Raw genomic sequence first — 72,089 nt, forward strand, 5'->3', positions numbered from 1 at the left:
AAACTGCACATAAAATATCAAACATAACCAAATATATATCACATACTGCACTTAAAATATCAAAGTACACCAAATATATATTATATACTGTACATAAAATATCAGAGTTCACCAAATATATATTATATACTGTATATAAAATATCAAAGTACACAAAATATATATTTTATACTGTACATAAAATATAAAAGTAAAACAAATATATTTTAAACTGTACAGAAAATATCAAAATTTCACCAAATATGTTTTACATACTGTACATAAAATGTCAAACTTCACCAAATATGTATCATATACTGCACATAAAATATCAAAGTACACCAAATATATATTATGTACTGTACATAAAATATCAAATTACACCAAATATATATTAAATACTGTACAAAAAATATCTAAGTACACAAAATATATATTATATAATGTACATAAAATATCAAATTTCACAAATATATATTATATACTGCACAGAAAACATCAAACTTCACCAAATATACATCATATACTGCACATAAAATATCAAAGTACACCAAATATATATTATATACTGTACATAAAATATCAAACTTCACCAAATATGTAAAATATTCTGTTCATAAAATATCAAACTTCACCAAAAATATATTATATACTGTACATAAAATATCAAATTTCACCAGATATATGTTATATGCTGTACAAAAAATATCAAAGTTCAACAAATATATATCATATAATATACATAAAATATCAAAGTGCACCAAATATAAATTATGTGCTGTACATAAAATAAAAAATTTCATCAAATATATTCTAAATACTGTACATAAAATATCAAATATCACCAAATATATATTATATACTGCACATAAAATATTAAATTTCACCAAATATACGTTATATACTGTACAAAAGTATCAAAGTACACCAAATATATATCATATACTGTACAAAAAATATCAAACTATGCCAAATACATATTATGTACTGTACATGACATATCAAATTTCACCAAATATGTATTGTATACTGTACATAATATATCAAATTTCACCAAATATATATTATAAACTGCACATAAAATATCAAACTTCACCAAATATATATCATAAACTGCCCACAAAATATCAAAGAACACGAAATATGTATAATATACTGTTCATAAAATATCAAAGTACACCAAATATATATTATATACTATACATAAAGTATCAAAGTACACCAAATATATATTAAAAACTGTACATTAAATATCAAAGTACACCAAATATATATTTTATATTGTACATAAAATATCAAATTTCACAAAATATATATTATATACTGCACACAAAACATCAAACTTCACCAAATATACATCATATACTGCGCATAAAATGCCAAAGTACACCAAATAACTATTATATACTGTACATAAAATATGAAATTTCACCAAATATATATTATATACTGCACATAAAATATCAAACTTCTACAAATATATATAATATACTGCACATAAAATATCAAAGTACATCAAATATATATTATATACTCTACAAAAAATATCAAATTTCACCAAATATATATTATATACTGCACATAAAATATCAAACTTCACCACATTTATATAATATACTGCACATAAAATATCAAAGTACACCAAATATATATTATAAACTGTACATAAAATATCAAATTTCACCAAATATATATTATATACTGCACATAAAATATCAAACTTCATCAAATATATATCATATACTGCACTTAAAATATAAAAGTACACCAAATATATATTATATGCTGTACATAAAATATCAAAGTACAGCAAATATATAATATATACTATACATAAAATATCAAATTTCACCAAATATATATTATATACTATACATAAAATATCAATATTCTCCAAATATGTATTATATACTGTACATAAAATATAAAAGTACATCAAATATATGTTATATACTGTACATAAAATATCAAATTTCACCAAATATATATAATATACTGCACATAAAATATCAAAGTACACCAAATATATATTATAAACTGTACATAAAATATCAAATTTCACCAAATATATATTATAAACTGCACATAAAATATCAAACTTCACCAAATATATATCATATACTGCACTTAAAATATAAAAGTACTCCAAATATATATTATATGCTGTACTTAAAATATCAAAGTACACCAAATATATAATATATACTATACATAAAATATCAAATTTCACCAAATATATAACATACTGTACATAAAATATCAAAATTCTCCAAAAATGTATTATATACTGTACATAAAATATCAAAGTACATCCAATATATATTATATACTGTACATAAAATATCAAATTTCACCAAATATATATAATATACTGCACATAAAATATCAAAGTACACCAAATATATATTATACACTGTACATAAAATATCAAAGTAAACCAAATATATTTTATATAATGTACAGAAAATATCAAAGTACACTATATATATGGTGTACTGTACATAAAATGTCAAACTTCACCAAATATACATTATATTCTGTACATAAAGTATCAAATTTCACCAAATATGTATTATATACTGTACATAAAATATCAAACTTCACCAAATATATGTTACATACTGTACATAAAATATCAAAGTATACCAAATATATATTATCTACTGTACATAAAATATCTAATTTACCAAAAATATATTAAATACTGTACATAAAATATCAAATTTCATCAAAGATATGTTATATACTGTACAAAAAATAACAAAGTACAAAAAATATATATCAAATACTGTACATAAAATATCTAAGTGCACCAAATATATATTACATACTGTACATAAAATATCAAATTTCACCAAATATATATTATATACTGTACATAAAATACCAAATTTCACCAAATATATATTATATACTGAACATAAAATATCAAACTGCAGGAAATATATATTATATACTGTACATAAAATATCCATGGACACCAAATATATATTGTGTACTGTACATAAAATGTGAAATTACACCAAATATATACTATATACTGTACATAAAATATCAAATTTCTCCAAATATATATTATATACTGTACATAAAATATGAAATTACACCAAATATATATTACATACTGTACATAAAATGTGAAAATACACCAAATATATTCTATATACTCTACAAAAATATTAAATTTCACCAAATATATATTATATACTGTACATAAAATATCAAAGTACAACAAATATGTATTATATACTGTACATAATATACAAATTTCACCAAATATATATTATAAACTGCACATAAAATATCAAACTTCACCAAAGATATATCATATACTGCACATAAAATATCAAAATACACCAAATGTATATTACATACTGTATATAAAATATCAAAGTACACCAAATATATAATATATACTGTACATAAAATGTCAAAGTACACCGAATATATTCCATATACTGTGTATAAAATATCAAATATCACCAAATATATATTCTATGCTGTACATAAAATATCAAATTTCACCAAATATAAGTTATATACTGAACAAAAAGTATCAAAGTATGCCAAATATATATCACATACTGTACATAAAATATCAAACTACACCAAATATATATCATATACTACACATAAAGCATCAAATTCAAACAAATATATACTATATACTGTACAAAAAATATCAAATTTCACCAAATATATATTATATACTGTACATAAAATATCAAATTACACCAAATATATATAATACACTAAACATAAAATGTGAAAGTACACCAAATATATACTACATACTGTACATAAAATATCAAATTTCACCAATTATATATTATATTCTGCACATAAAATATCAAGTTACACCAAATGTATATTACGTAAGGTACATAATATATCAAATTTCACCAAAGGTATATAATATACTGCACATAAAATATCAAAGTACACCAAATATATATTATATAGTGTACATAAAATATCAAATTTCACCAAATATATATTATATACTGCACATAAAATATCAAACTTCACCAAACATATGTCTTACTCTGCACATAAAATATCAAAGTACAGCAAATGTATATTATATACTGTATATTAAATATCAAATACACCAAATGTATATTATATACTGTACATAAAATATCAAAGTACACCAAATATATATTTTATACTGTACGTAAAATATAAAATTTCACCAAAAATATATTCTATACTATACATAAAATATCAAGCTTCACATAATATGTATTATATACTGTACATAAAATATCAAAGTACACCAAATATATATTATATACTGTACATAAAATATCAAAGTACACCAAATATATATTATATACTGCATATAAAATATCAAATTTCACCAAATATATATAATATACTGTACATAAAATATCAAAGTACATCAATTATATATTATATACTGTACATAAAATATCAAACTTCACCAAATATATATTATATACTGTACATAAAATATCAAAGTACACCAAATATATATTATATACTGTACATAAAATATCAAAGTACACCAAATATAGTTTATATAATGTACAGGAAATATCAAAGTACACTATATATATAGTATACTGTACATAAAATGTCAAACTTCAACAAATATATGGTATATTCTGTATATAAAATATCAAATTTCACCAAATACATATTATATACTGTATATAAAATATCAAAATTCACCAAATATTTGTTACATACTGTACATAAAATATCAAAGTAAACCAAATATATATTATATACTGTACATAAATAATCTAATTTACCAAAAATTTATTATATACTGTACATAAAATATCAAATTTCACCAAAGATATGTTATATATTGTACAAAAAATAACAAAGTACATAAAATATATATCAAATACTGTACATAAAATATCTAAGTACACCAAATATATATTACATACTGTACATAAAATATCAAATTTCACCAAATATATATTATATACTGTACATGAAATACCAAATTTCACCAAATATATATTATATACAGTACATAAAATATCAAACCGCAGCAAATATATATTATATACTGTACATAAAATATCAATGTACATCAAATTTATATTGTATAGTGTACATAAAATGTGAAAGTACACCAAACATATAATATATACTGTACATAAAATATCAAATTTCACCAAATATATATTATACTTTGTTGATAAAATATGAAATTTCAACAAATATATATTATATACTGTACATAAAATATCAAAGTACACCGAATATATATTATATATTGCTCATAACATAAACTCCTCCAAATATTTATTATAGACAGTACATAAAATATCAAATTTCTCCAAATATATACTATATACTGTACATAAAATATTAAATTTCACCCAATACACATTATATACTGCACATAAAATATCAAATTTCACCATATTAATATTATATACTGAACATAAAATACCAAACTACAACAAATATAGATTGTATACTGTACATAAAATATCAAATTTCACCAAATATATTTTATATACTGTTCATAAAATATCAAATTTCACCAAATATATACTATATCCTGTACAGAATATTTCAAAGTACACGGAATATATATTGTATACTGTACATAAAATTTGTAAGTACACCATATATATATTATATGGTGTACATAAAATATCAAATTTCACCAAATATGTAAAATATTCTGAACACAAAATATCAAACTTCACCAAATATATATTATATACTGTACATAAAATATCAAATTTCACCAAATATATGTTATATGGTGTACAAAAAATATCAAAGTTCAACAAATATGTATCATATCTTATACATAAAATATCAAAGTACACCAAATATAAATTATATACTGTACATAAAATATCAAATTTCATCAAATATATTCTAAATACTGTACATAAAATATCAAATATCACCAAATATGTATTATATACTGTACATAAAATATTAAATTCCACCAAGTATACGTTATATACTGTACAAAAAGAATCAAAGTACACCAAATATATATCATATACTGCACATAAAATATCAAACTTCACCAAATATATATCATATACTGCACATAAAATATCAAAGTACACCAAATATATATTATATATTCGTCATAAAATATCAAATTTCACCAAATATATATTATATACTGCACATAAATTATCCAGCTTCACAAAATATATATCATATACTGCAAATAAAATATAAAAGTACACCAAATATATATTATATACTGTACAGAAAATATCAAAGTACACCAAATATATATTATATACTGTACATAATATATCAATGTACACCAAATATATATTATATACTGTACATAAAATGTGAAAGTACACCAAATATATACTATATACAGTACATAAAATATCAAATTTCACCAAAAATATATTATATAGTGTACATAAAATATCAAATTACACCAAATATATTTTATATACTGTACATTATACACCAAATTTCACCAAATATATATTATACCCTGCTCATAAAATATATTACTTCACCAAAGATATATCATATACTGCACATAAAATATCAAAGTACACCAAATATATATTATATACTGTACATAAAATATCAAATTTCACCAACTATATATTATATACTGTACATAAAATATCAAAGTTCACACAATATGTATTATATACTGTACCTAAAATATCAAATACAACAAATATACTTTATACTGAAATTAAAATATCAAATTTCACCAAGTATATATTATATACTGTACATAAAATATCAAACTTCACCAAATATATATGATATACTACACAGAAAATATCAAAGTACACCAAATATATATTCTATACAGTACATAAAATATCAAGGTACACCAAATATATCTTTTATACTGTACACAAAATATCAAACTACACCAAATATATATTATACCCTGTAGATAAAATATCAAAGTACACCATATATATTATATACTGTACATAAAATATCAAATTTCACCAAACGCATATTATATACTGTACATAAAATATCAAACTTCACCAAATATATATTATAAACTGTACATTAAATACCAATTTTAAAAAATATATAGTATATACTTCACATAAAATATCAAACTTCACCAAATATATATCATATACTGCACATAAAATATCAAAGTACAACAAATATGTATTATATACTGTTCATAAAATGTTAAAGTACACCAAATATATATTATATACAGTACATAAAATATCAAAGTACACCTAATATGTATTTAATACTGTACGTAAAATATCAAATTGCACCAAATATATGTTATATACTGTACATAAAATATCAAATTAAACCAATTATATATTATATACTGCACATAAAATATCAAACTTCACCAAGTATGTATCATACACTCCACATAAAATATCAAAGTACACCAAATATATATTATATACAGTACATAAAATATCAAAGTACACCTATTATATATTAAATACTGTACATAAAATATCAAATTGCACCAAATATATGATATAAACTGTACATAAAATATCAAAGTAAACCATATATATTTTATATACTGTACAGAAAATATAAAAGTACACCATATATATATTGTATACTGTACATAAAATATCAAACTTAACCAAATACATAGAATATTCTGTTCATTAAAAATCAAATTTCACCAAATATATATTCTATACCGTACATAAGATATCAAACTTCAAAAAATATATATTATATGCTCTACATAAAATATCAAAGTACACCAAATATATATTATATACTGTACTTAAAATATCAAAGTACACCAAATATATGTTACATACTGAACATAAAATATCATAGAACACCAAATAAATATTATATACTGTACATAAAATATCAAAGTACACCAAATACATATTAAAAACTGTACATAAAATATCAAAGTACACCCCATATATATTACATACTGTACATAAAATATCAAATTTCACCAAATATATATTACATACTGCACATAAAATATCAAACTTCGCCAAATATATATCATATACTGCACATTACATATGAAAGTACACCAAATATATATTATATACTGTACATGAAATATGAAAATACACCAAATATATATGATATACTGTACATAAAATATCAAATACACCAAATATACATTATATACCGTACATAAAACATCAAAGTGAACCAAATATATATTATATACTGTACATGAAATACCAAGTACACATAATATATATTATATACTGTACATAAAATATCAAATTTCACCAAATATATATTATATACTACACATAAAATATCAAACTTCACCAAATATATATTACGTACTGCACATAAAATATGAAAGTACACCAAATATATATTATATACTTTACATAACATATAAAAGTATACCAAATATATTTTATATACTGTACAGAAAATATCAAAGTACACCACATATATAGTATACTGTACATAAAATATCAAATTTCCCCAAATATATATTATATACTGTACATAAAATATGAAAGTACACCAAATATATATTATAAACTGTACATAAAATATCAAAGTACAACAACTATATTTTATATACTGTACATAAAATATCAAATTTCACCAAATATATATTATATACTGTACATAAAATATCAAACTACAGCAAATATATATTATATACTGTACATAAAATATCAAATTTCAGCAAAGATATATTATATACTCTACATAAAATATCAAAGTATACCAAATATATATTATAGACTGTACATAAAATATCAAATTTCACCAAATATATATTATATACTGCACATAAAATATCAAACTTCACCAAATATATATCATAAACTGCAAATAAAATATCAAAGTACACGAAATATGTATAATATACTCTTCATAAAATATCAAAGTACACCAAATATATATTATATACTACACATAAAGTATCAAAGTACACCAAATATATATTAAATACTGTACATTAAATATCAAAGTACACCAAATATATATTTTATACTGTACATAAAATATCAAATTTCACAAAATATGTTTTATATACTGCACACAAAACATCAAACTTCACCAAATATACATCATATACTGCGCATAAAATGCCAAAGTACAACAAATATCTATTATATACTGTACATAAAATATGAAATTTCACCAAATATATATTATGTACTGCACATAAAATATCAAACTTCTACAAATATATATAATATACTGCACATAAAATATCAAAGTACACCAAATATATATTATAAACTGTACATAAAATATCAAATTTCAACAAATATATATTTTCTACTGCACATAAAATATCAAACTTCACCAAATATATATCATATACTGCACTTGAAATATAAAAGTACACCAAATATATATTATATGCTGTACATAAAATATCAAAGTACACCAAATATATAATATATACTATACATAAAATATCAAATTTCACCAAATATATAATATATACTGTACATAAAATATCAAAATTCTCCAAATATGTATTATATACTGTACATAAAATATCAAAGTACATCAAATATATATTATATACTGTACATAAAATATCAAATTTCACCAAATATATATAATATACTGCACATAAAATATCAAAGTACACCAAATATATATTATAAACTGTATATAAAATATCAAATTTCACCAAATATATATTATAAACTGCACATAAAATATCAAACTTCACCAAATATATATCATATACTGCACTTAAAACATAAAAGTACAATAAATATATATTATATGCTGTACATAAAATATCAAAGTACACCAAATATATAATATATACTATACATAAAATATCAAATTTCACCAAATATATATAATATACTGTACATAAAATATGAAAATTCTCCAAATATGTATTATATACTGTACATAAAATATCAAAGTACATCAAATATATATTATATACTGTATATAAAATATCAAATTTCACCAAATATATATTATATACTGCACATAAAATATCAAACTTCACCAAATATATATTATATACTGTACATAAAATATCAAAGTACACCAAATATATATTATACACTGTACATAAAATATCAAAGTAAACCAAATATATTTTATATAATGTACAGAAAATATCAAAGTACACTATATATATGGTGTACTGTACATAAAATATCAAACTTCACCAAATATACATTATATTCTGTACATAAAGTATCAAATTTCACCAAATATATATTATATACTGTACATAAAATATCAAACTTCACCAAATATATGTTACATACTGTACATAAAATATCAAAGTATACCAAATATATATTATCTACTGTACATAAAATATCTAATTTACCAAAAATATATTAAATACTGTACATAAAATATCAAATTTCACCAAAGATATGTTATATACTGTACAAAAAATAACAAAGTACAAAAAATATATATCAAATACTGTACATAAAATATCTAAGTGCACCAAATATATATTACATACTGTACATAAAATATCAAATTTCACCAAATATATATTATATACTGTACATAAAATACCAAATTTCACCAAATATATATTATATACTGAACATAAAATATCAAACTGCAGGAAATATATATTATATACTGTACATAAAATATCCATGGACACCAAATATATATTGTGTACTGTACATAAAATGTGAAATTACACCAAATATATACTATATACTGTACATAAAATATCAAATTTCTCCAAATATATATTATATACTGTACATAAAATATCAAATTACACCAAATATATATTACATACTGTACATAAAATGTGAAAATACACCAAATATATTCTATATACTCTACAAAAATATTAAATTTCACCAAATATATATTATATACTGTACATAAAATATCAAAGTACAACAAATATGTATTATATACTGTACATAATATATCAAATTTCACCAAATATATATTATAAACTGCACATAAAATATCAAACTTCACCAAAGATATATCATATACTGCACATAAAATATCAAAATACACCAAATGTATATTACATACTGTATATAAAATATCAAAGTACACCAAATATATAATATATACTGTACATAAAATGTCAAAGTACACCGAATATATTCCATATACTGTGTATAAAATATCAAATATCACCAAATATATATTCTATGCTGTACATAAAATATCAAATTTCACCAAATATAAGTTATATACTGAACAAAAAGTATCAAAGTATGCCAAATATATATCACATACTGTACATAAAATATCAAACTACACCAAATATATATCATATACTACACATAAAGCATCAAATTCAAACAAATATATACTATATACTGTACAAAAAATATCAAATTTCACCAAATATATATTATATACTGTACATAAAATATCAAATTACACCAAATATATATAATACACTAAACATAAAATGTGAAAGTACACCAAATATATACTACATACTGTACATAAAATATCAAATTTCACCAATTATATATTATATTCTGCACATAAAATATCAAGTTACACCAAATGTATATTACGTAAGGTACATAATATATCAAATTTCACCAAAGGTATATAATATACTGCACATAAAATATCAAAGTACACAAAATATATATTATATAGTGTACATAAAATATCAAATTTCACCAAATATATATTATATACTGCACATAAAATATCAAACTTCACCAAAGATATGTCTTACTCTGCACATAAAATATCAAAGTACAGCAAATGTATATTATATACTGTATATTAAATATCAAATACACCAAATGTATATTATATACTGTACATAAAATATCAAAGTACACCAAATATATATTTTATACTGTACGTAAAATATAAAATTTCACCAAAAATATATTCTATACTATACATAAAATATCAAGCTTCACATAATATGTATTATATACTGTACATAAAATATCAAAGTACACCAAATATATATTATATACTGTACATATAATATCAAAGTACACCAAATATATATTATATACTGCATATAAAATATCAAATTTCACCAAATATATATTATATACTGTACATAAAATATCAAAGTACATCAATTATATATTATATACTGTACATAAAATATCAAACTTCACCAAATATATATTATATACTGTACATAAAATATCAAAGTACACCAAATATATATTATATACTGTACTTAAAATATCAAAGTACACCAAATATAGTTTATATAATGTACAGGAAATATCAAAGTACACTATATATATAGTATACTGTACATAAAATGTCAAACTTCAACAAATATATGGTATATTCTGTACATAAAATATCAAATTTCACCAAATACATATTATATACTGTATATAAAATATCAAAATTCACCAAATATTTGTTACATACTGTACATAAAATATCAAAGTAAACCAAATATATATTATATACTGTACATAAATAATCTAATTTACCAAAAATTTATTATATACTGTACATAAAATATCAAATTTCACCAAAGATATGTTATATACTGTACAAAAAATAACAAAGTACAAAAAATATATATCAAATACTGTACATAAAATATCTAAGTACACCAAACATATATTACATACTGTACATAAAATATCAAATTTCACCAAATATATATTATATACTGTACATAAAATACCAAATTTCACCAAATATATATTATATACAGTACATAAAATATCAAACCGCAGCAAATATATATTATATACTGTACATAAAATATCAATGTACATCAAATTTATATTGTATAGTGTACATAAAATGTGAAAGTACACCAAATATATAATATATACTGTACATAAAATATCAAATTTCACCAAATATATATTATATTTTGTTGATAAAATATGAAATTTCAACAAATATATATTATATACTGTACATAAAATATCAAAGTACACCGAATATATATTATATATTGCTCATAACATAAACTCCTCCAAATATTTATTATAGACAGTACATAAAATATCAAATTTCTCCAAATATATACTATATACTGTACATAAAGTATCAAATTTCACCCAATACACATTATATACTGCACATAAAATATCAAATTTCACCATATTAATATTATATACTGAACATAAAATACCAAACTACAACAAATATAGATTGTATACTGTACATAAAATATCAAATTTCACCAAATATATTTTATATACTGTTCATAAAATATCAAATTTCACCAAATATATACTATATCCTGTACAGAATATTTCAAAGTACATGGAATATATATTGTATACTGTACATAAAATTTGTAAGTACACCATATATATATTATATGGTGTACATAAAATATCAAATTTCACCAAATATGTAAAATATTCTGAACACAAAATATCAAACTTCACCAAATATATATTATATACTGTACATAAAATATCAAATTTCACCAAATATATGTTATATGGTGTACAAAAAATATCAAAGTTCAACAAATATGTATCATATCTTATACATAAAATATCAAAGTACACCAAATATAAATTATATACTGTACATAAAATATCAAATTTCATCAAATATATTCTAAATACTGTACATAAAATATCAAATATCACCAAATATGTATTATATACAGTACATAAAATATTAAATTCCACCAAGTATACGTTATATACTGTACAAAAAGAATCAAAGTACACCAAATATATATCATATACTGCACATAAAATATCAAACTTCACCAAATATATATCATATACTGCACATAAAATATCAAAGTACACCAAATATATATTATATATTCGTCATAAAATATCAAATTTCACCAAATATATATTATATACTGCACATAAATTATCCAGCTTCACAAAATATATATCATATACTGCAAATAAAATATAAAAGTACACCAAATATATATTATATACTGTACAGAAAATATCAAAGTACACCAAATATATATTATATACTGTACATAATATATCAATGTACACCAAATATATATTATATACTGTACATAAAATGTGAAAGTACACCAAATATATACTATATACAGTACATAAAATATCAAATTTCACCAAAAATATATTATATAGTGTACATAAAATATCAAATTACACCAAATATATTTTATATACTGTACATTATACACAAAATTTCACCAAATATATATTATACCCTGCTCATAAAATATATTACTTCACCAAACATATATCATATACTGCACATAAAATATCAAAGTACACCAAATATATATTATATACTGTACATAAAATATCAAATTTCACAAACTATATATTATATACTGTACATAAAATATCAAAGTTCACACAATATGTATTATATACTGTACCTAAAATATCAAATTCAACAAATATACTTTATACTGAAATTAAAATATCAAATTTCACCAAGTATATATTATATACTGTACATAAAATATCAAACTTCACCAAATATATGTGATATACTACACAGAAAATATCAAAGTACACCAAATATATATTCTATACAGTACATAAAATATCAAGGTACACCAAATATATGTTTTATACTGTACATAAAATATCAAACTACACCAAATATATATTATACCCTGTAGATAAAATATCAAAGTACACCATATATATTATATACTGTACATAAAATATCAAATTTCACCAAACGCATATTATATACTGTACATAAAATATCAAACTTCACCAAATATATATTATAAACTGTACATTAAATACCAATTTTAAAAAATATATAGTATATACTTCACATAAAATATCAAACTTCACCAAATATATATCATATACTGCACATAAAATATCAAAGTACAACAAATATGTATTATATACTGTTCATAAAATGTTAAAGTACACCAAATATATATTATATACAGTACATAAAATATCAAAGTACACCTAATATGTATTTAATACTGTACGTAAAATATCAAATTGCACCAAATATATGTTATATACTGTACATAAAATATCAAATTAAACCAATTATATATTATATACTGCACATAAAATATCAAACTTCACCAAGTATGTATCATACACTCCACATAAAATATCAAAGTACACCAAATATATATTATATACAGTACATAAAATATCAAAGTACACCTATTATATATTAAATACTGTACATAAAATATCAAATTGCACCAAATATATGATATAAACTGTACATAAAATATCAAAGTAAACCATATATATTTTATATACTGTACAGAAAATATAAAAGTACACCATATATATATTGTATACTGTACATAAAATATCAAACTTAACCAAATACATAAAATATTCTGTTCATTAAAAATCAAATTTCACCAAATATATATTCTATACCGTACATAAGATATCAAACTTCAAAAAATATATATTATATGCTCTACATAAAATATCAAAGTACACCAAATATATATTATATACTGTACTTAAAATATCAAAGTACACCAAATATATGTAACATACTGAACATAAAATATCATAGAACACCAAATAAATATTATATACTGTACATAAAATATCAAAGTACACCAAATACATATTAAAAACTGCACATAAAATATCAAAGTACACCCCATATATATTACATACTGTACATAAAATATCAAATTTCACCAAATATATATTACATACTGCACATAAAATATCAAACTTCGCCAAATATATATCATATACTGCACATTAAATATGAAAGTACACCAAATATATATTATATAGTGTACATGAAATATGAAAATACACCAAATATATATGATATACTGTACATAAAATATCAAATACACCAAATATACATTATATACCGTACATAAAACATCAAAGTGAACCAAATATATATTATATACTGTACATGAAATACCAAGTACACATAATATATATTATATACTGTACATAAAATATCAAATTTCACCAAATATATATTATATACTACACATAAAATATCAAACTTCACCAAATATATATTACGTACTGCACATAAAATATGAAAGTACACCAAATATATATTATATACTTTACATAACATATAAAAGTATACCAAATATATTTTATATACTGTACAGAAAATATCAAAGTACACCACATATATAGTATACTGTACATAAAATAGCAAATTTCCCCAAATATATATTATATACTGTACATAAAATATGAAAGTACACCAAATATATATTATAAACTGTACATAAAATATCAAAGTACAACAACTATATTTTATATACTGTACATAAAATATCAAATTTCACCAAATATATATTTTATACTGTACATAAAATATCAAACTTCAAAAAAAATACATTATATACTCTACATAAAATATCAAAGTACACCAAATATATATTATAAACTGTACATAAAATATCAAATTTCACCAAATATATATAATATACTGCACTTAACATATCAAAGTACACCAAATATATATTATATACTGTTCATAAAATATCAAAGCACAACAAATATACATTATATACTGTACATAAAATATCAAAGTACACCATATATATTAAATAGTGTACATAAAATTTCAAATTTCACCAAATATTTGTTATATACGGAACAAAAAATATCCAAGTTCAACAAATATATATCATATAATGTGCATAAAATTTCAAAGTACACTAAGTATATATTATATACTGTACATAAAATATAAAATTTCAACAATTATATTCTATATACTGTGTATAAAATATCAAATATTAACAAATATCTATTCTATGCTGTACATAAAATATCAAATTTCACCAAATATATGTTATATACTGTACAAAAAGTATCAAAGTATGCCAAATATATATCACATACTGTACATAAAATATCAAAGTACACCAAATATATATCTTATACTACACATAAAACATCAAATTTCAACAAATATATACTATATACTGTACAAAAAATATCAAATTTCACCAAATATATATTATATACTGTACATAAAATATCAAATTACACCAAATATATATTATATACTAAACATAAAATATGAAAGTACACCACATATATACTACATACTTTACATAAAATATCAAATTTCTCCAATTATATATTATATGCTGTACATAAAATATCAAATTACACCAAATATATATTATATAAGGTACATAATATATCATATTTCAACAAATATATATTATATACTGTACATAAAATATCAAAGTACACCAAATATATATTATATACTGCACATAAAGTATCAAACTTCACCAAATATATATCATATACTGCACATAAAAATCAAAGTTCACCAAATATATATTATATACTGTACATTAAATATCAAATTACAACAAATATATATTTTATACTGTACATAATACATCAATGTACACCAAATATATATTATATACTGTACATAAAATGTGAAAGTACACCAAATATATACTATATACAGTACATAAAATATCAAATTTCACCAAAAATATATTATATAGTGTACATAAAATATCAAATTACACCAAATATATTTTATATACTGTACATTATACACAAAATTTCACCAAATATATATTATACCCTGCTCATAAAATATATTACTTCACCAAACATATATCATATACTGCACATAAAATATCAAAGTACACCAAATATATATTATATACTGTACATAAAATATCAAATTTCACAAACTATATATTATATACTGTACATAAAATATCAAAGTTCACACAATATGTATTATATACTGTACCTAAAATATCAAATTCAACAAATATACTTTATACTGAAATTAAAATATCAAATTTCACCAAGTATATATTATATACTGTACATAAAATATCAAACTTCACCAAATATATGTGATATACTACACAGAAAATATCAAAGTACACCAAATATATATTCTATACAGTACATAAAATATCAAGGTACACCAAATATATGTTTTATACTGTACATAAAATATCAAACTACACCAAATATATATTATACCCTGTAGATAAAATATCAAAGTACACCATATATATTATATACTGTACATAAAATATCAAATTTCACCAAACGTATATTATATACTGTACATAAAATATCAAACTTCACCAAATATATATTATAAACTGTACATTAAATACCAATTTTAAAAAATATATAGTATATACTTCACATAAAATATCAAACTTCACCAAATATATATCATATACTGCACATAAAATATCAAAGTACAACAAATATGTATTATATACTGTTCATAAAATGTTAAAGTACACCAAATATATATTATATACAGTACATAAAATATCAAAGTACACCTAATATGTGTTTAATACTGTACGTAAAATATCAAATTGCACCAAATATATGTTATATACTGTACATAAAATATCAAATTAAACCAATTATATATTATATACTGCACATAAAATATCAAACTTCACCAAGTATGTATCATACACTCCACATAAAATATCAAAGTACACCAAATATATATTATATACAGTACATAAAATATCAAAGTACACCTATTATATATTAAATACTGTACATAAAATATCAAATTGCACCAAATATATGATATAAACTGTACATAAAATATCAAAGTAAACCATATATATTTTATATACTGTACAGAAAATATAAAAGTACACCATATATATATTGTATACTGTACATAAAATATCAAACTTAACCAAATACATAAAATATTCTGTTCATTAAAAATCAAATTTCACCAAATATATATTCTATACCGTACATAAGATATCAAACTTCAAAAAATATATATTATATGCTCTACATAAAATATCAAAGTACACCAAATATATATTATATACTGTACTTAAAATATCAAAGTACACCAAATATATGTAACATACTGAACATAAAATATCATAGAACACCAAATAAATATTATATACTGTACATAAAATATCAAAGTACACCAAATACATATTAAAAACTGCACATAAAATATCAAAGTACACCCCATATATATTACATACTGTACATAAAATATCAAATTTCACCAAATATATATTACATACTGCACATAAAATATCAAACTTAGCCAAATATATATCATATACTGCACATTAAATATGAAAGTACACCAAATATATATTATATAGTGTACATGAAATATGAAAATACACCAAATATATATGATATACTGTACATAAAATATCAAATACACCAAATATACATTATATACCGTACATAAAACATCAAAGTGAACCAAATATATATTATATACTGTACATGAAATACCAAGTACACATAATATATATTATATACTGTACATAAAATATCAAATTTCACCAAATATATATTATATACTACACATAAAATATCAAACTTCACCAAATATATATTACGTACTGCACATAAAATATGAAAGTACACCAAATATATATTATATACTTTACATAACATATAAAAGTATACCAAATATATTTTATATACTGTACAGAAAATATCAAAGTACACCACATATATAGTATACTGTACATAAAATATCAAATTTCCCCAAATATATATTATATACTGTACATAAAATATGAAAGTACACCAAATATATATTATAAACTGTACATAAAATATCAAAGTACAACAACTATATTTTATATACTGTACATAAAATATCAAATTTCACCAAATATATATTTTATACTGTACATAAAATATCAAACTTCAAAAAAAATACATTATATACTCTACATAAAATATCAAAGTACACCAAATATATATTATAAACTGTACATAAAATATCAAATTTCACCAAATATATATAATATACTGCACTTAACATATCAAAGTACACCAAATATATATTATATACTGTTCATAAAATATCAAAGCACAACAAATATACATTATATACTGTACATAAAATATCAAAGTACACCATATATATTAAATAGTGTACATAAAATTTCAAATTTCACCAAATATTTGTTATATACGGAACAAAAAATATCCAAGTTCAACAAATATATATCATATAATGTGCATAAAATTTCAAAGTACACTAAGTATATATTATATACTGTACATAAAATATAAAATTTCAACAATTATATTCTATATACTGTGTATAAAATATCAAATATTAACAAATATCTATTCTATGCTGTACATAAAATATCAAATTTCACCAAATATATGTTATATACTGTACAAAAAGTATCAAAGTATGCCAAATATATATCACATACTGTACATAAAATATCAAAGTACACCAAATATATATCTTATACTACACATAAAACATCAAATTTCAACAAATATATACTATATACTGTACAAAAAATATCAAATTTCACCAAATATATATTATATACTGTACATAAAATATCAAATTACACCAAATATATATTATATACTAAACATAAAATATGAAAGTACACCACATATATACTACATACTTTACATAAAATATCAAATTTCTCCAATTATATATTATATGCTGTACATAAAATATCAAATTACACCAAATATATATTATATAAGGTACATAATATATCATATTTCAACAAATATATATTATATACTGTACATAAAATATCAAAGTACACCAAATATATATTATATACTGCACATAAAGTATCAAACTTCACCAAATATATATCATATACTGCACATAAAAATCAAAGTTCACCAAATATATATTATATACTGTACATTAAATATCAAATTACAACAAATATATATTTTATACTGTACATAATACATCAAAGTACACCAAATATATATTATATAATGTACATAAAATTTCAAAGTACACCAAATATACATTATATACTGTACAAAAAATATCAAATTTCACCAAATATATATTATATACTGTACATAAAATATCAAACTTCACTAAATAAAGATCTTACACCGCACACAAAATATCAAAGTACGGCAAATATATATGATAGACTGTACATTAAATATCAATGTACACCAATTATATATCATATAATGTACATGAAATAACAAAGTACACAAAATATATATTACATACTGTACATAAACTATCAAATTTCACCTAATAAATATTATACACTGTACAGAAAATATCAAATTGTACCACATGTATATTATATACTGAACAAAAAAACCTAACTACACCAATTATAGATTATATACTGTACATAATAAATCAAAGTACACCAAATATATATTATATACTGTACAAAAATTTCAAAGTAACACAAATATATATTATATATTGTACATAAAATATCCAAGTACACCAAATATATATTATGTACTGTACTTAAATATCAAATTTCAACAAATATATATTATATACTGTACATAAAATATCAAAGTACACCAAATGTATATTATAATCTGTACATAAAAAACCAAGTACACATAATATATATTATATACGGCACATAAAATATCAAATTTCACCAAATATATATTATATACTGTACATAAAATATCAAATTTCACTAAATATATATTATATACTGTTCATAAAACATCAAAGTCCACCAAATATATTCTATATCTTGTACAGAACATATCAACATACACACAATATTTATTGTATACTGTTAAAATATCTAAGTACACCAAATATATGTTATATACTGTACACAAAATATCAAACTTCATCAAATATATATTATATTTTGTACATAAAATATCAAATTTCACCAAATATATATTTTATATTGTACAAAAAATATCAAACTTGGAAAAAATACATTATATGCTCTACATAAGACCTAAAGGCACATCAAATATATATTATAAACTGTACATAAAATATCAAAGTACACCAAATATATATTATATACTGTACATAAAACATCAAAGTACACCAAATAAATATTATATACTGTATATAAAATATCAAATTTCACCAAATATGTATTATATACTGTTCATAAAATATCAAACTTCTCCAAATATGTATTATATACTGTACATAAAATATGAAAGTACACCAAATATATATTATAAACTGTACATAAAATATCAAAGTACAACAACTATATTTTATATACTGTACATAAAATATCAAATTTCACCAAATATATATTTTATACTGTACATAAAATATCAAACTTCAAAAAAAATACATTATATACTCTACATAAAATATCAAAGTACACCAAATATATATTATAAACTGTACATAAAATATCAAATTTCACCAAATATATATAATATACTGCACTTAACATATCAAAGTACACCAAATATATATTATATACTGTTCATAAAATATCAAAGCACAACAAATATACATTATATACTGTACATAAAATATCAAAGTACACCATATATATTAAATAGTGTACATAAAATTTCAAATTTCACCAAATATTTGTTATATACGGAACAAAAAATATCCAAGTTCAACAAATATATATCATATAATGTGCATAAAATTTCAAAGTACACTAAGTATATATTATATACTGTACATAAAATATAAAATTTCAACAATTATATTCTATATACTGTGTATAAAATATCAAATATTAACAAATATCTATTCTATGCTGTACATAAAATATCAAATTTCACCAAATATATGTTATATACTGTACAAAAAGTATCAAAGTATGCCAAATATATATCACATACTGTACATAAAATATCAAAGTACACCAAATATATATCTTATACTACACATAAAACATCAAATTTCAACAAATATATACTATATACTGTACAAAAAATATCAAATTTCACCAAATATATATTATATACTGTACATAAAATATCAAATTACACCAAATATATATTATATACTAAACATAAAATATGAAAGTACACCACATATATACTACATACTTTACATAAAATATCAAATTTCTCCAATTATATATTATATGCTGTACATAAAATATCAAATTACACCAAATATATATTATATAAGGTACATAATATATCATATTTCAACAAATATATATTATATACTGTACATAAAATATCAAAGTACACCAAATATATATTATATACTGCACATAAAGTATCAAACTTCACCAAATATATATCATATACTGCACATAAAAATCAAAGTTCACCAAATATATATTATATACTGTACATTAAATATCAAATTACAACAAATATATATTTTATACTGTACATAATACATCAAAGTACACCAAATATATATTATATAATGTACATAAAATTTCAAAGTACACCAAATATACATTATATACTGTACAAAAAATATCAAATTTCACCAAATATATATTATATACTGTACATAAAATACCAAACTTCACTAAATAAAGATCTTACACCGCACACAAAATATCAAAGTACGGCAAATATATATGATAGACTGTACATTAAATATCAATGTACACCAATTATATATCATATAATGTACATGAAATAACAAAGTACACAAAATATATATTACATACTGTACATAAACTATCAAATTTCACCTAATAAATATTATACACTGTACAGAAAATATCAAATTGTACCACATGTATATTATATACTGAACAAAAAAACCTAACTACACCAATTATAGATTATATACTGTACATAATAAATCAAAGTACACCAAATATATATTATATACTGTACAAAAATTTCAAAGTAACACAAATATATATTATATATTGTACATAAAATATCCAAGTACACCAAATATATATTATGTACTGTACTTAAATATCAAATTTCAACAACTATATATTATATACTGTACATAAAATATCAAAGTACACCAAATGTATATTATAATCTGTACATAAAAAACCAAGTACACATAATATATATTATATACGGCACATAAAATATCAAATTTCACCAAATATATATTATATACTGTACATAAAATATCAAATTTCACTAAATATATATTATATACTGTTCATAAAACATCAAAGTCCACCAAATATATTCTATATCTTGTACAGAACATATCAACATACACACAATATTTATTGTATACTGTTAAAATATCTAAGTACACCAAATATATGTTATATACTGTACACAAAATATCAAACTTCATCAAATATATATTATATTTTGTACATAAAATATCAAATTTCACCAAATATATATTTTATATTGTACAAAAAATATCAAACTTGGAAAAAATACATTATATGCTCTACATAAAACCTAAAGGCACATCAAATATATATTATAAACTGTACATAAAATATCAAAGTACACCAAATATATATTATATACTGTACATAAAACATCAAAGTACACCAAATAAATATTATATACTGTATATAAAATATCAAATTTCACCAAATATGTATTATATACTGTTCATAAAATATCAAACTTCTCCAAATATGTATTATATACTGTACATAAAATATCAAAGTACACCAAATATATGTATTATATACTGTACATAAAATATCAACTTTCACCAAATATATATTATATACTGCACATAAAATATCAAACTTCACCAAATATATATTATATACTGAACATAAAATATCAAAGTACACCAAATATATATTTTATACTGTACATGAAATATCAAATTTCACCAAATATATATTATATCCTGTACATAAAATATCCAACTTCACCATATATACATTATATACTGTACATAAAATATCATATTTCACCACATATGTTATACAGTGTAAACAAAATGTCAAACTACACCATATATATAATGTATACTGTACATAAAATATCAAAGTACACCAAATATATATTATATACTGCACATAAAATATCAAATTTCTCCAAATATATATTATATACTGTACAAAAAATATCAAATACAACAAATATATATCATATAATGTACATAAAATATCAAAGTTCACCAAATATATATTATGTTCTGTATATAAAATATCAAATTTTACCTAATACATATTATATACTGTACATAAAATATCAAATTTCTCCACATATATATTATATACTGTACATAAAATACCAAACTACACAAACTACAAGTTTGAATATATCAAACTTCACCAAATATATATTGTACACTGTACATAAAATATCAAAGTACACTAAATATATATTATATACTGTACCTAAAATATCTAAGTACACCAAATACATGTTATATACTGTACAGAAAATATCAAAGTACTCCAAATATATATGATATACTGTGCATAAAATATCAAAGAACACCAAATACATAATAAATACTGTAAATAAAATATAATATTTCACCACATATACTATATACTGTACATAATGTATCAAATTTCACCAAATATATATTGTATACTGTACATGAAATATGAAGGAACATCAAATATATATACTATATACTGTGCATAAAATATCAAATTTCACCAAATATATAATATGTACTGTACATAAAATAGATAATTTCAACAAATATATAATATATACTATACAAAAAATATCAAATTTCACCAAATACATATTATACACTGTACATAAAATATCAAAATACCCCAAGTATACATTATATACTGTACATAAAATATCAAATTTCACCAAACACCTATAATATACTGAACATAAAATATCAAAGTACACGAAATATATATTACATACTGTACATAAAATATCAAATTTCACCAAATATATATTATATACTGCACATAAAATATCAAACTTCACCAAATATATATCATGTACTGCACATAAAAAATAAAAGTACACGAAATATATACTGTATACTGTACATAAAATATCAAAGTACACCAAATATATATTACATACTGTACATAAACTATGAAATTTCACCTAATAAATATTATATACTGTACAGAAAATATCAAATTGCACCACATGTATATTATATACTGAACATAAAAAACCAAACTACACCAAATATAGATTATATACTGTACATAATATATCAAAGTACATCAAATATATATTATATACAGTACAAAAATTTCAAAGTACTCCAAATATATATTATATATTGTACATTAAATATCCAAGTACACCAAATATATATTAAGTACTGTAATTAAATATCAAATTTCAACAAATATATCTATTATACTGTACATAAAATACCAAGTACACATAATATATATTATATACTGTACATAAAATATAAAATTTCACCAAATATATATTTTATACTGTTCATAAAATATCAAATTTCACCAAATATATACTATATCTTGTACAGAACATATCAACATACACCCTATATTTATTGTATACTGTCAAAATATCTAAGTACACCAAATATATATTATATACTGCACATAAAATATCAAAGTACACCCAATATATATTATATACTGTACATAAAATATCAAACTTCACCAAGTATATATCATATACTGCACATAAAATATCAAAGTATACCAAATATATATGATATAGTGTACATAAAATATCAAAGTACCCAAAATATATATTATGTACTGTACATAAAATATCAAAGCACACCAGACATATATTATATACTGTACATAAAATATCAAATTTACCTAAAATATATTATATACTGTACTTTAAATAACAAATTTACCAAAAATATATTATATACTGTACATAAAGTATCAAATTTCACCAAATATATGTTATACACTGTACAAAAAATAACAAAGTACAAAAAATATATATCAAATACTGTACATAAAGTATCTAAGTACACCAAATCTTTATTACATACTGTAAATAAAATATCAAATTTCACCATATATATTATATACTGTATATAAAATACCAAATTTCACCATAGATATATTATATACTGTACATAAAATATCAAACTACAGCAAATATATATTATATACTGTACATAAAATATCAATGTACATCAAGTATATATTATATACTGTACATAAAATACCAAGTACACATAATACATATTATATACTGTACACAAAATATCAAATTTCACCAAATATATATTATATACTGTACATAAAATAACAAATTTCGCTAAATATATATTATATACTGTTCATAAAATATCAAATTTCACCAAATATATACTATATCCTGCACATAATATATCAATATACACCCAATATTTATTGTTTACTGTACATAAGATATCTATGTACACCAAATATATATTATATACTGCACATAAAATATGAAATTTCACCAAATATATATAATATACTGTACATAAAATATCAACCTTCACCAAATATATATTTTTTACTGTACATAAAATATCAAATTCCACCAAATATATGTCATATGCTGTACAAAAAATATCAAAGTTCATCAAATATATATCATATTTCGCACATAAAGTATAAAAGGATACCAAATAAATATTATATACTGTTCATAAAATATCAAATTTCATCAAATATATTCTATGTACTGTACATAAAAAATTCAATATCACCAAATACATATTAAATACTGTACATAAAATATCAAAGTAAACCAAATATACATTATATACTGTACATAAAATATCAAAATTCACCAAATATATATTATATACTGTACATAAAATATCAAAGTACACCAAATATATATTAAATACTTTACATAAAATAATGTACACGAAATATTTATTATATACTGTACATAAAATATCATATTTCACAAACATATATTATATACTGCACATAAAACATCAAACTTCACCAAGTATACACCATATACTACACATAAAATATCAAAGAACACCAAATATATATTATATACTGTACATAAAATATGAAATTTCACCAAATATATATTATATACTGCACATAATATATCAAACTTCACCAAATATATATAATATTCTGCACATAAAATATCAAAGTACACCAAATATATATAATAAACTGTACATAAAATATCAAATTTCACCAAATATATATTATATACTGCACATAAAATATCAAACTTCACCAAATATATATAATATACTGCACATAAAATATCAAAGTACAACAAATATATATTATATACTCTACATAAAATATCAAATTTCACAAAATATACATGATTTACTACAGATAAAATATCAAACTTCACCAAATATATATTATATACAGTACATAAAACATCAAACTTCACCAAATATATATTATATACTGTACATAAAATATCAAAGTACACCAAATATATTTTATATACAGTACAGAAAATATCAAAGTACACTATATATATAATGAATATTGCACATAAAATATCAAATTTCACCAAATATATATTATATACTGCACATAAAACATCAAACTTCACAAAATGTATATTATACACAGTACATAAAATCTCAAAGTACTCTAAATATATATTACATACTGTACATAAAATTTCAAAGTACACGAAATACATGTTATATACTGTACAGAAAATATCAAAGTACACTACATATATACTGTATACTGAACATAAAATATCAAACTTCACCAAATATATATTATATAATGTTCATAAAATATCAAATTTCACCAATTATACGTTATATACTGTCCAACAAATATCAAAGTACACCAAATGTATTTCATATAGTGTACATAAAATATCAAAGTGCACCAAATATATATTATATACTGTACATAAAATATAAAATTTACCAAAAATATATTATATACTGTACATAAAATATCAAATTTCCCCAAATATATATTATATTCTGTACATAAAATATCAAATTTCACCAAACATATGTTATATAATGAACAAAAAATATCAAAGTACACCAAATATATATCATCAACTGTACATAAAATATCAAAATACACAAAATATATATTACATACTGTCGATAAAATATCAAATTTCAACATATATTCTATATACTGTATAAAAATATCAAATTTCACCAAATATATATTGTATACTGTACATAAAATATCAAAGAACACCAAATATATACTATGTACTGTACATAAAATATCAAACTTCACCAAATATATATCATGTACTGCACATAAGAAATCAAAGTACACCAAATATATATTTTATACTGTACATAAAATATCAAAGTACACCAAATATATATTACATACTGTACATAAAATATCAAAGTACAACAAATATACCTTATGTACTATACCAAAAATATCAAATTTCACCAAATATATATTATATACTGCACATAAAACATCAAACTTCACCAAATATATGTCTTACACTGCACATAAAATATCAAAGTACAGCAAATATATATTATATACTGTACATAAAATATCAAAGTACACCAAATATATATTACATGCTGTACATAAAATATCAAAGTACACCAAATATATATTATATACTGTACATAAAATATAAAATTTCACCAAATATATATTATATACTGTACATAAAATATCAAACTTCACCAAATATATATTATATACTTCACATAAAATATCGTATTTTACCAAATATATGTTATATACTGTACAGAAAATGTCAAAATACACGATATATATATTGTATTCTGTACATAAAATATCAAAGTACACCAAATAGATATTATATACTGTTCATAAATTATCAAATTTCACCAAATATACATTATATACTGCACATAAAACACCAAACTTCACAAAATATATATTATACACTGTACATAAAATATCAAAGTACACTAAATAAATATTTTATACTGTACATAAAATATCAAATACACCAAATACATGTTATATACTGTACAGAAAATATCAAAGTACACCACATATATTCTGTATACTGAACATAAAATATCAAACTTCACCAAATATATATTATACACTGTACATAAAATATCAAATTTCACCAATTATGCGTTATATACTGTACAACAAATATCAAAGTACACCAAATATATTTCATATAATGTACAGAAAATATCAAAGTACACCACATATATACTGTATACGGAACATAAAATATCAAACTTCACGAAATATATATTATATACTGTTCATAAAATATTAATTTTCACCATTTATACGTTATATACTGTACAACAAATATCAAAGCACACCAAATATATTTCATATACTATACATATAATATCAAAGTGCACCAAATATATATTATACACTGTACATAAATTATCATATTTCATGGATTATATACTATATACTGTACATAAAATATCAAATTTCACCAAACATATATTATATACTGTAGATAAAATATCGAACTTCACCAAATACATATTATATACTGTACAAAAAATATCAAATTTCACCAAATATCTATTATATACTGTACAGAAAATATCAAACTACAGCAAATATATATTATATACTGTATATAAAATATCAAATTTCACCAAATATATATTATATACTCTACATAAAATATCAAAGTACACCAAATATATATTATGTACTGTACATAAAATATCAAACTTCACCAAATATATATTATATACTGCACATAAAATATCAAACTTCACCAAATATGTATCAAATACTGCACATAAAATATCAAAGTACACCAAATATATATCATATACTGTTCATAAAATATCAAAGTACACCAAATATATATTACATACTGTACATAAAATATCTAAGTACACCAGATATATTTTAAATACTATACATAAAATATAAAAGTACACCAAATATATAGTATATACTGTACATTAAATATCAAATTTCACCAAATATATATTATATACTTCACATAAAACATCAAACATCACCAAATATACACCATATAGTGCACATAAAATATCAAAGTATACCAAATATATATTACATACTGTTCATAAAATGTGAAACTTCACCAAATATATATTATATACTGACCATAAAATATCAAACTTCACCTAACCTCTATCATGTACTGAACATAAAATATAAAATTACACCAAATATAAATTACATACTGCATATAAAATATCAAAGTACACCAAATATATATTATATAGTGTACATAAAATATCGAAGTACACAAAATATACGTTATATACTGAACATAAAATATCAAATTACACCAAATGTATGTTATATACTGTACATAAAATATCAAAGGACACCAAATATACATTATATACTGTACATAAAATATCAAAGTACACCAAATATATATTATGTATTGTACATAAAATATCTAAGTACAGTAAATATATATTATATACTGTACATAAAATTTCAAATTTCAACAAATATATGTTATATACTGTACATAAAATATCAAAGTACACCAAATATATATTACATACAGTACATAATATATCAAAGTACACCTAATATATATTAAATTCTGTACATAAAATATCGAATTGCACCAAATATATTTTATATACAGTACATAAAATATCAAATTAAACCAATTATATATTATATACTGCACATAAAATATCAAGCTTCACCAAACATATATCATATACTCCACATAAAATATCGAAGCACACAAAATATATATTATATACTGTCGATAAAATATCAAATTTCACAATATATACTATATGCTGTACATAAAATATCAAATTTCACCAAATAAATATTGTATACAGGACATAATGTATCACAAAATACCAAATATATACTATATGCCGTACATAAAATATCAAATTTCACCAAATATATATTAAATTCTGTACATAAAATATCAAATTTCACCAAACATGTTATATAATGCACAAAAAATATCAAAGTACACCAAATATATATCATAAACTGTACATAAAATATCAAAGTACACCAAATATATATTATATACTGTCGATGAAATATCAAATTTCACCATATATACTATATACTGTACGTAAAATATCAAATTTCACCAAATATATATTGTATACTGTACATAAAATATCAAAGAACACAAAATATATACTATATACTGTACATAAAATATCAAATTTCTCCAAATATATACTATTTACTGAACATAAAATATCAAAGTACAACAAATATATATTATATACTGTACATAAAATGTCAAACTACAACAAATATATATTATAAACTGAATATAAAATATCAAATTTCACCAAATCATTATTTTATACTGAAAATAAAATATCAAATTTCACCAAATATATACTATATACTACACAAAAAATATCAAATTTCACCAAATACATATTATACGCTGTACAAAAAATATCAAACAACCCCAAATATGCATTATATACTGTACATAAAATATCAAATTTCACCAGACATATATTACATACTGTACATAAAATATCAAAGTACACCAAATATATATTATATACTGTAAATAAAATATCAAAGTTCACCTGTATATATTATATACTGCATATAAAATATCAAATTTCACCAAATATATATTATATACTGTACATAAAATATCAAATTTCTCCAAATATGTATTACATACTGTACATAAAATATCAAAGTACATCAAATATATATTACATACTGTACATAAAATATCAAATTTCACCAAATATATATTATATACTGCACATAAAATATCAAACTTCACCAATATATATAATATACGGTACATAAAATATCACAGTACCTCAAATATATATTATATACTGTACATAAAATATCAAAGTACACCAAATATATTTTATATAATGTGCAGAAAATATCAAAGTACACTATATATATACTATACTGTACATAAAAAGTGAAACTTCACCAAATATATATTATATTTGGTATATAAAATATCAAATTTCACCAAATATATATTATATACTGTACATAAAATATCAAACTTCACCAAATATATGTAACATACTTTACAAAAATTATCAAATTCAACTAAATATATATTATATACTGTACCTAAAATATCTAATTTACAAAAATATATTCTATACTTTACATAAAATATCAAATTTCACCAAATATATGTTATATACTGTACAAAAAATAACAAAGTACAAAAAATATATATCAAATACTGTACATAAAATATCTAAGTACACCAAATATATATTAAATACTGAACATAAAATATAAAATTTAACCAAATATATATTATATACTGTGCGTAAAATATCAAATTTCACCAAAAATATACTCTATACTATACATAAAATATCAAGCTTCACCTAATATATATTATATACTGTATATAAAATATCAAAGTACACCAAATATATATTATATATTGTACATAAAACATCAAAGTACACCAAATATATATTATATACTGCATATAAAATATCAATTTTCACCAAAGATATATTATATACTGTACATAAAATATCAAATTTCTCCAAATATGTATTATATACTGTACATAAAATATCAAAGTACATCAAATATATATTATATACTGTACATAAAATATCAAATTTCACCAAATATATATTATATACTGCACATAAAATATTAAACTTCACCAAATATATATTATATACTGAACATAAAATATCAAAGTACACCAAATATAGATTATATACTGTACTTAAAATATCAAAGTACACCAAATATATTTTATATAATGTACAGAAAATATCAAAGTACACTATATATATTATACTGTACATAAAATGTGAAACTTCACGAAACATATATTATATTCTGTACATAAAATATCAAATTTCACCAAAAATATATTATATACTCTACATAAAATATCAAACTTCACCAAATATATATTACATACAGTGCATAAAATATCAAAGTACACCAAGTATATATTATATACAGTACATAAAATATCAAATTTCACCCAATCTATATTATATTCTGTAAATAAAATATCAAATTTCACCAAATATATACTATATACTATACAAAAAATATCAAATTTGACCAAATACATATAATACACTCTACATAAAATATCAAAAAACCCCAAATATGCATTATATACTGTAAATAAAATATCAAATTTCACCAAACGTATATAATATACTGTACATAAAATATCAAAGTACACCAAATATATAATATATACTGTACATGAAATGTCAAATTTCACCAAATACATATTATATACTGTACATGAAATATCAAACTGCAACAAATATACATCATATACTGCACATAAAATATAAAATTACACGAAATATATACTATATACTTTACATTAAATATCAAAGTACACCAAATATATAGTAAATACTGTACATAAAATATCAAATTTCACCATATAAATATTATATACTGTACAGAAAATATCAAATTCCACCACATGTATATTATATACTGAACATAATATACCAAAGTACACCAAATATAGATTATATACTGTACATAAAATCTCAAAGTACACCAAATATATATTATATACTGTACAAAAATATGAAAGTACACCAAATATATATTATATATTGTACATAAAATATCCAAGTACAACAAATATATATTATATACTGTATTTAAAAATCAAATTTCAACAAATATATATTATATACTGTACATAAAATATCAAAGTCCACCAAATATATATTACATACTGTGTATAAAATACCAAGTACACATAATATATGCTATATACTGTACATAAAATATCAAATTTCTCCAAATATATATTATATACTGTACATTAAATGTCAAATTTCACTAAATATATATTATATACTGTTAATAAAATATCAAATTTCCCCAAATATATACTATATCCTGTACAGAATATATCAACATACACCCAATATTTATTGTATACTGTATATAAAATATCAAACTTCACGAAATATATATCATATAATGCACATAAAATATCAAAGTTCACCAAAGATATATTATATACTGTACATAAAATTTCAAATTTCACCAAATATATATTACATACTGTACATGATATATCAAACCACAGCAAAGATATATTATATGCTGTACATAAAATATCAAATTTCACCAAATATATATTATATACTCTACATAAAATATCAAAGTACAACAAATATATAATATACTGTACATAATATGTGAAAGTACACCAAATATATACTATATACTGTACAAAAAATATCAAATTTCACCAAATATATAGTATATTCTGTACATAAAATATCAAACTACACGAAATATATATTATATACTAGACATAATATATCAAATTTCATCATACATAAATTATAGACTGCACATAAAATATGAAAGTACACCAATTATATATTGTTTACTGTAAATATAATATCAAATTTCACCAAATATATATTATATACTGCACGTAAACTATCATACTTCACCAAATATATATCATATACTGCACATAAAATATCAAAGTACACCAAATATATATTATATACAGTTCATAAAATATCAAAATACACCAAATATATATTATATACAGTACATCAAATAACAAAGTTCACCTAATATTTATTAAATGCTGAACATAAAATATCAAACAGCAACAAATATATATTATATACTGTACATAAAATATCAAATTTCACAAAATATATATTATATACTGCACATAAAGTATCAAACTTCACCAAATATGTATCATATACTGCACATAAAAAATCAAAGTACACCAAATATATATTTTATACAGTACATAAAATATCAATGTACACCAAATATATATTTCCTACTGTACATAAAATATCAAAGTACAGCAAATATACATTACATACTGTACAAAACTATCAAATTTCACCAAAGATATATTATATACTGCACATAAAATATCAAACTTCACCAAATATATGTCTTACACTGCACATAAAATATCAAAGTACAGCAAATATATATTATATACTGTACATAAAATATCAAAGTACTCCAATTATATATTACATACTGTATATAAAATATCAAAATACTCCAAATATATATTTTATACTGTATGTAGAATATCAAATTTCACCAAAAATATACTCTATACTATACTTAAAATATCAAGCTTCACCTAATATATATTATATACTGTACATAAAATATCAAAGTACAGCAAATATATATTATATACTGTACATAAAATATCAAAGTACACCAAATATATATTATATACTGCATATAAAATATCAATTTTCACCAAATATATATTATATACTGAACATAAAATATCAAATTTCTCCAAATATGTATTATATACTGTACATAAAATATCAAAGTACATCAAATATATATTATATACTGTACATAAAATATCAAATTTCACCAAATATATATTATACACTGCACAAAAAATATCAAACTTCACCAAATATATATTATATACTGCACGTAAAACATCAAAGTACACCAAATATATATTATATACTGTACATAAAATATCAAAGTAAACCAAATATATTTTATATAATGTACAGAAAATGTCAAAGTACACTATATATATAGTATACTGTATATAAAATGTGAAACTTCACCAAAAATATATTATATTCTGTACATAAAATATCAAATTTCACCAAATATATATTATATAGTGTACAGAAAATATCAAATTTCACCACATGTATATTAAATACGGAACATAAAAAACCAAACTACACCAAATGTAGATTATATAATGTACATAAAATATGAAAGCATACCAAATATATATTATATACTGTACAAAAATTTCAAAGTACACCAAATATACATTATATATTGTACTTAAAATATCAAAGTGCACCAAATATATATTATATACTGTACTTAAACATCAAAATTTCAACAAATATATATTATATACTGTACATAAAATATCAAAGTACACCAAATATATATTATATACTATACATAAAATACCAAGTACACATAATACATATTATATACTGTCCATAAAATATCAAATTTCACCAAATATATATTATATACTGAACATAAAATATCAAATTTCACCAAATATATTTTATATACGGTTAATAAAATATCAAATTTCACCAAATATATACTATTTCCTGTACAGAATATATCAACGTACACCCAATATTTATTGTATACTGTACATAAAATACCTAAGTACACAAAATATATATTATATACTGTACAAAAAATATCATATTTCACCAAATATATATAATATACTGCACATAAAGTATCAAACTTCACCAAATATATATTATATACTGTACATAAAATATCAAAGTACACCAAATATCTATTATATACTGTGCATTATATATCAAAGTACAACAAAAATATCTTATACTGTACATAAAATAATAAAATTTCACCAAATATGTTTTATATACTGTACATAAAATATCAAACTTCACCCAATATATATCATATACTGCCCATAACATATCAAAGTACACCAAAAATATATTAAGCACTGTACATAAAATTTCAAATTTCACCAAATATATATTATATACTGTACATAAAGTATCAAAGTACACCAAATATCTATTATATACTGTACATAATATATCAAAGTACACCAAACATATATTATATACTGTACATAAAATGTCAAATTTCACCAAATATATATTTTATACTGCACATAAAATATCAAACTTCACCAAATATGTATCATATACTGCACATAAGATATCAAAGTACACCAAATATATTATATACTGTACATAAAATATCAAATTTCACCTAATATATATTATATACTGTACATAAAATATCAAAGTACACAAAATATATATTATATACTGTACAAAAAATATCAAATTTCACCCAATATACATTATATACCACACATAAATTATCAAACTTCACCAAATATGTATTATATACTGTACATAAAATATCAAAGTACTCCAAAAATATATTATACACTGTACATAAAATATCAAAGTACACCAAAAACATATTATATACTATACAAAAAGTATCAAAGTACACCAAAGATATATCATATACTCTACATAAAATATCAAAGTACACCAAATATATATTATATACTATACATAAAATATCAAACTACAGCAAATATATATTATATACTGTAGATAAAATATGAAATTTCACCAAATATATATTATATACTCTACATAAAATATCAAAGTATACCAAATATATATTATATACTGTACATAAAATATCAAATTTCACAAAATATATAATATATACTGCACATAAAATATCAAACTTCACCAAATATATATCATATACTGCACATAAAACATCAAAGTACACCAAATATATATTATACACTGTTCATAAAATATCAATGTACACCAAATATATATTATATACCGTTCATAAAATATCAAAGTGCACCAAATATATATTAAATACTGTACATAAAATATCAAAGTTCACCGAATATATATTATATAGTGTACATAAAATATCAAATATCACCATATATATATTATATACTGCACATAAAATATCAAACTTCACCAAATATATATCATATACTGCACATAAAATATAAAAGTACACCAAATATATATTTTATACTGTACATAAAATATCAAAGTACACCAAATATATACTATATACTGTGCAGAAAATATCAAATTTCACCAAATATATATTATATACTGTACATAAAATATCAAAGTACACCAAAAATATATAATATACTGTACATAATATACCAAATTTCACCAAATATATATTATATACTGCACTTAAAATATCAAATTTCACTAAAGATGTATCATATACTGCACATAAAATATCAAAGTACACCAAATATATATTATATACTGTACTTAAAATATCAAATTTCGCCGAATATATGTTATATACTGCACATAAAATATCAAACTTAACCAAATATGTATTATATACTACACATAAAATATAAAAGTACACCAAATACATATTATATACTGCCCATAAAAAATCAAAGTACACCAAAAATATATTAAGCACTGTACATAAAATATCAAATTTCACCAAATATATATTATATAATGTACATAAAATATCAAAGTACACGAAATATCAATTATATACTGTACATAATATATCAAAGTACACCAAACTTATATTATATACAGTAAATAAAATATCAAAATTCACCAAATATATATTTTATACTGCACATAAAATATCAAACTTCACCAAATATGTTTCATATACTGCACATAAAATATCAAAGTACAACAAATATATATTATATAATGTACTTAACATGTCAAAGTACACCAAATATATATTATATACTGTACAAAAAATATGAAATTTCACCAAATATAAATTATACACTGTACATAAAATATCAAATTTCACCAAATATGTATCATATACAGCACATAAAATACCTAAGTACACCTAATATACATTATATTCTATACATAAAATATCAAAGTACACCAAAAATATATTATATACTGTTCATAAAATATCAAAGTACAGCAAAAATATATTATATACTGTAGAAAAAGTATCAATGTACACCAATTACATATCATATACTGTACATAAAATATCAAAGTACACCAAATACATATTATATACTGTACAAAAAATATAAAATTTCACCAAATATGTGTTATATACCATACAAAAAATATCAAACTTCAACAAATATATATCATATAATGTACATAAAATATCAAAGTACACCAAACATACATTATATACTGTACATAAAATATCAAATTTCACCAAATATATGTTATCTACTGTACAAAAAGTATCAAAGTACACGAAATATCTATTATATACTGTGCATAATATATCAAAGTACACCAAATATATTTTATATACTGTACAGAAAATATCAAATTACACCATATAGAGATAGTATACTGTACATAAAATATCAAATTTCACCAAATATATATTATATACTATACGTAAAATATCAAATTTCACCAAATATATGTTATATACACTGCAAAAAGTATCAAAGTACACCAAATATATATCATATACTGTACATAAAATATCAAAGTACACCAAATATATATTATATACTGTACATAAAATATTAAATTTCACCCAATATACATTATATACCGCACATAAAATATCAAACTTCACCAAATACATATTATATACTGTACATAAAATATCAAAGGACACAAAATATATATTATATACTGTACATAAAATATCAAAGTACATCACATATATTTTATACTGTACATAAAATATCAATATTTCATCAAATATATTTTATACACTGTACATAAAATATGAAACTTCGCTGAATAAATATCATATACTGCCCATAAAATATCAAAGTCCACCAAAAATATATTAAGCTCTGTACATAAAATAACAAATTTCACCAAATATATATTGCGTACTGTACATAAAATATCAAACTTCACCAAATATATATAACATACTGTACATAAAATAATAAATTTCACCAAATATTTATTATATACTGTACATAAAATATCAAAGAACACCAAATATATATTATATACTATACATAAAATATCAAATTTCACCAAATATACATTATATACTGCACATGAAATATGACACTTCACCAAATATATATCATATACTGCACATAAAATATCAAAGTACACAAATATATATTATACACTGTTCATAAAATATCAAAGTACACCAAATATATATTATATACTGTACATAAAATATCAAAGTACACCTAATACATATTAAATACTGTAAATAAAATATCAAACTGCACCAAATATATATTATAAACTGTACATAAAATATCAAATTTCACCAAATATATATTATATACTGCATATAAAGTATCAAACTTCACCAAATATATCATGTACTGCACATAAAATATCAAGGAACACCAAATTTATATTATATACTGTACATAAAATATCAAAGTACACCAAAAATATATTATATACTGTACATAAAATATCAAAGTACACCAAATATATATTATATACTGCACATAAAATATCAAAGTACACCAAATATATATTATTTACTGTACATAAAATATCAAACTTCACCAAATATATACTATATACTGTACATAAAATATCTAAGTACACCAAATATATTGTATATACCGTACAGAAAATATCAAAGTACACCATATATAGAATACTGTGCATAAATAATCGTACTTCACCAAATATATATTATATTCTGTACATAAAATATCAAATTTCACCAAATATATATTATATAGTGTACATAAACTATCAAACTTCAAAAAATACATATTATATACTCTACATAAAATATCAAAGTACACCAAATATGTATTTTATACTGTACCTAAAATATCAAGTTTCACCAAATATATGTTATATACTGTACATAAAATATCAAAGTACACCAAATATATATTATATACAGTACATTAAATACCAATTTCACCAAATATATATTATATATTGGACATAAAATATCAAAGTACACCAAATATATATTGTAAACTGTACATAAAATATCAAATTTCCCCAAATATATGTTATATACTGTACAAAAAATATCAAAGTTCAACAAATATATATCATATAATGTACATAAAATGTCAAAGTACACCAAATTTATATTATATACTGTACAAAAAATATCAAATTTCACCAAATATATACTATATACTGTACATAAAATATCAAATTTCACCAAATATATATAATATAATGTACATAAAATATCAAATTTCACAAAATATATGTTATATACTGTACAAAATGTATGAAAATACACCAAATATATATCATATACTGTACATAAAATATCAAAGTACAAAAAATAAATAATATATACTGTACATAAAATATCAAATTTCACCAAATATATACTATATACTGTACATAAAATATCAAATTTCACCAAATATATATTATATAATGTACATAAAATATCAAAGTACACCAAACATATATTATATACTGTACAAAATATATCAAATTTCATCAAATATATATTATATACTGTACATAAAATATCAATATTCACTAAATATGTATCATATACAGTACATAAAATATCAAAGTACACCTAATATATATTATATACTGTACATAAAATATCAAAGTACACCAAAAATATTTTATATACTGTACATAAAATATCAAAGTGCACCAAATACATATTATATACCGTACATAAAATATAAAATTTCACGTAATATATATTATTTACTGCACATAAAACATCAAACTTCACCAAATATATATTATATACTGTACATAAAATATCAAAGTACACCAAATATATTTTATATACTGTACATAATATATCAAATACACCAAATATATATTATATACTGTACATAAAATATCAAATTTCACCAAATATATATTTTATACTGCACATAAAATATCAAACTTCACCAAATATATATTATATACTGTACATAAAATATCAAAGTACACCAAATATATTTTATATACTGTACATAACATATCAAAATACACCAAATATATACCATATACTGTGCATAAAATATCAAATTTCAGCAAATATATATTTTTTACTGCACATAAAATATCAAACTTCACCAAATATGTATCATATACTGCACATAAAATATCAAAGTACACCAAATATATATTATATACTGTACGTAAAATATCAAAATACACCAAACAGATATTATATACTGTATAAAAAATATCAAATTTCACCAAATATATATTATATACTGTACATAAAATATCAAACTTCACTAAATATGTATCATAAACAGCACATAAAATATCAAGTACACCTAATGTATATTATATACTGTACATAAAATGTCAAAGTACACCAAAAATATATTATATACTGTACATAAAATATCAAAGTGCACCAAAAATATATTATATACTGTACCAAAATTATCAAAGTACACCAATTACATACCATGTACTGTACATAAAATATCAAGGTACACCAAATATATATAATATACTGTACATAAAATATCAAATTTCACCAAATATATGTTATATACCTTACAAAAAATATCAAAGTTCAACAAATATATATCATATAATGTACATAAAATATCAAAGTACACCAAACATACATTATATACTGTACATAAAATATCAAATTTCGCCAAATATATGTTATATACTGCATATAACATATCAAACTTAACCAAATATATAATATATACTGCACATAAAATATAAAAGTACACCAAATACATATTATATACTGCCCATAAAATATCAAAGTACACCAAAAATATATTAAGCACTGTACATAAAATATCAAATTTCACCAAATATACATTATATACTGTTCATAAAATATCAAAGTACACCAAATATCTATTATATACTGTACATAATATATCAAAGTACACCAAATATATATTATGTACTGTACATAAAATATCAAATTTCACCAAATATATATTTTATACTGCACATAAAATATCAAACTTAACCAAATATGTATCATATACTGTACATAAAATATCAAAGTACACCAAACATATATTATATACTGTACGAAAAATATCAAATTTCACCAAATATATGTTATATACCGTACATAAAATATCAAAATTCACTAAATATGTATCATATACAGCACATAAAATATCAAAGTACACCTAATATATATTATATACTGTACATAAAATATCAAAGTACACCAAAAATATATTATATACTGTACATAAAATATCAAAGTGCACCAAAAATATATTATATACTGTACAAAAAGTATCAAAGTACACCAATTACATATCATATACTGTACATAAAATATCAAAGTACACCAAATATATATTATATACTGTACATAAAATATCAATGTACTCAAAATATATATTATATACTGTACATAAAATATCAAAGTTCACCAAATATATATTATATTCTGTACAAAAAATATCAAATTTCAAAAAATATATATTATATACTGCACATAAAATATCATAGTTCACCAAATGTATATCATATACTGCACGTAAAATATCAAAGTACACCAAATATATATTATATACTGCTCATAAAGTATCAAAGTACACCAAATATATATTATATACTGTACATAAAATATCAAAGTACACCTAATATATATTAAATACTGTACATAAAACATCAAAGTACACCAAATATATACTATATACTGTACATAAAATATCAAATTTCACCAAATATATATTATATACTGTACATAAAATATCAAAGTACACCAAATATGTATTATATACTGTACATAAAATATCAAATTACACCAAATATATATTTTATACTGCACAAAAAGTATCAAACTTCACCAAATAAGTATCATATACTGCACTTAAAATATCAAAGTACACCAAATATATATTATATACTGTACATACAATATCAAAATACTCCAAACCTACATTATATACTGTACATAAAATATCAAATTTCACCAAATATATATTATATACTGTACATGAAATATCAAATTACACCAAATATATATTATATACTGTACATAAAATATCAAATTTCACCAAATATATATTACATACTGCCCATAAAATATCAATCTTCACCAAATATATATTATATACTGTACATATAATATCAAATTACACCAAATATCTATTATATACTGTGCATAATATATCAAAGTACACCAAATATATTTTATATACTGTACAGAAAATATCAAAGTTCCACATATATAGATAGTATACTGTACATAAAATATCAAATTTCACCAAATATATATTATATACTGTACAAAAAATATCAAATTTCACCAAATAAATGTTATATACTGTACAAAAAGTATCAAAGTACACCAAATACATATTATATACTGTACATAAAATATCAAACTACACCAAATATATATTATATACTGTACATAAAATATCAAATTTCACCCAATATACATTATATACCGCACATAAAATATCAAACTTCACCAAATATATATTATATACTGTACATAACATATCAAAGTACACAAAATATATATTATATACTGTACATAAAATATCAAATTTCACCAAATATATGTTATAGAGTGTACAAAAAATATCAAAGTACAACAAATACATGTCATATAATGTACATAAAATGTCAAAGTACACCAAACTTTCATTATATACTGTACATAAAATATCAAATTTCACCAAACATAATACTATATATTGTACATAAAATATCAAATTTCACATAATATATACTATTTACTGCACATAAAATATCAAACTTCACCAAATATATATTATATACTGTACAGAAAATATCAAAGTACACCAAATATATTTTATATACTGTACAGAAAATATCAAAGTACACCAAAAATATATCATATACTGCACGTAAAATATCAAAGTTCACCAAATATATATTATATACTGCTCATAAAGTATCAAAGTACACCAAATATATATTATATACTGTACATAAAATATCAAAGTACATCTAATATATATTAAATACTGTACATAAAATATCAAACTACACCAAATATATATTATATACTGTACATAAAATATCAAATTTCACCAAATATATATTATATACTGCACATAAAATATCATAATTCACCAAATATATACCATATTCTGCACATAAAATATCAAAGTTCACCAAATATATATTATATACTGTACATAAAATATCAAAGTACTCCAAAAATATATTATATACTGTACATAAAATATCAAAGTAAATAAAAAATATATTACATACTGTACAAAAGAATCAAAGTACACCAAATATATATCATATACTGTACATAAAATATCAAAGTACACCAAATATCTATTATATACAGTACATAAAATATAAAATTTCAACAAATATATGTTATATACTGTACAAAAAATATCAAAGTTCAACAAATATATATCATATAATGTACATAAAATGTCAAAGTACACCAAACATACATTATATACTTGACATAAAATATCAAATTTCACCAAATATATACTATATACTGTACATAAAATATCGAATTTCACCAAATATATATTATATACTGTACATAAAATATCAAATTTCACCAAATATATACTATATACTGTACATAAAATATCAAATTTCACCAAATATATATTATATACTGTACATAACATATCAAATTTTACCAAATATATGTTATATACTGTACAAAAAGTATCAAACTACACCAAATATATATCATATACTGTACATAAAATATCAAAGTACACCAAATATCTATTATATACAGTACATAAAATATAAAATTTCAACAAATATATGTTATATACTGTACAAAAAATATCAAAGTTCAACAATTATATATCATATAATGTAAGTAAAACGTCAAAGTACACCAAACATACATTATATACTGTACATAAAATATCAAATTTCACCAAATACATACTATATACCGTACATAAAATATCAAATTTCATCAAATATATATTATATACTGTACATAAAATATCAAAGTACACCAAATATATATTATATACTGTACATAAAATATCAAATTTCACCTAATAATAATTTTTCACTGCACATAAATTATCAAATTTCACCAAATATATATTATATACTGTACATATAATATCAAATTACACCAAATATATATTATATACTGTGCATAATATATCAAAGTACACCAAATATATTTTATATACTGCACAGAAAATATCAAAGTTCAACATATATAGATAGTATACTGTACATAAAATATCAAATTTCACCAAATATATATTATATACTGTACAAAAAATATCAAATTTCACCAAATAAATGTTATATACTGTCCAAAAAGTATCAAAGTACACCAAATATGTATTATATACTGTACATAAAATATCAAACTACACCAAATATATATTTCATACTGTTCATAAAATATCAAATTTCCCCCAATATACATTATATACCGCACATAAAATATCAAATTTCACGAAATATATATTATATACTGTACATAACATATCAAAGTACACAAAATATATATTATATACTGTACATAAAATATCAAATTTCACCAAATATATGTTATATAGTGTACAAAAAATATCAAAGTACAACAAATACATGTCATATAATGTACGTAAAATGTCAAAGTACACCAAACTTTCATTATATACTGTACATAAAATATCAAATTTCACCAAACATTATACTATATATTGTACATAAAATATCAAATTTCACCAAATATATATTATATACTATACATAAAATATCAAAGTACACCAAATATATATTATATACTGTACATAAAATATCAAATTTCACATAATATATACTATTTACTGCACATAAAATATGAAACTTCACCAAATATATATTATATACTGTCCAGAAAATAACAAAGTACACCAAATATATTTTATATACTGTACAGAAAATATCAAAGTACACCAAAAATATATCATACACTGCACATAAAATATCAAAGTACACCAAATACATATTATATACTGCTCATAAAGTATCAAAGTACACCAAATATATATTATATACTGTACATAAAATATCAAAGTACATCTATTATGTATTAAATACTGTACATAAAATATCAAACTACACCAAATATATATTATATACTGTACATAAAATATCAAATTTCACCAAATATATATTATATACTGCACATAAAATATCATAGTTCACCAAATATATATCATATTCTGCACATAAAATATCAAAGTTCACCAAATATATATTATATACTGAACATAAAATATCAAAGTACACCAAAAATATATTATATACTGTACATAAAATATCAAAGTACACCAAAAATATATTATATACTGTACAAAAGAATCAAAGTACACCAAATATATATCATATACTGTACATAAAATATCAAAGTACACCAAATATCTATTATATACAGTACATAAAATATAAAATTTCAACAAATATATGTTATATACTGTACAAAAAATATCAAAGTTCAACAAATATATATCATATAATGTACATAAAATGTCAAATTACACCAAACATACATTATATACTTGACATAAAATATCAAATTTCACCAAATATATACTATATACTGTACATAAAATATCAAATTTCACCAAATATATATTATATACTGTACATAAAATATCAAATTTCACCAAATATATACTATATACTGTACATAAAATATCAAATTTCACCAAATATATATTATATACTGCCCATAAAATATCAATCTTCACCAAATATATATTATATACTGTACATATAATATCAAATTACACCAAATATCTATTATATACTGTGCATAATATATCAAAGTACACCAAATATATTTTATATACTGCACAGAAAATATCAAAGTTCAACATATATAGATAGTATACTGTACATAAAATATCAAATTTCACCAAATATATATTATATACTGTACAAAAAATATCAAATTTCACCAAATAAATGTTATATACTGTCCAAAAAGTATCAAAGTACACCAAATATGTATTATATACTGTACATAAAATATCAAACTACACCAAATATATATTATATACTGTACATAAAATATCAAATTTCACCAAATATATATTATATACTGCACATAAAATATCAAACTTCACCAAATATATACTATATACTGTACATAAAATATCTAAGTACACCAAATATATTTTATATACCGTACAGAAAATATCAAAGTACACCATATATAGAATACTGTGCATAAATTATCGTACTTCACCAAATATATATTATATTCTGTACTTAAAATATCAAATTTCACCAAATATATATTATATAGTGTACATAAAATATCAAACTTCAAAAAATACATATTATATACTCTACATAAAATATCAAAATTCACCAAATATGTATTTTATACTGTACCTAAAATATCAAGTTTCACCAAATATATGTTATATACTATACATAAAATATCAAAGTACACCAAATATATATTATATACAGTACATTAAATACCAATTTCACCAAATATATATTATATATTGGACATAAAATATCAAAGTACACCAAATATATATTGTAAACTGTACATAAAATGTCAAATTTCACCAAATATATGTTATATACTGTACAAAAAATATCAAAGTTCAACAAATATATATCATATAATGTACATAAAATGTCAAAGTACACCAAATTTATATTATATACTGTACAAAAAATATCAAATTTCACCAAATGTATACTATATACTGTACATAAAATATCAAATTTCACCAAATATATATAATATAATGTACATAAAATATCAAATTTCACAAAATATATGTTATATACTGTACAAAATGTATGAAAATACACCAAATATATATCATATACTGTACATAAAATATCAAAGTACAAAAAATAAATAATATATACTGTACATAAAATATAAAATTTCACCAAATATATACTATATACTGTACATAAAATATCAAATTTCACCAAATATATATTATATACTGTACATAAAATATCAAAGTACACCAAATATGTATTATATACTGTACATAAAATATCAAATTACACCAAATATATATTTTATACTGCACAAAAAATATCAAACTTCACCAAATAAGTATCATATACTGCACTTAAAATATCAAAGTACACCAAATATATATTATATACTGTACATACAATATCAAAATACTCCAAACCTACATTATATACTGTACATAAAATATCAAATTTCACCAAATATATATTATATACTGTACATGAAATATCAAATTACACCAAATATATATTATATACTGTACATAAAATATCAAATTTCACCAAATATATATTATATACTGCCCATAAAATATCAATCTTCACCAAATATATATTATATACTGTACATATAATATCAAATTACACCAAATATCTATTATATACTGTGCATAATATATCAAAGTACACCAAATATATTTTATATACTGCACAGAAAATATCAAAGTTCAACATATATAGATAGTATACTGTACATAAAATATCAAATTTCACCAAATATATATTATATACTGTACAAAAAATATCAAATTTCACCAAATAAATGTTATATACTGTACAAAAAGTATCAAAGTACACCAAATATGTATTATATACTGTACATAAAATATCAAACTACACCAATTATATATTATATACTGTACATAAAATATCAAATTTCACCCAATATACATTATATACCGCACATAAAATATCAAACTTCACCAAATATATATTATATACTGTACATAACATATCAAAGTACACAAAATATATATTATATACTGTACATAAAATATCAAATTTCACCAAATATATGTTATAGAGTGTACAAAAAATATCAAAGTACAACAAATACATGTCATATAATGTACATAAAATGTCAAAGTACACCAAACTTTCATTATATACTGTACATAAAATATCAAATTTCACCAAACATTATACTATATATTGTACATAAAATATCAAATTTCACCAAATATATATTATATACTGTACATAAAATATCAAAGTACACCAAATATATATTATATACTGCACATAAAATATCAAATTTCACATAATATATACTATTTACTGCACATAAAATATCAAACTTCACCAAATATATATTATATACTGTACAGAAAATATCAAAGTACACCAAATATATTTTATATACTGTACAGAAAATATCAAAGTACACCAAAAATATATCATATACTGCACGTAAAATATCAAAGTTAACCAAATATATATTATATACTGCTCATAAAGTATCAAAGTACACCAAATATATATTATATACTGTACATAAAATATCAAAGTACATCTAATATATATTAAATACTGTACATAAAATATCAAACTACACCAAATATATATTATATACTGTACATAAAATATCAAATTTCACCAAATATATATTATATACTGCACATAAAATATCATAATTCACCAAATATATACCGTATTCTGCACATAAAATATCAAAGTTCACCAAATATATATTATATACTGTACATAAAATATCAAAGTACTCCAAAAATATATTATATACTGTACATAAAATATCAAAGTACATAAAAAATATATTATATACTGTACAAAAGAATCAAAGTACACCAAATATATATCATATACTGTACTTAAAATATCAAAGTACACCAAATATCTATTATATACAATACATAAAATATAAAATTTCAACAAATATATGTTATATACTGTACAAAAAATATCAAAGTTCAACAAATATATATCATATAATGTACATAAAATGTCAAATTACACCAAACATACATTATATACTTGACATAAAATATCAAATTTCACCAAATATATACTATATACTGTACATAAAATATCAAATTTCACCAAATATATATTATATACTGTACATAAAATATCAAATTTCACCAAATATATACTATATACTGTACATAAAATATCAAATTTCACCAAATATATATTATATACTGTACATAACATATCAAATTTTACCAAATATATGTTATATACTGTACAAAAAGTATCAAACTACACCAAATATATATCATATACTGTACATAAAATATCAAAGTACACCAAATATCTATTATATACAGTACATAAAATATAAAATTTCAACAAATATATGTTATATACTGTACAAAAAATATCAAAGTTCAACAATTATATATCATATAATGTAAGTAAAACGTCAAAGTACACCAAACATACATTATATACTGTACATAAAATATCAAATTTCACCAAATACATACTATATACCGTACATAAAATATCAAATTTCATCAAATATATATTATATACTGTACATAAAATATCAAAGTACACCAAATATATATTATATACTGTACATAAAATATCAAATTTCACCTAATAATAATTTTTCACTGCACATAAATTATCAAATTTCACCAAATATATATTATATACTGTACATATAATATCAAATTACACCAAATATATATTATATACTGTGCATAATATATCAAAGTACACCAAATATATTTTATATACTGCACAGAAAATATCAAAGTTCAACATATATAGATAGTATACTGTACATAAAATATCAAATTTCACCAAATATATATTATATACTGTACAAAAAATATCAAATTTCACCAAATAAATGTTATATACTGTCCAAAAAGTATCAAAGTACACCAAATATGTATTATATACTGTACATAAAATATCAAACTACACCAAATATATATTTCATACTGTTCATAAAATATCAAATTTCCCCCAATATACATTATATACCGCACATAAAATATCAAATTTCACGAAATATATATTATATACTGTACATAACATATCAAAGTACACAAAATAAATATTATATACTGTACATAAAATATCAAATTTCACCAAATATATGTTATATAGTGTACAAAAAATATCAAAGTACAACAAATACATGTCATATAATGTACGTAAAATGTCAAAGTACACCAAACTTTCATTATATACTGTACATAAAATATCAAATTTCACCAAACATTATACTATATATTGTACATAAAATATCAAATTTCACCAAATATATATTATATACTATACATAAAATATCAAAGTACACCAAATATATATTATATACTGTACATAAAATATCAAATTTCACATAATATATACTATTTACTGCACATAAAATATGAAACTTCACCAAATATATATTATATACTGTCCAGAAAATAACAAAGTACACCAAATATATTTTATATACTGTACAGAAAATATCAAAGTACACCAAAAATATATCATACACTGCACATAAAATATCAAAGTACACCAAATACATATTATATACTGCTCATAAAGTATCAAAGTACACCAAATATATATTATATACTGTACATAAAATATCAAAGTACATCTATTATGTATTAAATACTGTACATAAAATATCAAACTACACCAAATATATATTATATACTGTACATAAAATATCAAATTTCACCAAATATATATTATATACTGCACATAAAATATCATAGTTCACCAAATATATATCATATTCTGCACATAAAATATCAAAGTTCACCAAATATATATTATATACTGAACATAAAATATCAAAGTACACCAAAAATATATTATATACTGTACATAAAATATCAAAGTACACCAAAAATATATTATATACTGTACAAAAGAATCAAAGTACACCAAATATATATCATATACTGTACATAAAATATCAAAGTACACCAAATATCTATTATATACAGTACATAAAATATAAAATTTCAACAAATATATGTTATATACTGTACAAAAAATATCAAAGTTCAACAAATATATATCATATAATGTACATAAAATGTCAAATTACACCAAACATACATTATATACTTGACATAATATATCAAATTTCACCAAATATATAATATATACTGTACATAAAATATCAAATTTCACCAAATATATATTATATACTGTACATAAAATATCAAATTTCACCAAATATATACTATATACTGTACATAAAATATCAAATTTCACCAAGTATATATTATATACTGCCCATAAAATATCAATCTTCACCAAATATATATTATATACTGTACATATAATATCAAATTACACCAAATATCTATTATATACTGTGCATAATATATCAAAGTACACCAAATATATTTTATATACTGCACAGAAAATATCAAAGTTCAACATATATAGATAGTATACTGTACATAAAATATCAAATTTCACCAAATATATATTATATACTGTACAAAAAATATCAAATTTCACCAAATAAATGTTATATACTGTCCAAAAAGTATCAAAGTACACCAAATATGTATTATATACTGTACATAAAATATCAAACTACACCAAATATATATTATATACTGTACATAAAATATCAAATTTCACCAAATATATATTATATACTGCACATAAAATATCAAACTTCACCAAATATATACTATATACTGTACATAAAATATCTAAGTACACCAAATATATTTTATATACCGTACAGAAAATATCAAAGTACACCATATATAGAATACTGTGCATAAATTATCGTACTTCACCAAATATATATTATATTCTGTACATAAAATATCAAATTTCACCAAATATATATTATATAGTGTACATAAAATATCAAACTTCAAAAAATACATATTATATACTCTACATAAAATATCAAAATTCACCAAATATGTATTTTATACTGTACCTAAAATATCAAGTTTCACCAAATATATGTTATATACTGTACATAAAATATCAAAGTACACCAAATATATATTATATACAGTACATTAAATACCAATTTCACCAAATATATATTATATATTGGACATAAAATATCAAAGTACACCAAATATATATTGTAAACTGTACATAAAATATCAAATTTCACCAAATATATGTTATATACTGTACAAAAAATATCAAAGTTCAACAAATATATATCACATAATGTACATAAAATGTCAAAGTACACCAAATTTATATTATATACTGTACAAAAAATATCAAATTTCACCAAATGTATACTATATACTGTACATAAAATATCAAATTTCACCAAATATATATAATATAATGTACATAAAATATCAAATTTCACAAAATATATGTTATATACTGTACAAAATGTATGAAAATACACCAAATATATATCATGTACTGTACATAAAATATCAAAGTACAAAAAATAAATAATATATACTGTACATAAAATATAAAATTTCACCAAATATATACTATATACTGTACATAAAATATCAAATTTCACCAAATATATATTATATACTGTACATAAAATATCAAAGTACACCAAATATGTATTATATACTGTACATAAAATATCAAATTACACCAAATATATATTTTATACTGCACAAAAAATATCAAACTTCACCAAATAAGTATCATATACTGCACTTAAAATATCAAAGTACACCAATTATATATTATATACTGTACATACAATATCAAAATACTCCAAACCTACATTATATACTGTACATAAAATATCAAATTTCACCAAATATATATTATATACTGTACATGAAATATCAAATTACACCAAATATATATTATATACTGTACATAAAATATCAAATTTCACCAAATATATATTATATACTGCCCATAAAATATCAATCTTCACCAAATATATATTATATACTGTACATATAATATCAAATTACACCAAATATCTATTATATACTGTGCATAATATATCAAAGTACACCAAATATATTTTATATACTGCACAGAAAATATCAAAGTTCAACAAATATATATCACATAATGTACATAAAATGTCAAAGTACACCAAATTTATATTATATACTGTACAAAAAATATCAAATTTCACCAAATGTATACTATATACTGTACATAAAATATCAAATTTCACCAAATATATATAATATAATGTACATAAAATATCAAATTTCACAAAATATATGTTATATACTGTACAAAATGTATGAAAATACACCAAATATATATCATGTACTGTACATAAAATATCAAAGTACAAAAAATAAATAATATATACTGTACATAAAATATAAAATTTCACCAAATATATACTATATACTGTACATAAAATATCAAATTTCACCAAATATATATTATATACTGTACATAAAATATCAAAGTACACCAAATATGTATTATATACTGTACATAAAATATCAAATTACACCAAATATATATTTTATACTGCACAAAAAATATCAAACTTCACCAAATAAGTATCATATACTGCACTTAAAATATCAAAGTACACCAATTATATATTATATACTGTACATACAATATCAAAATACTCCAAACCTACATTATATACTGTACATAAAATATCAAATTTCACCAAATATATATTATATACTGTACATGAAATATCAAATTACACCAAATATATATTATATACTGTACATAAAATATCAAATTTCACCAAATATATATTATATACTGCCCATAAAATATCAATCTTCACCAAATATATATTATATACTGTACATATAATATCAAATTACACCAAATATCTATTATATACTGTGCATAATATATCAAAGTACACCAAATATATTTTATATACTGCACAGAAAATATCAAAGTTCAACATATATAGATAGTATACTGTACATAAAATATCAAATTTCACCAAATATATATTATATACTGTACAAAAAATATCAAATTTCACCAAATAAATGTTATATACTGTACAAAAAGTATCAAAGTACACCAAATATGTATTATATACTGTACATAAAATATCAAACTACACCAAATATATATTATATACTGTACATAAAATATCAAATTTCACCCAATATACATTATATACCGCACATAAAATATCAAATTTCACCAAATATATATTATATACTGTACATAACATATCAAAGTACACAAAATATATATTATATACTGTACATAAAATATCAAATTTCACCAAATATATGTTATAGAGTGTACAAAAAATATCAAAGTACAACAAATACATGTCATATAATGTACATAAAATGTCAAAGTACACCAAACTTTCATTATATACTGTACATAAAATATCAAATTTCACCAAACATTATACTATATATTGTACATAAAATATCAAATTTCACCAAATATATATTATATACTGTACATAAAATATCAAAGTACACCAAATATATATTATATACTGCACATAAAATATCAAATTTCACATAATATATACTATTTACTGCACATAAAATATCAAACTTCACCAAATATATATTATATACTGTACAGAAAATATCAAAGTACACCAAATATATTTTATATACTGTACAGAAAATATCAAAGTACACCAAAAATATATCATATACTGCACGTAAAATATCAAAGTTAACCAAATATATATTATATACTGCTCATAAAGTATCAAAGTACACCAAATATATATTATATACTGTACATAAAATATCAAAGTACATCTAATATATATTAAATACTGTACATAAAATATCAAACTACACCAAATATATATTATATACTGTACATAAAATATCAAATTTCACCAAATATATATTATATACTGCACATAAAATATCATAATTCACCAAATATATACCGTATTCTGCACATAAAATATCAAAGTTCACCAAATATATATTATATACTGTACATAAAATATCAAAGTACTCCAAAAATATATTATATACTGTACATAAAATATCAAAGTACATAAAAAATATATTATATACTGTACAAAAGAATCAAAGTACACCAAATATATATCATATACTGAACATAAAATATCAAAGTACACCAAATATCTATTATATACAGTACATAAAATATAAAATTTCAACAAATATATGTTATATACTGTACAAAAAATATCAAAGTTCAACAAATATATATCATATAATGTACTTAAAATGTCAAATTACACCAAACATACATTATATACTTGACATAAAATATCAAATTTCACCAAATATATACTATATACTGTACATATAATATCAAATTTCACCAAATATATATTATATACTGTACATAAAATATCAAATTTCACCAAATATATACTATATACTGTACATAAAATATCAAATTTCACCAAATATATATTATATACTGTACATAACATATCAAATTTTACCAAATATATGTTATATACTGTACAAAAAGTATCAAACTACACCAAATATATATCATATACTGTACATAAAATGTCAAAGTACACCAAATATCTATTATATACAGTACATAAAATATAAAATTTCAACAAATATATGTTATATACTGTACAAAAAATATCAAAGTTCAACAATTATATATCATATAATGTAAGTAAAACGTCAAAGTACACCAAACATACATTATATACTGTACATAAAATATCAAATTTCACCAAATACATACTATATACCGTACATAAAATATCAAATTTCATCAAATATATATTATATACTGTACATAAAATATCAAAGTACACCAAATATATATTATATACTGTACATAAAATATCAAATTTCACCTAATAATAATTTTTTACTGCACATAAATTATCAAATTTCACCAAATATATATTATATACTGTACATATAATATCAAATTACACCAAATATATATTATATACTGTGCATAATATATCAAAGTACACCAAATATATTTTATATACTGCACAGAAAATATCAAAGTTCAACATATATAGATAGTATACTGTACATAAAATATCAAATTTCACCAAATATATATTATATACTGTACAAAAAATATCAAATTTCACCAAATAAATGTTATATACTGTCCAAAAAGTATCAAAGTACACCAAATATGTATTATATACTGTACATAAAATATCAAACTACACCAAATATATATTTCATACTGTTCATAAAATATCAAATTTCCCCCAATATACATTATATACCGCACATAAAATATCAAATTTCACGAAATATATATTATATACTGTACATAACATATCAAAGTACACAAAATATATATTATATACTGTACATAAAATATCAAATTTCACCAAATATATGTTATATAGTGTACAAAAAATATCAAAGTACAACAAATACATGTCATATAATGTACGTAAAATGTCAAAGTACACCAAACTTTCATTATATACTGTACATAAAATATCAAATTTCACCAAACATTATACTATATATTGTACATAAAATATCAAATTTCACCAAATATATATTATATACTATACATAAAATATCAAAGTACACCAAATATATATTATATACTGTACATAAAATATCAAATTTCACATAATATATACTATTTACTGCACATAAAATATGAAACTTCACCAAATATATATTATATACTGTCCAGAAAATAACAAAGTACACCAAATATATTTTATATACTGTACAGAAAATATCAAAGTACACCAAAAATATATCATACACTGCACATAAAATATCAAAGTACACCAAATACATATTATATACTGCTCATAAAGTATCAAAGTACACCAAATATATATTATATACTGTACATAAAATATCAAAGTACATCTATTATGTATTAAATACTGTACATAAAATATCAAACTACACCAAATATATATTATATACTGTACATAAAATATCAAATTTCACCAAATATATATTATATACTGCACATAAAATATCATAGCTCACCAAATATATATCATATTCTGCACATAAAATATCAAAGTTCACCAAATATATATTATATACTGAACATAAAATATCAAAGTACACCAAAAATATATACTGTACATAAAATATCAAAGTACACCAAAAATATATTATATACTGTACAAAAGTATCAAAGTACACCAAATATATATAATATACTGTACATAAAATATCAAAGTACACCAAATATCTATTATATACAGTACATAAAATAAAAAATTTCAACAAATATATGTTATATTCTGTACAAAAAATATCAAAGTTCAACAAATATATATCATATAATGTACATAAAATGTCAAAGTACACCAAACATACATTATATACTTGACATAAAATATCAAATTTCACCAAATATATACTATATACTGTACATAAAATATCAAATTTCACCAAATATATATTATATACTGTACATAAAATATCAAATTTTACCAAATATATGTTATATACTGTGCAAAAAGTATCAAACTACACCAAATATATATTATATACTGTACATAACATATAAAAGTACACCAAATATATATTATATACTGTACATAAAATATCAAATTTCACCCAATATACATTATATACCGCACATAAAATATCAAACTTCACCAAATATATATTATATACTGTACATAACATATCAAAGTACACAAAATATATATTGTATACTGTACATAAAATATCAAATTTCACCAAATATATGTTATATACTGTACATAAAATATCAAAGTACACCAAATATCTATTATATACAGTACATAAAATATAAAATTTCAACAAATATATGTTATATACTGTACAAAAAATATCAAAGTTCAACAATTATATATCATATAATGTAAGTAAAACGTCAAAGTACACCAAACATACATTATATACTGTACATAAAATATCAAATTTCACCAAATACATACTATATACCGTACATAAAATATCAAATTTCATCAAATATATATTATATACTGTACATAAAATATCAAAGTACACCAAATATATATTATATACTGTACATAAAATATCAAATTTCACCTAATAATAATTTTTTACTGCACATAAATTATCAAATTTCACCAAATATATATTATATACTGTACATATAATATCAAATTACACCAAATATATATTATATACTGTGCATAATATATCAAAGTACACCAAATATATTTTATATACTGCACAGAAAATATCAAAGTTCAACATATATAGATAGTATACTGTACATAAAATATCAAATTTCACCAAATATATATTATATACTGTACAAAAAATATCAAATTTCACCAAATAAATGTTATATACTGTCCAAAAAGTATCAAAGTACACCAAATATGTATTATATACTGTACATAAAATATCAAACTACACCAAATATATATTTCATACTGTTCATAAAATATCAAATTTCCCCCAATATACATTATATACCGCACATAAAATATCAAATTTCACGAAATATATATTATATACTGTACATAACATATCAAAGTACACAAAATAAATATTATATACTGTACATAAAATATCAAATTTCACCAAATATATGTTATATAGTGTACAAAAAATATCAAAGTACAACAAATACATGTCATATAATGTACGTAAAATGTCAAAGTACACCAAACTTTCATTATATACTGTACATAAAATATCAAATTTCACCAAACATTATACTATATATTGTACATAAAATATCAAATTTCACCAAATATATATTATATACTATACATAAAATATCAAAGTACACCAAATATATATTATATACTGTACATAAAATATCAAATTTCACATAATATATACTATTTACTGCACATAAAATATGAAACTTCACCAAATATATATTATATACTGTCCAGAAAATAACAAAGTACACCAAATATATTTTATATACTGTACAGAAAATATCAAAGTACACCAAAAATATATCATACACTGCACATAAAATATCAAAGTACACCAAATACATATTATATACTGCTCATAAAGTATCAAAGTACACCAAATATATATTATATACTGTACATAAAATATCAAAGTACATCTATTATGTATTAAATACTGTACATAAAATATCAAACTACACCAAATATATATTATATACTGTACATAAAATATCAAATTTCACCAAATATATATTATATACTGCACATAAAATATCATAGCTCACCAAATATATATCATATTCTGCACATAAAATATCAAAGTTCACCAAATATATATTATATACTGAACATAAAATATCAAAGTACACCAAAAATATATTATATACTGTACATAAAATATCAAAGTACACCAAAAATATATTATATACTGTACAAAAGTATCAAAGTACACCAAATATATATAATATACTGTACATAAAATATCAAAGTACACCAAATATCTATTATATACAGTACATAAAATAAAAAATTTCAACAAATATATGTTATATTCTGTACAAAAAATATCAAAGTTCAACAAATATATATCATATAATGTACATAAAATGTCAAATTACACCAAACATACATTATATACTTGACATAAAATATCAAATTTCACCAAATATATACTATATACTGTACATAAAATATCAAATTTCACCAAATATATATTATATACTGTACATAAAATATCAAATTTTACCAAATATATGTTATATACTGTGCAAAAAGTATCAAACTACACCAAATATATATTATATACTGTACATAACATATAAAAGTACACCAAATATATATTATATACTGTACATAAAATATCAAATTTCACCCAATATACATTATATACCGCACATAAAATATCAAACTTCACCAAATATATATTATATACTGTACATAACATATCAAAGTACACAAAATATATATTGTATACTGTACATAAAATATCAAATTTCACCAAATATATGTTATATACTGTACAAAAAATATCAAAGTTCAACAATTATATATCATATAATGTAAGTAAAATGTCAAAGTACACCAAACATACATTATATACTGTACATAAAATATCAAATTTCACCAAATACATACTATATATCGTACGTAAAATATCAAATTTCATCAAATTTATATTATATACTGTACATAAAATATCAAAGTACACCAAATATATATTATATACTGTACATAAAATATCAAATTTCACCTAATATAAATTTTTTACTGCACATAAATAATCAAATTTCACCAAATATATATTATATACTGTACATAAAATATCAAAGTACACCAAATATATTTATATGCTGTACAGAAAATATCAAAGCACACCATATATATAGTATACAGTACATAAATTATCATACTTCACTAAATATATATTATATTCTATACATAATATATCAAATTTCACCAAATATATATTATATACTGTACATAAAATATCAAATTTCACCAAATATATGTTATATACTGTACAAAAAGTATCAAAGTACACCAAATATATATCAGATACTGTACATAAAATATCAAAGTACACCAAATATATATCATATACTGTACATAAAATATCAAAGTACACCAAATATATATTATATACTGTACATAAAATATCAAAGTACTCCAAAAATTTATTATGTACTGTATATAAAATATCAAAGTGCAGCAAAGATATATTATATACTGTACAAAAAGTATCAAAGTACACCAATTACATATCATATACTATACATAAAATATCAAAGTACACCAAATATATATTATGTACTGTACATAAAATATAAAATTTCACCAAATATATGTTATATACCGTACAAAAAATATCAAAGTTCAACAAATATATATCATATAATTTACATAAAATGTCAAAGTACACCAAACATACATTATATACTGTACATAAAATATCAAATTTCACCAAATATATACTATATACTTTACATAAAGTATCAAATTTCACCAAATATATATAATATACTGTACATAAAATATCAAAGTACACCAAACGTATATTATATACTGTACATAAAATATCAAATTTCACATAATATATATTATTTACTGCACATAAAATACCAAACTTCACGAAATATATATTATATACTGTACTTAAAATATCAAAGTACACCAAATATCTATTATATACTGTACATAATACATCAAAGTACACCAAATATATATTATATACTGTACATAAAATATCAAATTTCTCCAAATATATATTTTATACTGCACATAAAATATCAAACTTCAACAAATATGTATCATATACGGCACATAAAATATCGAAGTACTCCAAATATATATTATATACTGTTCATAAAATATCAAAGTACACCAAACATATATTATATACTGTACAAAAAATATCAAATTTCACCAAATATATATTATATACTGTACATAAATTATCAAACTTCACTAAATATGTATCATATACAGCACATAAAATATCAAAGTACACCTTATATATATTATATACTGTCCATAAAATATCAAACTACACCAAAATATATTATATACTGTATATAAAATATCAAAGTGCACCAAAGATATATTATATACTGTACAAAAAGTATCAAAGTACACCAATTACATATCATATACTGTACATAAAATATCAAAGTACACCAAATATATATTATATACTGTACATAAAATATAAAATTTCACCAAATGTATGTTATATACTGTACAAAAAATATCATAGTTCAACAAATATATATCATATAATTTACATAAAATGTCAAAGTACACCAAACATACATTATATACTGTACAAAAATATCAAATTTCACGAAATATATATTATATACTGTACATAAAATATCAAAGTACACCAAATATATATTATATACTGTACATAAAATATCAAATTTCACATAATATATATTATTTACTGCACATAAAATATCAAACTTAACCAAATATATATTTTATACTGTACATAAAATATCAAATGACACCAAATATCTATTATATACTGTACATAATATATCAAAGTACACCAAATATATATTATATACTGTACATAAAATATCAAATTTCACTAAATATATATTTTATACTGCACATAAAATATCAAACTTCACCAAATATGTATCATATACTGCACATAAAATATCAAAGTATACCAAATATATATTATATACTGTACACAAAATAACAAAGTACACCAAACATATATTATATACTGTACAAAAAATATCAAATTTCACATAATATACATTATTTACTGCACATAAAATAGGAAACCTCACCGAATATATATTATATACTCCACATAAAATATCAAAGGACACCAAATATCTATTATAAACTGTACATAATAAATCAAAGTACACCAAATATATATTATATACTGTAAATAAAATATCAAAGTACAGCAAACATATATTATATACTGTACAAAATATATCAAATTTCACCAAATATACATTATATACTGTACATAAAATATCAAACTTCACTAAATATGTATCATATACAGCACATAAAATATCAAAATACACCTAATATATATTATATACTGTACATAAAATATCAAAGTACACCAAAAATATATTATATACTGTACATAAAATATCAAAGTGCACTAAAAATATATTACATACTGTACAAAAAGTATCAAAGTACACCAATTACATATCATATACCGTACATAAAATATCAAAGTACACCAAATATATATTATATACTGCACATAAAATATAAAATTTCAACAAATATATGTCATATACTGTACAAAAAATATCAAACTTCAAAAAATATATATCATATAATGTACATAAAATGTCAAAGTACACCAAACATACATTATATACTGTACATAAAATATCAAATTTCACCAAATATACACTATATACTGTACATAAAATATCAAATTTCACCAAATACATATTATATACTGTACATAAAATATCAAAGTACACCAAATATATATTATATACTGTACATAAAGTATCAAATTTCACCAAATATATATTATATACTGCACTTAAAATACCAAACTTCACCAAATATATATTATATACTGTACATAAAATATCAAAGTACACCAAATATCTATTATATACTGTGCATAATATAACAAAGTACACCAAATATATTTTATATACTATACAGAAAATATCAAAGTACACCATACATAGATTGTATACTGTACATAAAATATCAAATTTCACCAAATATATATTATATACTGTACATAAAATATCAAATTTCAACAAATATGTTATATACTGTACAAAAAGTATCAAAGTACACCAAATATATGTCATATACTGTACATAAAATATCAAAGTACACCAAATGTATATTATATACTGTACATAAAACATCAAATTTCACACAATATACATTATATACCGCACATAAAATATCAAACTTCACCAAATACATATTATATACTGTACATAACATATCAAAGTACACAAAATATATATTATATACTGTACATAAAATATCAACGTACAACAAATATATTTAATACTGTACGTAAAATATCAAAATTTCACAAAATATGTTTTATATACTGTACATAAAATATCAAACTTCACCAAATATATATCATATACTGCCCATAAAATATCAAAGTACACCAATAATATATTAAGCACTGTACATAAAATAACAAATTTCACCAAATATATATTACGTAGTGTACATAAAATATCAAAGTACAACAAATATATATTATATACTGTACATAAAATATCAAATTTCACATAATATATATTATTTACTGCACCTAAAATTTCAAACTGCACCAAATATATATTATGTACTGTACATAAAATATCAAAGTACACCAAATATATTTTATATACTGTACAGAAAATATCAAATTACACCATATATATAGTATACTGTAGATAAATTATCATACTTCACAAAATATATATTATATTCTATACATAAAATTTCAAATTTCACGAAATATATATTATTTACTGTACATAAAATATCAAATTTCACCAAATATATGTTATACATTGTACAAAAAATATCAAAGTTCAAGAAATATATATCATATAATGTACATAAAATGTCAAAGTACACCAAACATACATTATATTCTGTACATAAAATATCAAATTTCACCAAATATATACTATATACTGTACATAAAATTTCAAATTTCATCAAATATATATTATATACTGAACATAAAATATCAAAGTACACCAAATATATATTTTATGCTGTACATAAAATATCAAATTTCACATAATATATATTATTTACTGCCCATAAAATATCAAATTTCACCAAATATATATTATATACTGCACATAAAATATCATAGTTCACCAAATATATCGTATACTGCACATAAAATATCAAAGTACACCAAATATATATTATATACTCTACATAATATATCAAAGTACACCAAAAATATATTATATAGTGTACATAAAATATCAAAGTGCACCAAAAATATATTATACACTGTACAAAAAGTATCAAAGCACACTAATTACATATAATATACTGTACATAAAATATCAAAGTACACAAAATATATATTATATACTGTACATAAAATATCAAATTTCACCAAATATATGTTATATACCGTACAAATAATATCAAAGTTCAACAAATATATATCATATAATGTACATAAAATGTCAAAGTACACCATACATGCATTATATACTGTACATAAAATATCAAATTTCACCAAATATATACTATATACTTTACATAAAATATCAAATTTCACCAAATATGTATTATATACTGTACATAAAATATCAAAGTACACCAAATATATATTATATACTGTACATAAAATATCAAATTTCACCAAATATATACTATATACTTTACATAAAATATCAAATTTCACCAAATATATATTATATACTGTACATAAAATATCAAAGTACACCAAATATATATTATATACTGTACATAAAATATCAAATTTCACCAAATATATATTATATACTGCACATAAAATATCAAAGTTCACCAAATAAATATTATATACTATACTTAAAATATCAAATTTCACCAAATATACATTATATACTGCACATAAAATATGACACTTCACCAAATATATATCATAAACTGCACATAAAATATCAAAGTACACAAAACATATATTATACACTGTTCATAAAATATCAAAGTACACCAAATATATATTATATACTGTACATAAAATATAAAAGTACACCTAATACATATTAAATACTGAAAATAAAATATCAAACTGCACCAAATATATATTATAAACTGTACATAAAATATCAAATTTCACCAAATATATATTATATACTGCATATAAAGTAATAAACTTCACCAAATATATTTTATATACTGTACATAAAATATCAAAGTACACCAAATATATATTATATACTGTATATAAAATATTAAATTTCACATATTATATATTATTTACTGCACATAAAATATCAAACTTCACCAAATATATATTATATACTGTACATAAAATTTAAAAGGACACCAAATATCTATTATAAACTGCACATAATATATCAAAGTACACCAAATATATATTATATACTGTACATAAAATATCAAATTTCACCAAATATATATTTTATACTGCACATAAAATATCAAACTTCACCAAATATGTATCATATACTGCACATAAAATATCAAAGTACACCAAATATATATTATATACTGTACATAAAATATCAAAGTACACCAAACATATATTATATACTGTACAAAGTATATCAAATTTCACCAAATATATATTATATACTGTACATAAAATATCAAACTTCACTAAATATGTAACATATACAGCACATAAATTATCAAAGTACACCTAATATATATTATATACTGTACATAAAATATCAAAGTACACCAAAAATGTATTGTATACTGTGCATAAAATATCAAAGTGCACCAAAAATATATTATATAGTGTACAAAAAGTATCAAAGTACACCAATTACATATCATATACCGTACATAAAATATCAAAGTACACCAAATATATATTATATACTGTATATAAAATATAAAATTTCAACAAATATATGTTATATACTGTACGAAACATATCAAACTTCAACAAATATATATCATATAATGTACATAAAATGTCAAAGTACACCAAACATACATTATATACTGTACATAAAATATGAAAGTACACCAAATATAGATTATATACTGTACATAAAATATCAAATTTCACCAAATATATATTATATATTGCACATAAAATATCAAACTTCACCAAATATATATTATATACTGTACATAAAATATCAAAGTACACCAAATATCTATTATATACTGTGCATAATATAACAAAGTACACCAAATATGTTTTATATACTATAGAGAACATATCAAAGTATACCATATATAGATTGTATACTGTACATAAAATATCAAATTTCACCAAATATATATTATATACTGTACATAAAATATCAAATTTCAACAAATATGTTATATACTGTACAAAAAGTATCAAAGTACACCAAATATATGTCATTTCCTGTACATAAAATATCAAAGTACACCAAATATATATTTTATACTGCATATAAAATATCAAACTTCACCAAATATGTATCATATACTGCACATAAAATATCAAACTTCACCAAATATATATTATATACTGTACATAACATATCAAAGTACACAAAATATATATTATATACTATACATAAAATATGAAAGCACAACAAATATATTTTATACTGTATATTAAATATCAAAATTTCACCAAATATGTTTTATATACTGTACATAAAATATAAAACTTCACCAAATATATATCATATACTGCCCATAAAATATCAAAATACACCAATAATATATTAAGCACTGTGCATAAAATAACAAATTTCACCAAATATATATTACATACTGTACATAAAATATCAAAGTACAACAAATATATATTATATACTGTACATAAAATATCAAATTTCACATAATATATATTATTTACTGCACATAAAATATCAAACTTCACCAAATATATGTTATATACTGTTCATAAAATATCAAAGTTCAACAAATATATATCATATAATGTAAGTAAAATATCAAAGTACACCAAACATACATTATATACTGTACATAAAATATCAAAGTTCACATAAAATATATTATTTACTGCACATAAAACATCAAACTTCACCAAATATATATTATACAGTGTACATAAAATATAAAGTACACCAAATATATTTTATATACTGTACAGAAAATATCAAAGTACACCATATACATAGTATACTGTACATAAATTATCATACTTCAGCAAATATATATTCTATTCTATACATAAAATATCAAATTTCACCCAATATATATTAGATACTGTACATAAAATAACAAATTTCAAAAAAATACAAATTATATACTCTACATAAAATATAAAAGTACACCAAATATATATTATATACTGTACTTAAATATCAAATTTCACCAAATATGTATTACATACTGCACATAAAATGTCAAACTTCACCAAAGGTATACCATGTATTGCACATAAAATATCAAAGTACACCAAATATATATTTTATACTGTTCATAAAATATCAAATACACTAAATATATATTATATACTGTACATAAAATATGAAATTTCACCAAATATATATTATATACTGTACGTAAAATATCAAACTTCTCCAAATATGTATTATATACTGTACATAAAATATGAAAGTACACCAGATATATATTATATACTGTACATAAAATGTCACAGTACACCAACTATATTTTATATACTGTAGAGAAAATATCAGAGAACACCATATATATAGTATACTGTACATAAAATATCATACTTCACCAAATATATATTATATTCTGTATATAAAATATCAAACTTCACCAAATATATATTATATACTGTACATAAAATATCAAACTTCAAAAAATACATATTATATACTCTACATAAAATATCAAAGTACACCAAATATATATTATATACAGTACATAAAATATCAAACTACACCAAATATATATTAAATACTGTACATAAAATATGAAAGTACACCAAATATATATTATATACAGTACTTAAAATATCAATGTACACCAAATATATATTATGTACTGCACATAAAATATCAAAGTTCACCAAATATATATTATATATTGCACATAAAATATCAAACTTCACCAAATATATATTATATACTGTACATAAAATATCAAAGTACACCAAATATCTATTATATACTGTGCATAATATAACAAAGTACACCAAATATGTTTTATATACTATAGAGAACATATCAAAGTATACCATATATAGATTGTATACTGTACATAAAATATCAAATTTCACCAAATATATATTATATACTGTACATAAAATATCAAATTTCAACAAATATGTTATATACTGTACAAAAAGTATCAAAGTACACCAAATATATGTCATTTCCTGTACATAAAATATCAAAGTACACCAAATATATATTTTATACTGCATATAAAATATCAAACTTCACCAAATATGTATCATATACTGCACATAAAATATCAAACTTCACCAAATATATATTATATACTGTACATAACATATCAAAGTACACAAAATATATATTATATACTATACATAAAATATGAAAGCACAACAAATATATTTTATACTGTATATTAAATATCAAAATTTCACCAAATATGTTTTATATACTGTACATAAAATATAAAACTTCACCAAATATATATCATATACTGCCCATAAAATATCAAAATACACCAATAATATATTAAGCACTGTGCATAAAATAACAAATTTCACCAAATATATATTACATACTGTACATAAAATATCAAAGTACAACAAATATATATTATATACTGTACATAAAATATCAAATTTCACATAATATATATTATTTACTGCACATAAAATATCAAACTTCACCAAATATATGTTATATACTGTTCATAAAATATCAAAGTTCAACAAATATATATCATATAATGTAAGTAAAATATCAAAGTACACCAAACATACATTATATACTGTACATAAAATATCAAATTTCACATAAAATATATTATTTACTGCACATAAAACATCAAACTTCACCAAATATATATTATACAGTGTACATAAAATATAAAGTACACCAAATATATTTTATATACTGTACAGAAAATATCAAAGTACACCATATACATAGTATACTGTACATAAATTATCATACTTCAGCAAATATATATTCTATTCTATACATAAAATATCAAATTTCACCCAATATATATTAGATACTGTACATAAAATAACAAATTTCAAAAAAATACAAATTATATACTCTACATAAAATATAAAAGTACACCAAATATATATTATATACTGTACTTAAATATCAAATTTCACCAAATATGTATTACATACTGCACATAAAATGTCAAACTTCACCAAAGGTATACCATGTATTGCACATAAAATATCAAAGTACACCAAATATATATTTTATACTGTTCATAAAATATCAAATACACTAAATATATATTATATACTGTACATAAAATATGAAATTTCACCAAATATATATTATATACTGTACGTAAAATATCAAACTTCTCCAAATATGTATTATATACTGTACATAAAATATGAAAGTACACCAGATATATATTATATACTGTACATAAAATGTCACAGTACACCAACTATATTTTATATACTGTAGAGAAAATATCAGAGAACACCATATATATAGTATACTGTACATAAAATATCATACTTCACCAAATATATATTATATTCTGTATATAAAATATCAAACTTCACCAAATATATATTATATACTGTACATAAAATATCAAACTTCAAAAAATACATATTATATACTCTACATAAAATATCAAAGTACACCAAATATATATTATATACAGTACATAAAATATCAAACTACACCAAATATATATTAAATACTGTACATAAAATATGAAAGTACACGAAATATATATTATATACAGTACTTAAAATATCAATGTACACCAAATATATATTATGTACTGCACATAAAATATCAAAGTTCACCAAATATATATTATATACTGTACATAAAATATCAAATTTCACCAAATATATATTATATACTGCACATAAAATATCATAGTTCACCAAATGTATATCATATACTGCACTTAAAATATCAAAGTACACCAAATACATATTATATACTGCTCATAAAGTATCAAAGTACACCAAATATATATTATATACTGTACGTAAAATATCAAAGTACAGTAAATATATATTAAATACTGTACATAATATATCAAACTACAGCAAATATATATTATATACTGTACATAAAATATGAAATTTCACCAAATATATATTATATACTGTACATAAAATATCAGACTTCACAAAAGATGTATTATATACTGTACTTAAAATATCAAAGTGCACCAAATATATATTATATACTGTACATAAAAGATCAATGTACACCAAATATATATTATACACTCTACATAAAATATCAAAGTACGCCAAATATATATTAAATACTGTACATAAATTGTCAGAGTGCACCAAATTAACATTATATAGTGTATAAAACATATCAAATTTCACCAAATATATATTATATACTGTACATAAAATATCAAACTTCACCAAATACATATCTTATACTGCACATAAAATATCATAGTACAGCAAATATATAGTATATACTGTACATAAAATATCAAAGTTCACCAAATATGTATTATATACTGTACATAAAATATCAAGCTTAACCAAATACACATTATATACTGTACATAAAATAGTAAAGTACACCAAATATATATTATATACAGTAAATAAAATATCAAAGTACACCAAATATAAATTATATACTGC

The sequence above is a fragment of the Gorilla gorilla genome, chromosome 17 (assembly GCF_029281585.2).
Source record: "Gorilla gorilla gorilla isolate KB3781 chromosome 17, NHGRI_mGorGor1-v2.1_pri, whole genome shotgun sequence".
Lineage (NCBI taxonomy): Eukaryota > Metazoa > Chordata > Mammalia > Primates > Hominidae > Gorilla > Gorilla gorilla.